Below are 72,089 nucleotides of genomic sequence, written 5' to 3' on the forward strand. Positions count from 1 at the left end.
CAGCCACAGTCCTGGTCTGAGTTTTGCAGGAATTCCCCTCACTGCTTTTCTTTGAGTTCCAGAGGGAACTCTAAAACCAAGTCATGAAAAGATACCAGTCTTGTGCTCCCTCTCAGCTGAGCCTGGTGACTAAACTGGCATCAGTCACTTTGGAGAGAGAATAAACCCATCAGTTCCTTTATTGGTGTCCTCTTTCTGAGGATTACAGCTGATGGATTGCAATGCCTACCTCTGCCATGCAGAGGATTCACACAGTGCCTCGTGCCCCAACAGAGTAGCAACACAACATGGATGCCTATCCCATGGTTTAAAAGTCCTGTGTTTTATATCAATGGCTTTTGCACATCAAACCTCAAAGAGAAAGCGCAACCTATATAAAATAAGTTTATAGTCTGAAGAAATAAGATTTGCAAGTGAAATATATTTGTTTAGAGGTGCAAAGCCTTCACCAAAAAAGTAGAGGCTTATCAGGGAACTGGAGAACTGAAGTTGGCCCTATGGAAGCAGCATTATAGAGCCATTTTCTTTTCATCTGTGATAACAAACTTCTTCAATAGCTGCATTGCTCAGAAATTAAGTGATTAACCTCCTGTGAGCAGAAGGCAAAAGTACCAACCCTATTGGCTTCAAACTCCTCATATAGATGAAATAAGGACCAAAAAGTCATGTTTAAGTATTAAAATAATTTAACTGTGCTTTCCCACAGCAACAGTTAATAGGAATAAAGGATGAAATACAAATGTAAGAGTGAAATAGGAGCTAAGAAAAACAGGAAGGAGTCTAAAATCAGGCATGGGAAAAGCCTGGCCCATACATGTGCCTACCCTCGCCCTGTGAACAGGAAAGAGCAGACCATCAAGTCCTGCAGTTTCAGCATCTGAGAACTGGGATCCTAGGCTAATGGCTGTGATTATAACATTTTGTGGGGGCTTCCAGGTCATTATGGATGCTATCAAGGTCTGTCACTGTAGGAGCCCACAATTCCCACTGAAGGCACCTCTCTGGAAGGTCACACATTATTCAATATAAGGAACAAGCCATCTCTCTCTCTTGCATACCTGCCTTATTCAGGAGGCGAGCTGGACTACGTGCAATGAGGGCTGCAAAGGGCACCAGCCCACTGGCCAAGCTCCTGGCTAAATCCTTTCCCACAGTTGCATGAAAGGGAAGTAGTTTCAGGGGAATCAGCAATGAGATTACTGGTGCAATATTCAGTAAATGTCGTCTCCAGTGCCCAGTGTGAGAGACAGATCTGCTGCCATTGACCTTAATTGTACCGATTACTATGCGGTGTGTTGAGTAAGCACTGTGTGAGTGAGCAAGTCAGAAGGCACATCCTCTGAATAAAGGCAACATTACATCAATAGATCATTATTTTAAGCTTATATTAACAACCCAAAAATGTTTGTTAGACTAGTAGAAACTGCACCACTGGAAGCTCTCTTTCGCTTCAGCTCTAATGCAAAAATTCCCTGCAGAATAATCTCACAAGCTAAAACTGCAAAATTATATATAAGCAACAATGAACAGTTAAAGTTTGCATATGCATTTTAAACTTTGTCATCCCCAGACCTTAATGAAAATGTATGCTTTTCCTGAAGTATTTTAATCCTTCACAAATTTCTGACCATGCTTAATTTCAGTCCACTAACACCTGTGCCTTTGCTGGGACTACTGTCTCTAAGAATGTTTCCTCTGCAAAGCCAAAGATTTTGCACCAGTACAAGAGCAGATGACTTTCATAACACAGTGCTGAATTAAACAGTTCTAAGTAAATTTTGCAAGAAGAAAAAGATATCACAGATTAGTATTCCCCGTTTTAATTTGTATACACAAAACTAATGAACCAACATGCTCTAAGTGGGGAGTGCCACTTTCTGTTCATTGAAAATGCAAATGGATAAGGACCTTGAAAAGTGGCACTTGCAGAGGTCACCTCACTGATCTGTTATCAAGGCTTGCATAATGAAGTGGATGACACAGCCATTAACTTGCATATGGGCTTGGATATGTCAAAGCAGACCAGCTTAATCTAAAGGTGAATTCAATAATGTTATGCTGAATTGCAGTCCAAAAGAAGCCTGCAAAAGCCTATGATTAAGGGTCAGCACATCTGGCTTCTGATTTGATGTCAGCTGCTAACCCTTCTTTGACCTCATCCCCTGCAGACTTTCTAACTGCCTATTACTAAGGATATTTTACAATGTCATCTTGCTGATTCTCACTGTGCAGTGAGAAATACCATGTAGCTTCACCTTTGTTAAGTTAATTTCCAAACCTCTTCAGTACACCTGGAAAAGTAACATTTAATTTTCTAAACCTGCAGTAAATTGTCATCTCACATTGGGAGATTGTGAATGAAAATTACAGGAAAGCTTAGTTTTCCTTTCAAAATAACCATTATGTCCATTAGCAAGTGTGATCTCTGGAAAGTGAATGCTTTGCATAACAGCACTGGTGACAAAAATTTATTCATCCTCAGTGTAGCTGTGTGAAACAAACAGCAGAAAAAATTTGCTTACACTATATAGGAAATCATTCACACCACATGAGATTTCCTACTTTACTGACTTTTATTGTTCTTCCATTTATTCATCTCCCTGTATTTGGCAGGTTAGTGTCCCACTTCTGTTGTTGATAGGCTGAGGCTTGTTTATGCTTTTGAGTAGGGCAGTCCAATTCTGCCAAAAATTAAGGACAAAGCCTGTTGAGAGGCTGCATCCTTCTGCATGAGAAAAGAAAAACCTCTCTCAACTTGGCTTTCCATTTGCATCAGAAAACAATCTGTTCATTAGAAACAGTTCATAATCTTAAATGTTTCTCTAAGCTCCATACCAACCTATTCTCACTACAAAACAAACAATAATTACAATTTACAAAAGTGAAAGGTAGGTAATTACAGTAGAACACCCAGTTATTAGACCATTTCCAAGTACACAAAAGGAAGGAAATGAATGGTTTGTGAACACCCATATGCAATAGCACATGGTTCTCAGTGAGAGTAAATGGAAAGTTTTTCAGCACAATGAATGCCCCAAGGCACCACAAGGATTTACTTCATAGTAGAAAAAAAGATACATGAATTCGATTCTTAAACATTTTGGGAACACTGATCACTTAGAAGACACTTTGCAATTATTTGCAACACTTTTTTTTTTTTTTTTGAGAAGAATGTGTTATAGGCTGACTTACAGGAAAAAAGAATCACACTGCTTCAAATAATATGCTAGCATCCATCCATATTTTTTAATCCATTTAGATTTGTAAAGCCTCAAAAAAGTAGCTATCCAATACTTGAGTTATTACAGGCATTAAGATACATAAGAGATTTCTTTTAGAATTTTCCCAGTTATCAGCATTTCTCACTTATTTTACCCTTCCCACCACATTTAGGGAAAATGAGGCTTAATTATGGAAGCAAGCAGCTGGTGTAGCTCCATAATGCATATAAATAAAACACCAAAAGACTGCAGGGCCTCCTTTTGGGGTTACTATTTTAATGAAGCAGTAGCACAGTTCTAGCTCGTTCCACCATTTCCATGGTACATATCAGCAGTAAATCTAATCGACTCCACGCTGCATCGCTGAATAAAAGAGAGAACCCACTGGGATGGAGCTGAAACCAATGTGAATTTAGAGCTATGCCATATGTAGTAGGACTGGGAGTCCTGAGCAGGGCTGGGCTCATTGCCTGCATCATGGCCTTATCAAAGTATCAAGCAAATAATGAACATAAAAAATAAAGTTCATTAACTTCATTATCAATATGATTAAACACAGCTTTCACAAATGTATCACATCTATGCCTGCAAAGCCTTGTAGTCACTTTTTCCTCTACTATGCTCAGCCAAAAAACAAACTTTCATTACCACTTAGAGTCCACCTGGTTCTCAAAACCGAGATTACAGCACCTGTGCTGCCATTCCCAAATTCAGTCCCACTTTGTTGTCATTTCTGGTAGACTGTAACCACCACACAGTCTATCTGCCTCTCATTAGCAAAGCCAACCCTGGAAATAAGCATAAGGCTTCTCACAGATTACAGTGAGATGCTGAAGATGTTTGATGGATGTCACCCTGTCACAGACTCTTGTGTCCATCTCAGCCATGCAAGCCTTTTATGATCATCAGTAACTGTGTATGCACAAAATACACATTTCCTCTGCTTCCTGAGCAGGCTTGGGTTGGCACATACAGCAGTCTCATTCTGTTTGTGTGAAAGTTTCATATTTTTCCCCATTATGAGTCCCCACAGCCCAGATTGATAGTAGACCCAGCTGTCCTTTATAATTACATTTTAATGACTTAGGATGGTTGTTTGCATTTTGGCAACTTGTTTAATAGTGATGACATTTAAATTGTCACAACTAGGCTTCAAAGTTATCAATTTATTAGATGATCAGGAAACTTCACACCTATGGTGGTGAGGTTTTTTGGCTGCAAACTCAGTAATCCATCAGCACACTGATTTATATAATGAGGGTGATTTCATAGGGATATGATTTAGTTAATTCAGCCCTGAAAGGGATTAACTTGCACGAATTAAAAAGGTTCTGTTTACTTATTTATTACTTTAGATTGACAGATAGTCTAAAAACACACATACTGTGTTTTGTCTTCTGTTGCTTTCTTCATTTCAGTATATTGACTTTTTGTGCACACATCCACTTATTTCTTCTCCTTCTGCAAATGAACCTGGGATTTGCAGATTCACATATGATTCCTTCAGAGAAACACTTCTCTGAAACACCAACAGAAGCACTGAAATACTGCATAGATTATATTCTTGGTAGATTTTTTGCTAAGTATTTTGACACCCATCCCCCAATGGTGCATCAAAACAGGTGTCCAACTTCTTATATAAATGCAGAAGTCATGAACAGCAGAAAAATTAACCCTGATTGCCTGCTCTGAATATCAGGTTCAATCATAATACTGTCAGCTGCCCTCACCAAACAGGCTGACCATGGGCTGCAGCTGCAGCACACAAGAAACCCACACTTCTGGCAGATGAGACTGAAACCAGTGGATTGATTCACAAGTCACTGGGAGGGCCAGCATGCAGGTAAAATTGCCACATGTTAATTTTTAGGAAATCAACTGAAACATGCTCATACATGTGGTTGTTGATTGATATCAACATGGATACGCCAGTCATCATCAAGGAAAGCTGCTCTGGCAGGGGCAGGAGGGGAACTACTGCTCACTGCCAAGTCCCTGATGTACAAATGCCACTGCTGACAGGCACCATGCAGATGCAAGCTCACATCTCCTGAGCTCCCACCTACCTCAGGGATTTGGCTTAGCATAGGCTCTGCCATATAATCTTTCCTCCAAGAGAGAACTGGCTGTAATATACAAATAAGAGGGGAAAAAAAATAATCTAATGAATGTACTTCTCTTTGCAGTTTTGACTGGCTTTTCCTCCTTATCAGTGGTATTACCTTCAAGCAAGCAATCATTAAGTAAACAGATCTCAAAGAAAAGTCATTTCAAGTACAGATTTCTTCCACTAAATTCCCTCGAGTGCCCACTCTGTAGACCTTGGGTACAGTCCAGCATGAATTTATCTCAAGAATAGGCCAACACTCATTAATCAAGCAAAGGCCTGGCTGAAATCCTCACAGGCAGCTGCGCAGAACGCCAAGTCACCTTGTTGTAACTGATCTAGGTACTCTGCAGTGCCAAAAGCCAGAAAGCTGCCAGAGACCATTATATTACAGATGGAAAGCCAGCAAAGAGGACAAGGAAAGTAATTAAAAAATATATTTCTCAAGCTCATTGGACACAGATCAAAATTCAAACACAGGATGAATAATCGCAATAAATGTGATAGGTAGCAGAAACATATATATTACTGAGCTGCTGAAAGAAAAAGCTGCAAATAGACTCTCACGAGTTTTTTGCAGAGGAGGAAGAGGTCCCCAGGGCAATCCCCACAGGAATTCTTTGACTCTGGGAAATGGGAGGGTTCATCTAGCTAATGGCTGAAAAACTTGCCCTTCTACCTAGAAAGCTGGAAGATTCCCAGAAACCTGAACAAGTCCTAGAAAGTTTGCATAAACACCCCTGCAGATGGCTGAGCACTATCTTTATGCCCTTGTTGGTGCTCATTCCTTGCCAGTTGAGAGCCCTTTGCCCCGACCTCTGCTTTGTTTCCAGGGGTGGCCTTTGAAGTGCGACATTCCCGCTGTGGAGATGTCCTGCTTGTGGGACAGGGCAGCCCGAGGCTGTGTTACTTGTTCCAGCTGGGAGCTGTGCTGCCTCTCAGCAGACCATGGTGTGAATTCCGCCTGCTCCAGCCCCACCCAGTCCCTGGAGACAGCCCCAGCCCGATCCCAAGCACCTAGCCCTGTGATTTTGTTTGAAAAAGATTAGAAAGCTCTATCAGCAGAGGACTGACAGGCAATCATCTTCAGCAGAGTGGAAAATAAACTAGAGTACTAAGCAACCTGTTGCAGCTGTTTACACAGTGACTGCACCACGTCAGATCATTTCTGAGCCTCAGCTGCAAGTCACAACAGGCGGTCACAGGAGGACACCACGGAACCACCTCCCGCTGCTGCCCCAGGTCTGAATGAGGCCTCCCACCTACATTTCTTGGTCCAACGAGGAGTAGTACGTCTGCCTAATCACTTCTGCCTTTCTCCTCAGGAGATTATTATGGCTACAGCAGCACTACAACAAAAACCGGGGTGAAACCTGCTGTTTGAAACCCAGCTAAAGACTGCAGCTTATTTCTTATACATACACAGCAAAAAGCATCCTCCCCAACAGGCTCACCAGTTATTTCCACCACCTGCTATGGGTAGTTTCCAGTATGTTCTAGAGGTAACTAAAAAAAAAAAAAAGCACCCTCAATTTTTGTTGAGCTTTGAAGACCACTGCTTCTGTTCCAGATCTGGATAAGACACTGTGCTCCTGAAAGCCTGCCTACTTTTCCCAGCGATACTACCTGATCAAATACAACATTTGCCAGAAAATTCTGCTTCACCAAGTTAGAGTGACATTTTTCCTGAGCTGAACCTGAGTAACACCCAGCTACAAAACATAAGTTCCAAGGTTTGTTGGCATTCAGTAGCTTTACTTAGTTGGATTATAGCTCATACGTTATTTTCTATGCTCAAAATACTACAGTGCTTCAAAAAGCCAGTTTAATGTTGACTTATTTTACTTTACTCCTTTCTACAACAGCTTTGCAATTTCTACTGAATGTTGTAAAAGCAGAACCAATAGTGAGAAAAAAATAACACTTTGACAGAGCTTACCAGCTTTGAATTGCCACTTTCAGATCCACTGCCTTGAATATTGCATTTGCCTCTTTCCTACTCTGGAGCAACCTCTGCAAAGGGGACCCAGCTCCAAGGTACCCGAGGAAGGGTCAGGAAAGGTCCAGGGGCAGCAGCTGGTTCAACTGAGAGCCCAAAGCACAGGGCAGGTTGGAGGCAAGCCTGGGAAGTCAGAATCAGGCATTGCACCAGGATGGCAGACTGAGCCATGAGCTGAGGGCCCACGGCCAGGGCAGTGCTGGGGAGGAGCTGGAGACCAACATGGCTACAGCCCCATTCAGGAAAGGACAAAAGCCCTGGGTCTGACCTTAAATAGGTCTCTGGGCCCAGAGGCAGGGGGTGTGGGTGGGGGACTCAGGTGAGGCTGGTCAGGGCAATTAAGGGCTGTCAATGCACACTGAGACATGACAGGTGCTTTCATTAGGTTTAGTTTTGTTAAATAAATTTTAATATGTTAAAGACAGCTTTAGGAAGCCCATTAAGTTAAAAATAGCAACACAGAAATCCCAAAAACCCAAACAATAATCAATGCCCATTTCAATATTATGGATATTACGAATATCATGACATACTATGCCTCCTCACTCCTTCTGGGTTCAAACTTCTGAGGGAAATAAAGCTTCCTTCTTTGTATGGAAACAAATAAAAAGACTGAATTGTGAAGAAAAATTTTAGAAGCAGTCTTCTGCTGGTATCAGCCCCTCTTCCAAATATTTCCCTACCCCTGCCTCTGCCCCTCAACCTCTCTGCAGGGGACATGTCAGGCTGGTGAGCATATATGATTGTAGGATCAAGGTTAGCATAAAAGACAAAAACATGCAGAGCCTGAATTCTACTCATATAACCAGGAGAAAATACAAAGCAAGAAAAGACTTCCAAAAAGAGGCTTAAATGTAATTTCTGGAGAAATTCCTGTACTGTCTTTGACAAATCCTTCTTTACAAGGAGTGCCAGATAAAGCCCTCCAGTATTGCCTCTGGATTAGCCCAACTTTGAGAGCTGGGAACCTGGGAGTACTACAAATCGACATTTCATCTCCCTTGGGAGGGACATTGCTTCCACTGTCCTGGCATCCTGCAGACCAATGGAGCACACCAATACATCACCAGATTACTAACACATCCTTATTATAAAGCAGTTCAAATTTCATAAAAAATTGGATCAAAACCCGTGTTTCCATAAAGGAAAACATTATGTGAATGCTTTATAGAAATGGGAAATAATCACAAAATTTTCACAGTTAGAGTATTAACAAAAATTCCCTGCCAGCAGCAGTTAAAGAATATACTTTAACTTCACAATTTTTATATACTGTGAATGATGAGATGTAAATTATGCTGCCACTGAAAAAAGAACTGTATTCAACAGAATATTTTCTGCCTATAGTATTATTATGAATAACAACTTTTCAAGTGTTGTAGTAATGATTATTTAACATTCCTGTGGTCAAGCAAAATGAAGATAAATGTTTGCATATACATTTTTTAAAATCAGTTTTAAATGACAGCAGTTAACTCTCTTGTTATTCCATAACAAATAACTTTTTACATTATAGTTTGTTTTCACCAGTGATGTCAAATTATATTCTCTTTGATTTTGATACCTTTTTTAGAAAGCCTTTCGGTTGCATAAAGGGATTGCCTGGTACCATCTTCTTGGCATAGCTGACACATTAATTTCCTTAGCACTGCCATTTGGTGTACTCCCTTCTCTTCTGGTCACATACAACAGCTCAGGCTTTTGAGCTTTTTCAAAATGCTTTGGCTTAACTGAAGTGTCTCAACGCAATTGGAAGTATCTGGATAAGCAGGAGGAGATTGGATGATCAGATACCCCTTTGGCTGTGTTACAAAACTTTTTTGATGTTGGGCTATTTCTTCCAGCCCAAATTCAGACCAGTGCACTCTTTTATTTTCTACCAGATGTTTCATCTATTCCTTCTGGCAGACTATATGAACAAATCAAGATCCTCCAGGATACATTCTGTTTTATCTCTATAAGCTGGAGAGAAAGCATCTCCATTTTTCACTCCATTTGTCCATATGGTATCATAAAGTTGCAATGCTGGTGATGATGGCAGCTGAATTGGAGAAAGTACATCGCCAGCTAAGGAGAGATTAGTACGGGTGGGCTACCAGTGTTAAATGTAAAAGCAGTGTTAATGTCAGATCAAAGACTCCCTGAATTCATACAAAACATTTGCTATCAGATCATATTTCCATCTGTATCTCTCCAAAAGTCTTGCCTCCACAGTTTCCACAGGCATTATGTTGTTTTCAGAACCAGACTGGTAGCAGAGGTACAATAAGCTGTATATACACTAACAACATGTTTAAACTGGTCCTTTAATCATCTATATTTTGTTAATTTTCTGATAGATGCATAAGATTCTGTGTATCAAATGCTGGGTTACTGCTTCTCTCTTCTTCTACTCTTTGTAAACAGTGTCATGTACTGACAGTCCAGGAAAGTCACAGCTCCTTTACCATAACTACACTCTGACATTCTTCTTACATTTACAGGCTAGTCCTAACTAGTTCCTTCAAGATTAACATAAACAGTGTTTCAAATATGCTGCTATCAGATTCCCAGCCTTAATTAAAAAAACCCCTTCAGATATGGATTTAATTTGCATCCATGCATTCATAGCAGGATGTTCCTTCCCAGTTGTTGCACGTTGAAAAGCCTTCGTATAAATCTCCGAAAAAATGAGTATTCTGAGATCTGCTCTACTGCTCCTAAAACCCGTTTAAACCTTGTGCTATTAAGCAAAGATCTCAATGTCACTTTTTCATTATGGGTCAACATATGACTAAGCTGTATGTTTACCCTGATAATAGCTGTATGATAAATATTTACATGGATTATATAGTTAGCAGTAAGGCGTAAGCAGCGCTCGCCGTATGCGTCACTCCTGTACTAAGTGTACGTGGGTTAGGAAAGTGATATTTTTGGTTTTTTCTTCTTTATTTTCTTTCCAGGTATTGAATTCTCTTTCTGATCAGGCCAGATGTAACCGGGAAACATAACCTATACTGTTAATAGTTGCTTAAATGGAAAGGGATATTGTCTTACATGAATTCTACCAATCTTTTATGTGTCAGCCCTTCAGCTCTTCTTACTCAAGGATACCTTTCATGTTGAGGAAAGCTGAGCAATAGCACACATGGGACATGTATGTCAAATTCTGAATTTTTCCACACAAAAAGAAGTAGTAGTAGTTTGTGAACAGAAGTTCTCATTTTATTCGACTTTATTGTAAGAAAAATTAATATTTAGACAAACAGGTAAAAGAAATTCATGAGGTGAACCGTGGCATGAGATTAAAGAAAGACAGCAGCAGGTGTTTCTTTTTTTCTTATAACCAGCTATTTATGTAAGTATAAAATAACCCAGAAGAGCTGGTAGGTTTTTAGCAAAATTTGTGTAGAACAAGAAAAACCCCACCAAATTTGAAGAGCTTAATGGGCATAAAATCCCCCACTTGGGTAAAAAGTACAAGAACAGTGTTTGTTTACTTTTTTTTTTTAAAATCTAGCTGCATATGTGGCCCATTAATTATAGCATCAGAACACATGATTTGTTTACTTCCCCTCTCATTGTTCCTGTGACTTCTATTATCCCTGCCGTACCAATAAGGACCTGAGAAGAGTGAATATTAATACATGATTTCTCAGGCTGATGCAGGAATAGAACTAGGTTCTTCTAGGTCCCAGAAGAGAACCACAACTGCAGGACTTGCACATCCAATAATTAGATCTGGACCTGTACCCAGGTAATAAATACTGCATCTTTAAGAATTATAGACTGGAATTATATTGCATGAAAATGGAGTATGCTATTACAGAAAATGGTGCCAACTGTAGAAAACCTTGTGTATGATAGAAAATCTATCAGTTCAGGCATTTTTAACTCCCACGTGCTGTGATTTCTATGAATTATTATGATTAGCATTAATTGAGGTAACAGATCTAAATGTGCCAAAACTAAGAAGCTTAAGATAACGTGTCTAAATGGTGGCACACACCGAGTCTGCCCTCCTCTTTTGGCTTCTGTTCAGCCTTGGAAGCGAGGACTATGCTGAAGTTGCTTGTTTTGGCAAAGCCTGCTCCTTTAACTTGATCTCCACCCTATTTCTAGGAATTCAGCCCCTTTCATGCCTGCCAGTCTGCTGAGCTGTGTGCTGTTTTTGGAAGGGCAGAATGCAATTTTCTTATAAATTCTATGACATACTTGTACAAGTTGCCAAAATGTTCTGTGAAACCTAAGTGCCACATAAATGACAGCAAAATAGGGCCTTTTACATGTAGCCTTGGCTATGGGGTTTGCATGATTCATTTCTGGTCACATATTTGCACCATCAGCTTGCCAGCATTCCTATGATAACAAATTATTTTAGGCATTTATAATTTGCTCGGTGTATTCCCTAGTGAGTATTAATAACAAAACTCACGGTCTGGGTATCTGTGTCAAATTTGGGGAACAATGCAGTGACTAGTGACAGCAGTGAGTAGTACTCTACATGAGTACTACTATAATACAGTCTTCAGCTGTGTCAGGGGAGGTTTAGGTTGGACATTAAGAGGAAATTCTTCACAGAAAGGAGGATTAGACATTGGAATGGGCTGCCCAGGAAGGTGATGTGGGTGTTTAAGGAAAGTCTGGACATAGCACTCGGTGCCATGGTCTGGCTGATGGGGTGATGTTGGGTCATAGCTGGACTCGATGATTTAAGAGGTCTTTTCCAACCTAATTGACTCTGTGATGTGTTCATCTAATTGCCTTTTTTACTTGGAAAAAAGTCCCCGAACCATTAAACTTACAGAACCAGCTACTGTTTCGCACTTGCAGTGGAACGCTTTCAAAGGGAACCTGATTACGCATTTTAATGGCGCGCAGCACCACTAACCGATATTTTTACAGGCGTTACTAGAGTAAGCGCAACTTAAACCTCCCAGCTGGGCAGTCGGGCACCTTCTGAGGGGTTTTGTTGAGAGGCACCCGCTTATCATTCGCTCCCCGGCTTTCGGCCCCGCCTGCCCGGCGGATAACAAGCGGGGACGGAGCCGGGCCCGCCCTCAGCACCCTCAGCGCGCTCCCTCGCGCACAGCGCCCCTGGCGGCCCGGCGGGGGCGGCCCCGGGTCATGTCACGTGGTGCGGCGCGAGGGCCCGGGCGCTTGCCGGCGGAGAAACGTGAGTGCGGGGCGGGGGGACGGGGGGCGCTGGAGCTGCTGCGGGCGGGAGCGGGAGCGGGGAACGGAACGGGGCGGCTCCGCGGCGCTGCCTGCCCCCCTTCCCTGCTTTCCCCTGCCTTCCCCTCCTGCCCTGCCGCTGCCTCCCGGTGCACAGCGGCTCCCTGACCGGGAGGGGCCCGGGGGCTGTGTACGGGGAGCCGCCGCCCAGCCGAGCTGGGCCTGCCCGGTACCGCCAGCCCAGCGCGGCTCGGAGGTGTCCGGGCTGGGCGTTCTCTACTCGGGGTTTTCTCCCCGACAGTTTAGTGGCGGGGGAAGTTGTAGAAGTGAAGTGAGTTTCGGGAGTCGTACAAGTACCTGATGCTTCACCCTTTCGCCGCCTTATGCGCCTTCCCCCCCATCGTTTCTGGTTCCTCCCCGCGCTGTCGCCACGCAGGAGGAAGCGGCGCCCGGAGGAGTCGGGTCGGGGAACCCGCAGAGTTCTCAGTGCCCGCACCGAGTCTGCCCCTGGTGCAGCGACACCCTCACATGTGCTGCTGCTCCTTGCTGCTTCAACAGCTTCTCTTTCTTGTTTTACTGCGTTTTCTTACAGCAATAATTTTTACATATTCTATAAGCAGTTCGTTTAAAAGAAAATAATGCCTGACCGGAGCTGCACCCCTTTCTTTGTTAAAATGGTCAAATGGTAAAAACAAACAAACAAAAAACAACAAACCTGTAAATAACTTGCAGTTATAAAAAAAAAAAAAAAGACAAACGTACTTCAGCTATATTTGATAAACTTTCTTACGCTTGTCTAACGCGGAGTTTCAGTAATTGAGGTGTTTATAAAATGTAATTAATACTTGAGCTGGTTTGATTTCCTGAAATAATACAAAGATGTTCTTCCTAGAACTGCATTTTATTAATTGAGATAGATTTAAGGTATTGGCAAGAGTACCATAGCACTAATACTAGAAAGTGTGTGTTTCTGAACTGTTTGGATATTTAACCCATATTATTTAAAATGGATTTAATTAGAAAGGAAGTTTTCTCTCCTGCCTTTCTCCTACAAGCTGCAGACAAATTTTCCCTCAAGGCAACACAAACTAAGGAATGCTAAACTTTTAAGAGCCCTTCTGCTTCACACTTCTGAAATGGAGTCAGGCAATCATTGGTGGCTTCATTTTTAATTATATTACAAAATTCTTGAGATAAAGGAGGATGCAACTCTAGTATAATTATTCAGTTTTAGGATTACACAAGTGTAACTATTGCAATCAAGTAAAACAACATATTCAACTGAAAAACCAAATCCCTGACCCTAATTAAACATCTGTGAAGTTAAAACTCTATCTATGGCCTAATCTGTATTGTTATTTTCTTAAACTATGACATCCCCTCACTTTCAGCAGTACAGTGATATAAATATTTATTGTTATTTTACTTCTCTGACTTCAGTTAGCACAGAGGTATCTTAGTGTTTTGAGGGGTAGTTACTAATTAGTGTCTGTTATGAGAGAGGCTACAAAGAAACTGAAATATCAGGAAGGAATAAAATTAGTGGTGGATTAGTCACATAATGAGTATATTTTCAATAATTTCCTGGATCACAATATAAAGAAGTTTTCAGTAATTGCTGTTCTGATTTTTCAGAAACTGAAGCAGTTTTGAAGACTTTGTTACGTCAAATAATATTTCTCATATTGCTACTACAGCATTTTGTTTTGGCCTGTTTAAAGCTTCTGTAATTTATTTTTCTTTTTGCAGCTTGGGATAGTGGTTCTGTTCAAGTTCTGGCTGCTGCACAACACCCACATTGCCTGTAATGCTCGAGGGTCAAACTGGTGTCTGAAATGCATAAAGTAATTTCCAGAATAAGTCTTCCAGTCCATGCTTTGTTGGCTCTGAGGGCAGAGCAAGTGTGCAGCTGGTTCTGGCTGTACCTGTTGGTGGAGTAGCTCCTTAGAACCAAAGGACTGCTTGGACAGTCAGAGTGACCTCTCTAGAATTAAAACTTGCAGGTTTATACCTTCCTGAGAGCTTATTCCCCAAGGAGGCTCATTGGTTCCACGTGCTGTGTCCTGGTCTGGCAGAAGGAAATGCTGCTTGCTGTGACTTCAGTGCCAGTGCAGCCAACTGAATAATTTGGAGGCTTTGAATTAGAAGTGGCTGCCATGTAGGAAATGAAGGCAGGTAGTTAAAATATGGTTATTTCAAGCACCTTTTAGAGACTGCTGGTAGTTTCAAATGATGACAGAATGCAACTAGTATTTACAATGATAAGCCTTAAAGAAGAGTCCAGTGGATGCTTCTTCTGATGTTTAGATTGGTATACTAAGGCTAATTAAATTTAAATAGGTCACTTATAAAACAAATTGATTTCTCTTTTGTGAATGAAAACTTGGATCCAAAACTGTCAAGGCTTCCAGTGCATGTTAATAATGATAATGAAACAATTTGAATAACTTTTTTTTTTTGTCTTTACTGCAGGATGGAGAGGTTGCAGCCTAAAAGTATTTTTCTTTTTAGATTAATTAGCAGTAGCCAAACTAATGAGGCAATTAAAAACCTAAATATGCTGAGTGTCTCAGATTTCATACTTAAAATGTGTGGCAGAGTATGAGATTTGACCTAGTTCCTTGGGTCCTTTCCACTGAAAGCTGTCTCATTTATTTTGGCATAAGGGGTCCAAAATCATTCTTGGCGTGTATTGTTTAACGTGCATATATTATTGTGAATAGTAACTGTCACACCCTTCAGAACACAATTTTCAGTTTTAAATGGGAGTTGTTAGCTTAAAAGCTTATTTTGTTAAGGAGTTCTTTTTAGTAGTACTTAAGAGGATTAAAGGACTATAAAAAAATTTCAATTTTCATACTGAAGCAGACATAAGAGGCAGAAGAACTTCCTTATTCTCACAGAGAACTTTGAATGAAGTTTAAAAGGTTACATAATAAAAAGACTGTTGATATTTAATTTTGTATTGTTTTCTTTCAACAAGGTAGTTATTGACTTAAATTGTTTTAAAACTTTTGTATGGAAGATATGTGACTTCTCCTACCAAATTCTGAAAAGCTGTGCCTTTTCAGCTCACCATTCAGTGTTCCTTTGTGAATGAAAGCATGTTATGCTCTTTAAAGGCACATTTGATGAATGCAGAAGTCATTCTTTATGAAGTAATTAATTTTATAATGAAGTCAGAACCTTGTCTTTGTTTTGAACTGTGTAATTGAGTGTACATTTCAAAGCTTATTGTGGCTGACAGCTTGTGGCTGACCTTCTCCTTGCATACATATTAAATATAAACAGGATGATTCATTTCGTTTCATATTTTTAGGTTGTTTTCTTGCGTTGTTTTTTTTTTTTTCTGTTATGCCTTTCCCCCACTCCCTTCCAAGTTTGAGGGCCACAGTAAAATGGGTTACAATTTGCTTTTGCTTCCTTTGTAGGACTCTTCTTTTGTCCTAAAAACTCTGTTTCTGTGTATACCTGGATAAGCCTTTGTACTCTGAGACTGTGTCTTCACAGACAAGTGGGCTTGTTGAGACTCATCTGTAGTGTGGAATGGTTTGTGCTCAGGATCTGATATTCACCCTTCATGTATTCCAAGTGTTTTTACATTGGTCTGGCTCTAATCTGGACACATAGACAGAATGCATATTTTTTTTCTGGAGTGTACTGGGTTTCACATAAACATAAATCAAAATTTCAGGGTAGTTCTGTCCATTTTGGGGGTAGCAAGGGTACAAGAAGTTTCTTTTCTGGAGTCAAATTATAGCTGTGGGAAAAGACAGCATAACATTTCATTTTAACTGGTATTTACTAAAATATTTACTTTATTACATGATTTTTCAATAATATGAAGTCATAATATTTTACGGTTGCCAAGTGAGCGAGGGGGGTTGTCACAGTAAAAATACAAGTTTAAATGTTTTACAACACTCAGTTAGTACAAAACAAACAAACAAATTCCAAGAATGCTTAGTTCAGACATTTATCTTGAGTAGGTGACAAAAATGCAGACACGTGGCAGCCTGGATGCAAGACAAATGTCCATTTCAGGTCTATTCTGGAAATTTGTACATTTTGAAGTGGGTGGCATGTTTTCAAAGAAAGAAAAAGGAAAGAGTGCTTCATTGTTTCAAGCCTCATTAGACTTTTAATAAACAGAGTAGGGGCTGAGAAGGAATGTCCCAACAGTTGAAAGCTCTATATATTTTCTGAGAGTTGCATTCCAGGAGGCTCTCAAGTAACTACTGTTTTCTTTCTTATATCTTTTTTTCCCTTACAGTCGAACACATAATGTGCCTTGGCTGACATTTTTGATTGTTCCCAGTAATGGGAATGATTTATAATAAATAACACTGCTCTAATCATGGTGTAAACCATTCCCAGTCATGTTACATGATTGTTGCATGGTTTTGTGTTGTATATGGTTCATTTCTTAGGTACATGTATGTTAAAATACAATTTAAGAGTATCAGAAGGGAGATGGAAACTTTAAAATGCAAGACTGTAGTATTTGGCAATTTGAACAATGTGGTGTGGCAAGATTTTGAGGTTTCCATATAAGTTGTGTTCAAATGACTTTTAAATTCTACAAGTTTTTATGTTGACTGTTTTGTGATAGAAGAAATGCAGCTGTGTCAGTGGTACAAGAAAAGCCAGAGGTCTGGGCAGGGGAATATGAGAATGGTTTGGGGATGTCAGTATACCTGATAGCAGAGCAAGTAGTGTGGGAAAAGATAACAACATTGATTAAACTTTTGATTAACTAAGTATTTTTTTTGTAATGTTGACTTTAGTGTCCAAGGCTGATGGTGTCAATTCTCTGCAAGGATCAATTTACACTTTAGCAGGTTGGCTCATTTGAACTTTGTGGGGGCAACAGCTGTGGCCTCTGGAGTTAAATGAGAGGATTAGAGGCTGGTTTTTGAAGGCACCAGTGTAGTTAGTTCTGGGTTCCAGAGGCCTGGTATAAAAGCCCCTTTCTGCAGCTTCCACTGAGTTCTGGACAAGGGTTAGATATTATGTAGCATCTCCAAGATAAGATCGTGGGAAAAAATGTGGTGACTTTTGTTGTAATGTAGCAAAGACATTTTACTTGTATTCTGTCTTACTACAGTTGTTTTGAGGATACAAACCCCAACCAAGTTGGTTTTTTCTTCTCTTAGATTGCTGTAATAAACATAATGTAATTTCAAGAGATATGCAGAGACTAGAATACTTAAATGTAAGAATTGGTGTTAATTAGTTACATGTGTGAATTAGCATGGAAGTATGTGCTCCTCTCACTTAAATCTAAGCAGAGGAGGTGGGCTGGCCCTCAGCTGGTCATCTCTGATGTTCAACCCTGTGCAGGTCTCACTTTTGCTGTTTCAGGATAACATCATTCAGAGGTGCTTTCCTTCTTTTCCCTGTGCTCACTTACTTTGTGTGGTGCAACCCGACCAAATTATTAATGATACTCTGAATACCTGACTAAAAGTGTTTAGTGAGGTGTTAGCAGGCACATCAGTGGTCTGTAGAAATGTGAAGCTTAATAAATCCTAACAGACATAATGTGGAAGGTTAAATTTTGCATCTTGAGTTGTCCTTAATAAAGGTGTAATTTTTTCTGCTGTCCTCTAGAAGAATTAGGTTGTTGTGTGTTTATCTAATAAAAATGTTACAGAGGAAGCATTTGATACAATGCATTGGAAAAGAATTTAAATAAAGTTAATATATTAGCAAGTTTAACTAGTTTTTATGTGGTGAAAAAGGTTAGTGGTGTGTTGAGATGAGAATTTGTGTATATCTGGGTATTTCAGGAAGTTTCATTTGAAACCTGGTGGCAAAGTTTTGAAGAGTAACTGTATGTTGGTGGTTCTACATAACTGATGTTTACATGTGGAATAGTGTGTTGTGTCTTCAGTAGTTTTGCAAAGAACTGACATCCTGGAGGTGAGGGGTGGCCATGCTATTGTTGTGCCACCTTGCAGAGTTGTCAGAACTCACAACAGGACTGGCTGAGTTGGGGTAGCCTTTGGAACCTGTTGGAAATTCTGTGTCTCTTCTGTGTTCCACAGGTGGTTCCACTCTGGAAAATCCACATCACCTTGTGCCCTGTTCTCCAGTGCAGCTTCCTCCCTCCTCTCTTAGTTTCTGTCACAGTGACTCTGTATCTGGCCAGATCTCCTACTGCTGTAGCCCTTTTTAATCCCCTGTTTTTTCTGGCATTAATAAGGAGAGATGAAAATATTGCTGTAACTCTGGAAATTTTATGTGCTGCTCTTGTATATGATTTCTTCCTACAGTTTTCTTTTCTCCATCACATACTTTTAAACTAAACTCTTTGTTGTAATCCCTAGGAAAGCAGTAACAATTTTCAAAGCTTACATTTAGGAGTACTTAGCTGTGTCTCTGTTACTTTTTGAAGCTGTAACTTTTAATTTTCATGCTTAGCTTGTTTTGAATATTTGTAAAAGCTGCAAAATGGTCATGGAAAAAATAAATATGTAGCAAAGATAGGAAGCCTGGAAACAGAGACTCTAGAGAATTTTTAACTGTTTTCCTTCCTGAAATTTTAGTAATTCTGAGTGAATCAGGACATTAATGAGAACATATCTAGAACACTCAGGTATTTTATGGTTTGATTAAAACCTGTCCTGGGATGTGAAAGTGAGGTTGCAGGCTGCTTTTTATCACAATGCTCGTCTGGATTATATGTATAAATCTCTTTATTTGTATCTCATATTTTAAAAATTCTCATTTTCCTTCTCACTTAAGTTTATCTTCTGATATAAAAAAGAGGTCTCAGCTGATTACCTTGATAAATTTGTAGTGTTTAAAAAAAAAAGTCAATGATGAGCTTGAAAACACCCCTATATGTGTATAACAAGTTATCTTTTTTCTTTCAGAATTTCCAGAACTTTTATGGGTTTGAAATTGAACAAAAGACTAGAAATCAGAATAATCTTCATATTTCCATGAATAAGAAGTAATAATGCAACGAAGGCGGGAAAGAGTCAATGCTGGACTGCTTTTGCTGCTTTATCAAATTTCTCAAGTTGGACTGCAGAACATTCCTCCTGTTACCCTTGGGGTACTTGCACTGAATGTTTTTCTCTTTCTGAATCCTGTGAGGCCACTGACTGAAGTGTGCATCAGTGTAAATGAAGCCATCTACAAAAAGAACTGGCAGCGTTTGTTGCTTTCTCCCTTCCACCATGCAGATGACTGGCATTTGTATTATAACATGATTTCCATGCTTTGGAAGGGGATAATGCTGGAAAAAAAGCTTAAGAGCGTATGGTTTGCCTACATAATTGCAGTGTTTTCAGTGCTGATTGGAGTTGTTTATGTGGTGCTGGAATTCCTGCTTGTGAAAATTCTGGATGACCCTTCCTATGAAATGAGTTGTGGTGTAGGTTTTTCAGGTAAGACACAAAGTTGGTCCAATTTGCATATATAAAATTAATTATCTATAGGTGCTATATAAAAATAATTGTTAATTGCAGAGAATGGATGGGTGTCCATTTCCCTATATGTATGATTGTCATGTTAGTAAAGCTTTCCTATTTTTTCATTTAAAGCCTGTACTCTGGGTATGAACATCATGTAATTCAGTTCCTGTTCTTGTGACCAACAGTGACTTTACCTGAGAACATGAAAACTATGTTCATCCTGGTAGAACTGTGTTTCCTGGTTAATATCACTGATTGATTGAAGTCTGAGGGTTTTCATTTTCTGATGTCAGTAATGCTCATTAGATGGCTTCTAGAAAAACCTCCCAGTTTAAAATTTGTATCTTCAATTACAAATTATTCATACCTGTCTTTGGAGAGACTCCCCTAGATTTGCTTCTGCTAGAAACATCCAAGCATCTGATTTTGGTCAACTTCCTTCCAGTAATGGTCTTGTCTTCTCCTTCAGGACATCTGGGATTAGGAGATAACTCAGTGAACTCCTTCTCCTTAAAAAAAAGGAGCAGTCAAATGGAAAAGTATCACTGTTCTTCTAGAAAAGTAGGGGTTTTCCTTGCTGTCACTGGGATCTAGCCTTGGAAGGCAAGCCCTCCTTTTTAACTTCTAAGGTGCTTCAACACCTCTGAGGGTTTCTTTGTTGTGTTCCAATGGGTACTAGTTGGAACATCCTGGTAGTTGTTCATTTGGAGCTTCAGATATTTTCTGGTCACCCACCCTTGGGTAACAAGTCATGCCCAGTTCTAATATTGGCCTCTGTGGTGGCTTTAGGGACCCTGAGCACAAATCCCTTTTCCCTGAGGGGTTTGGCTGCCTGTACCAATGTCAATGTGTCCCTGTCAAAACTTGTACTTGTTGATTTTTCAGGGTTTTTATCAGACCACTGTGAGCTTTCTCTTGAGAGGAACTTTTTTCACAAATGCTTGTAACTTCCAATAAGTTCTCTGAATTCCTTCCATTGTATCAGCTGTTGCTTGCATGATGAAACAATTGCAGTGAATTAGAAACGAATGATTATTTACTGTGTTTAAAGGTGATTTGTCTACTTTTTTTTTCAGAAACAAATGATTCTGGAGTATATGTAAGAAGACTTCCCATTAATTTAGAATTTCAGCCTACTGTTGAACTTCACACATATCTGTTTGTCTTGTTTTCAGTAATGGCTTTTCTCAACTCACAGATTATTTTTTTTTGAGTTCACTAATTTTGTCAATTATTTCAACTGGAACTCCCATTTTAAAATTTGTATTGTTTTGAATACCTGAATAGCTACAGTGAGTAGGCATATTAAAAAGCTACCTGGAATTGGCTGTTATACAAATACATCATTTTTATATCCTTTTTTTTTTTTAAGTCACTGAAAAACCAGCTTAGAACTCTTGTTCTGGCATGCAACAATATGCTTCATGGTGCTGTGGAACTGCATGGTACTTCAGGTTCCTTAGCTAAATTGCTTGCATTTCTTTATTATTTGTGCACAAGTACCTCTCTCTTCATGTGATTTCTTCTTGTTTGCAGGAGTCTTGTTTGCTTTGAAAGTTCTTAACAACCATTACAATCCAGGAAGAGTCAGCACTGTCCTTGGACTGCGGCTGTCCAGTAAATATGTTTGTTGGGTGGAGCTGGTGGCTATTCATCTAATCGCTCCAGGGTAAGTGCTTTTAATGTTTGAAAGTTAGGAGAAGAGGTTTGGGCTCTCTGAAATGTATGGTGAGGCATGAGTAGTGTTAGCTGGTATCCAGGTGGAGTGTCAGGGCTACAAAATTAAGTCTTGAGGCTGCAGTCTTCTTTTTCCTTAACACCCTCTGTTTTGAGCACATGTCAAAATAAAAAACTGAAATACTGTTCCCAGAAGGTGTTACTGAGTATTAGAGGGAAGATAACAAAAGTTGATGGACAAGGAAAAGGGATGTGTGTTTTCCACAAAGTAACCAGACTGACACACAGTAGTACCAGGGGCTTCATAAGCAAACCAGCATTCCAGTGTTTGCTTGCCATTTCCACCCTGCTCCATTCTGCCTGGTTTAGTCACTCTTCTGAGTTCTGATAAAACTATTATCTGGTATTCCACAAATTTTATGGAATGTCACTATCCTACAGTCTTGCTGATCATCTCCCTCTATTTTCCTGTGTGCTCTGATCTGCCAGTACAGTTCACCCACCCCTTCCTCTGTGAGAACAGGGCCTTTCTCTTCTTTGGCAGTTGATTTTTAGAATTCTATTTGCAAATCAGTACTCTTCCTGTATAGTATTTTATAACTGCAAATCATATTGGAGTATATATGTGAAGTACAGATACAAACCCCACAAACTGCCAAATCACAGTTTATATACAATTTCCCCCTTTTCAGAAAGATTTAAAAAAAAAAAAGTGCAGCAATACTGACACAGTCCTTGTCAGATGCTATGATATAGTAGATAGAACAATTCCTAGACCTGAAGGAGAATTTAGATCTTACTCAGGTTAAACACTGGTTTTATTGCTTTATGCCTTGCTGCCAATTGACTGAAACAAGGAAGCCCAGGATAAAAGACAAAAGACCTGCAGAGTGCTCTGTTCCAAATGCAATTTTATTTGTGAGCTGAGAGGTCACTGCATAGCGTTGCTACGAGTATAAACCCAAAGTTTTGAGTGCATTAAAAACATTCTTCTGAAAAATATAACAAAACCAGTTTTTATTTGTGATTATGTTTAATGCTACTGTTTATTTTATTATAAAAGAATAACAAAAGAACATTATGTATGAAGTCAAGCCATAAGAATATCATAGTGTCTATGGTAGAGGAAAAACATGATTTGAGAGGTTGGGTGCTACTGTTTTTCAGTTGCATTATTGCAGAAATATCTTTGGGGTAGAGAGAGCATAAAAAGTTCATAAATAAGGTCAAAAACCATTTCATAATTTTATGGAAGCTTAGCTTGCTGCCTTGTCTAAACCTCTACAGCGTCCTCTACATAGAACAATTTCACAGCACTTAAATGATAATAGAAAACAGGTAGTAATCTCCAGAAATTCATGTCCTAGAACACAACATGTTTAACTAGTAACTGCCAACTGATTTGAAATGAACCATAACTGTAGCTCTCATGGCATTGCTCTTACATGCTCAGGGCAGGTTACAGGATTTGGAGTGTCCCTTTGTAGACCAAATTGCATAATTTAGTTTTGAATAGATAAGAGGTCAGTAACTGGGGCAGAAATTCTGTCCAGTCAAAAAATCCTGCAATAAATTTGGACCTGCCCTATTGGACCGATCTGTCAGGATCACCTGAGAATCCATAACCAATGAAAGATCCTGAAGTAATATTGAGACTATTGAAAACTTTGATTTGTTTGGTAGGAGAGGATTTAGGGGTTTACTGGCATCTAATGATTTTCTTTCTCATTAATGATTTTGTTTTGGGGAAATTTTAAAATGTGTGCAGTATCCTTCTAATCTTCACCTTCCATAAAGTAAGGATATTGAGATGTAGGCTTTGCACAGCAGTCCTTGGGATTATTTGTTTGGTGGAAGAACAGACATGTGACAAGTTACTTTATGTTTCATCTCTGGACCTCTTCCAGAACTGGCCATGTGGTATCTTAAGTCCTAAGTGAATCCATATCATGTTGGTGATTTCTGGAATAGCTGATTTATAAGTGTATAATTTTTCCAAGGACAGACATCTTCCAAGTCAGACATGCATTTTTCATAAATTTGGAAAATCTGTTCCAGAAAAATCAGTTTGAAAAATTAGTTCCTTGTAGATACTTTATTTTGTTTTACCTATAAATTTTCACATCAGCATTTACATGTTACTCTTACAAAAAAATGTTGGTTACTTATGGGAGAGAACCACAGCTCTACAAAGCAGAATACAAGTTTGTTGTAAAGTAGGTGGCAAAAGAGTCCATTTAGATTTGATCTTTACCTCCCTCTAGTGACGTGCATTTCCCTCTATCCTTTTACCAGAGATGCCTGGAAGTTGTATTGTCTTGAGTGCACGTGCCATCTGTGTAACTCCTTTGGATTTCTGACCAGAATGTAAAAAGTGCAATTTTTAAGTGTATTTTTACATTAAATAGAGGTTTAACTTCTACTTCAGAAAGGCAGAAAAGCTTATATTACTTGAATTTTCAGACAACCAGTATAAATTAGTTATTTATAGTTGCACATAGTAGGAAATTTTAATGTTTAGTGTATTGGCTTCTCTAACTTCATAATAGAGGCAGAAAATTTGCAAATAGTTTTTAAACCTGGTTAAACTCAAAAGAGTTTGACTCTTAATTTGAATGCTGAAAATTGATTTATGAATTTATAGAGCACCCCATAGTCATGGCAATAATTGGAGCCAATCTCCTTGTTTACTGGAAACATATGGTTCTGTGCTGATCCCTCAAAAGATTCCAGAGCCTTTTCATTCTGTATGCAAATGGTAGCAATATTTCTAAAGAAATTGTTGGTATGTATAGAAAAGAATTGGGTTCTCAGCATTTCAATTCTCCTTTTTATTTTGAAGGCACTGTATATTCGTGCTTGCCTCAGACTAATTGTAGGATTGTATTGATAGTCCAGTGGGAAGTTCCATGTTTGTGCTTTCGCTCAGAACTGTCAATGGTTCTGGTAAGTCCTACCAGACATTTCAGTGTAAGTCTGTGGTGTTACTTTTTTTAAGCTTAAAATTAGTTTACTACTTTGGTAAGTCTTTAAATGTTTTTAGGGAAAGAGTATTCTGTTTTTTGAACAAGCAATTAAAATGTTCTCTCCAATTAGTTTCCAGCTTTTTTGGGATATTTGTTAGATACTTTTGTATATCTGTATATCCTACCCACTTTAAGGTAGTTGTGAAGAAAGAAAACTTGGCATTAAGTCCTTGCAGGCAAGTAATTTCTCTGTGCTTGGTCTCACTCAGGGACTTCCTCGGTTACAACCTACAAAAAAAAAAGTCTTCCTTTCCATTACTCACAAGATTTTCCTATTTTGTAGGACTTCGTTTGCTGGGCATCTAGCAGGGATTCTTGTTGGATTGATGTACACTAAGGGACCTCTGAAAAAGATCATGAAAGCCTGTGCAGGTATATAACTTTATTGAATTTACGAAATATGCATAAGAAACACTTTGATTTTTAAAATTCAGTAAGTTTTGCATATAGAGATTCAGGCCATTCTTGCATGTTTTTAGACAAGTAAGGATATGCTCACTGTTGAAGTGAATGCAGAAGAAAAAAATAGATCAACTTTTTTTCTTAAATATGGTTGATAAGAACCAGTAGATGTGACTTTCAGATATTTTTTATGTAGAGGAATACCTTTTACCCTTCTTTTAAAATATTTATTTAGAGCAAAATCTTTTAAATAAGATGTCAATGAAAATGTCACTTCAAGTGAAGTGTGGTGAAGCTGTAAAAATATGCCAGGACACAAAATGTTTCCTTCTTTGTCTGCTGCTGTGTCAATTCTAGTGGAAGTCTCAGCAGTTTGAAAAAGGTGGTGGGATGCTTGAGAAATTTTTACTGTAATTCTCAAGCTTTCCAACAATATTTTATTACAGCTTTTCAGATTTTAGTAATAGTTATTTTTATATCTTTAGACATCTTTAGTCTAGCAATTGTTTTAAATACAACCTTGCAAATTTTTACCTGATCATTCCCATGAATTTCAGTGTTTTAATTGGAAGTCTAAACCCTGTCACAACAGCTGTGCTGGGGTTGGTTGTCAGAATATTTGGCTTTTTATGTCTGATTACTTGATAGGTTGAGTACTTAATTCATGACTGTGCCATCAAACTGAGCATGGATACGGTGTTTGTACAGTGGGAAACTGTTTGTTCAAATGTGTGCTCCTCACAGGAGGTTTTGTCACAGGCTGGGGATACAGCCTGTCCATCAGGGATGTTCAGCAGTTTTAAGGGAAGGAGAGGAGGGTGAAGCATCAGGTTTGGAAGGGCTGTCAGGTGTCACATTAGCTAAAGGTTAACACTGTGTGCTCTTGAGGGATGGGGGAACTGCCTGGTGGCTGTTAGAACGTCCACACCAGATCAGCTGCCCAGGGAGGTTCAGCAACCTCCATCCTTGGATGCTTTCAAGACTTGCCAGGATAAAGCCCTGACAGTAACCTGGTCTGATCTCCTCCCTCACCCTGCTCTGGCTTGGAGTTGAACTGGGGACCTTCTGAGGTCCCTTCCAAACTGAATTACTCTGGGATTCTGTGGTAAAACCCATGGTATTATTAGTGAAACATGCTGTAGGGACCCTGCTGCTGTGGAGGTTGCTGTGTGGCTAAGACCTGTAGGAAGGAGTGTTACAGTACACACGTTGTTCTTTTCTCCTCTCTAGCAGAGCAGAAAGAACGCAGTATTGCTCCAGTCTTGTTTTTTTGCATTAACACATTTTGACCAATGAACACTCTCAGTGTAGATATTGTTCATCATGTGCTCTGGAGAGAACATTACAGGTTGGTTTGCATTTTTCTAGTCTACATGGATATGTTGCTTAAACATGGCACACTACTATAAAATCTGGAACAACATACAAGCTTGCAATAGTATATTCTCTCATTGATGCAAAAAAAAATCTATAGATACCCATAATTTCTTGTTTGTATCATGAAACAGACTCTGAAAGAAAGAGTATTTTAGATTTGATTTTTGTATTCTATAAAGAAAGACAGTGTGATTATTTTATTCCAACGGTACCTGCATTATTCTTTTATTTAGGTGGCATTTCTTTCTTCACTGACCCTGGCAGGCCAAGGGACTACTATTCAGGTAAGTACTCTCGTCAGCTGAACAAAAAACTTATTCCAACTTTAAAAATAATTAGAAGAGCTAGTTATATATACAAAATATTCTGCACATATGTATACTTACTAGACTTGTATTACTTCTCTGGGCATGCCTCACCTTTCCTATTTAGAGAAGTGTGTGGATGTATTTTGTACAAAAGGCTTAAGCCTCAAATTAAGGTCATGACTTCCTAAAATGCTACCTCAGGGAAATATCATCCCTTTTGCAGAAGGCATAGCAGTGGGAAAATTGTCTACTGATAGCAGCCCTTTGGACCTTGGTAAATCTGCCCTCATCTGGCAAAATTATCTATTCCATTCTAGGATGTTTTTTTCCCTTCTGACAGGAAACTTCTTCCTTCAAACACTTCTTTTAAATGTAATTTACGTGCAAGAAGCCCCCCCCTCACCAGGATAAATTTAGACTTCACAGTTTATAGATGGATAGTTGGAATACTGGCACACTTTGAGTGTAGCACATTTGATTTACTTCTCATGCAGAACATTGAGTCATTATATGTGGAGTGCACACAAATAATAGGTGGGGACCTTGTCTGTGAGGGGCGGAATTGGAGCTGGCTGTGAGAGGGGCTGTGTTGGATCCGAGCTAAGGGATGCGTGTCTTATCTCCTGCAGGGATTTATGCTCTCTCCTAGGCATCTGCTGTAAGAACAGGATAAATACATAGAGATAACTCTCTCAAATATCTGCCAGTGTGCAGTGGCTTGTGGCTTAAAGATGTTCTCAGCAGAAAGTTTTATGGGGGAATTTTGTCTTTAATAGCCCATGGTAGATTCTTCTTCCATCCATTTGTCAAAAGCTCTTTGAATAGACTTGAAGACTTTTAACACCTACAGCATCAGAGAAGAAGAATTTCACAGTTTATTTCCTGGTATAGAATCTGTCATTTTTGTTTGTTTTGAATCTGCTAACTGCTAATTTAATTTGATGCACATTAATTCTTCTCTGTGAAGGGAAACTAAACCTTCATTCTTTATGTATTTCATGTTCTTCTGCACTCACAACAGTCATCTTTTCTCTCCAGCTGGAAAAATGGAGTATATATGGTTGCTTGTAAGAAAACTACTTCATACATTTGATCATTCTTAGTATTCTCTGATGTTTGGTCATGCAGGGGTTTTTATTTTGTGTAGTCTTTTATCATTGAGATGTGGTTACTTTGAGCCAAGGTTATAGCTGCTTTTATCCTCTCTGATGGATTTTGTCTTCCATGATCTATCTCCAATTTTATTATTACATTACATAATTCCCACAGGCAGGACTCTGGGCCCTTGAATATTTTTGAAGCATCTATTTTGTAATTCCTAAACAATCTATCTTAGCCTGCTTTCCTTACCGACAGCAACAAGGATTGTTCCAACTTAGAAGTATGTTTACCCAGGATTTTCGTTATTCCAATTCTCAAGTTGAAAAACATTTGATCTAAAGGCCAGCAAAGAATAAAAGACAGTTAATACAGTGAAGTGAACTAAGATGTGAATGTACAGTGAGCATGAACTGCCTGTTTCCATGACTGGCAGTCTCAGCCCAGTTAAAGAAGTTCACCCAGCTGCAGGTGCATCCCCCACCAGGGCCTGGGTGTGCTGCTTTGCTCTGTATTCCACATCCATAGGCACTAAATCTTCCTTCAGTATCCCAGTGTAGCAGGGTGGATGGGAACACTGAAGATTTATATTGGAAAAAGTACTTTAATAGCTAATGAAGATAAGAATTTGTACTTGACATTTAAACTCCATAATCTATTACAGCCACTGTATGAACACCAGCTGCTTGGAGCTTGGGTGGGTGTAAGAGGCCACCCTTGTGGAAGAGAAGCTGATTCTGAAGAGCCCTTTATGTTTTCTTTTCCAGCTCTTCCTAAGTAGGGAAAATGTAAGAGATTTCATGTAATAAATCTACCACGATGGGGGAGTACACAGCACCTGAGGAAAAAGCTTGTGTGCTGACAACAACAAAGTCTGGGAGTTTTTTGCATGTTTTGGGCAGTCCCCAAAATAACCTTGCTGGTGCTTTGAGTTGTTGTGGACAAAAGGCAGATGGAGAGGGTTAACCTAAATTATCCTGTCTTCCAAGCTTGGCTTTAGATGTAGCTATTTGATTTTTTTTTTGTACCAAATTAATTTATCTAAAATGACTTATAACTGCAATTAAAAATACAGATATATTTGTTTTGTTCATTCCTTGTTCATATACTTTGTAATTGTCTTTCATCCTATCTACAGAAGTCTTAATGGAAGATTTAACCTTTTGCTTGGTGTATGATATATGTAATAAATTTGGCCATCTGTGAATTAAGGAAACTTGTTCTAGTGTCATAGGCTAATGATGCATATCTTGATTAATTTTTCATTTTCTGGCATTGCTGATTTATTAGGATCTGCCTTTAAATGCCCATTTAAATAGAAAAATAGATGAACAGATTTTATGAAACAGTACAAGGAAACAGCTTTAGGAGAAAAAGGGCTTTAAGTGTAATTTTAACACATTTAGTATTTAGTAGCTGAATTAGATTTTCTCTAAATGCAGTTCATGAATAAAGTATAAGGACATTTATTTTGATTAATAGGAACACCTTGAACACATCAATGTTACCAAACTGTTTCTCATTGTAAAAATAAAAGATTACAGCTTTCTGAGCACTTAAAACTTGATGACAGTGTGAAACATCAAACAGAGAAAAATTTACAGTAATAGAACAAACTTAAAATACAACATCCTTTTGCTTTCATCAGATAATTTCATGCTTTTAGTACTGGGATTTTTATAGTCTTCATGCATGCAGTTCTGAAGCCTCCAGAATATAAATTTGTAGCTGAGGAAATGTTCATTCAGATGAACATAAAGCAGAGGAGAATGAGGGGAATACATGAAGATTACATCCAAAGTGTATAGACAAGACAGCTGAATGCTGCCCTGCAGTCAGTTTTCACTGCAGGTGTAGGAAAACTCTCCCAATATCAGTTGTAATTTCCAAAAAAAAAAATATTTGGAAACGGACAGAACTGCACTTTTTCTATGTGTGTGTGTAGTGTTTATACAAATATATCTACATCTGTGTATACATACATGTGTATTACAAATATATAGGCATATTTGTGTAATACAAATATGTGTACTCCTTTATAGCATATTGTGCTGTTACTCTGTTCAATTTTTCCTGTATAGCTTTTAAGATGGGCTGTTGTTGTTTTTATTTGGTTTAAGGTTCTGGATTTTTTTTTCCTTACCACAATCATTTTAAAAAAGAAATTATTTGTTTGTCCTCACTTCATCATCTGTGCTTGTTGTTAATCACAGAGCCTTCACACATTGCACATGGAATTGATAGAACTAGTGAGAGAACACAAGACTATCATTGATGGCAATAATCTGAAGATAAAAGGAAATGGCATGCTCTGCTTGTTTCATATAAACAGATTTCCACTTTTCTAATTTTGAAGAAAATGTGTATAATTTTCCCTCAGTTGGAAGACACTGGCAACATTTCTGTACTTTAGTTCTTCAAAATCCCTTGTTCAGCTGTCCGGAAATTAAAATACCATAAAACCTTTTGTCTTTTGAAGATGCAAAAATGGAATAGAAAAATGGGACTTGTTTCCACAGTTTTTTCTCAGTTTGTTTTCTGTGCTCAGGCAAGATCAGATTGTGTTGTTAAAAGGAAGAGAGTCTAGCTCAATTCTCTAGCCAAGTAATTTTTTTTTTTCTTTTAAATCCCATGTGTTTGGGTGGATGATGGTTTGTGCTTGGCTTTGGCAGACTTTACAAATGGTCAGGACTAGCTGGTTGTCAGCCGAGCAGCATCACTCCCTGGGACATCACACGAGATCCACGGTGTGGTGGTTTGTCCAGGGCAGGTTTAACTGTGCAGTAGCACAACATGAACTGGATATAGGACTACATTTGATCTATCTTTCTGTTGTTTTTCACTCTCCTGTTACCATACTCTGGTTTTGCAAATTAGAAATTAATTCATGGCATACAAGTAATTGAATCCTAATATTTCTTTCTTTCCAAAATTAAAGTGAGAAGTGAAGATAGATAGTGTAAAGATAATATCTGATTTCAACTTGCTTACTGAGTAGCAGCAATTTATTTTCTTGATTTTTGTTTTCATTTTACAGACTATTATGGCTATTATCCAGATTATCAGTACAGAACTCCAAGGAACTACTATGATTATACTGGTGGGCTCACTGAAGAAGAACAGCTTGAAAGGGCAGTGCTAAACAGTCTTAATGAAAGAGGTAGGAATTTTATTGCATTTTATATCTTAAGTTATGATTCATATTAAGATGGGAGTCAGGAGGGAAAACAAGATGTATTCCTCATTATTTGTTTTCAGTATTTTGGACATATCTTTGGAAATAAATGAAAACTTCCTGGTGGAATTTTCAGAGAATGTAGTGTGAGAATGCAGTGTTGTTCTCTTAGTGTAATTACATTTATTGTTTGATTACCTTACTACCAATGTAGTAAAAGAAATGCGCTTCTGACAAAAAAACCCTGACTAAACTAAGCTGCTGTGCCAAAAATTCTTACAATTCTCTAAAAAGAAGTATGGAGTGGTGTAATAAAAAATTGATGTTGCCAATATATAAACTTTGTCTGTGTGTGGTTTTTTTGCTTTTTGTACAAATGTAATGGACAGGCAATGGACAGGATTTTTAACTCTTCACGCTATCCTTTTCTACCTCAAAGGAAGCTTATATTCTACATGACTGAAAAACCTGGGAAAAAATATTTAGTAATAAAAATGGTGTTTGTTTTTAACTGAAATGTGTTAGTATAAAATGTATAAAATGCATTCAGTGGGATATATTTTATCTTTTTATGATGCAAGTGTAATGAAGAGGGAAAGAATACCTTGTAGAATCTGTTGCTCAGTTTCTAAAAACTTCAAGGCTTGAGGGAAAATCTGTTTAACGTGACTGACAGCACATGATTAGAGCATCACATGTAAAATTTTTGTCATGGTTATGCAACATTTTTATGTTGAATGCTAAAGTAAAGGTCAGAAATGAATATAGTGTGTGTTGTCTGCTGTTGATATAGTTTTTCATATCGAGCATTGCTCCATCTTGAATGTGTTGTATGTCTATGGATTCTTGTAGGAAGTCAGCCACAGGCTTTAGATGCTCCTTAACTTAAGAAACCTGAAAGATTTCTTTTAAATCTGGTGAAGTTGTAACATTTAATCTTAAGAAAAATAATAATATGACTGAATATGTCATAAACATAATTTTTCTTTTTCATAATCTTGGTATTTCATCTTCCTGGGTGCAAGGAGCCATTTATTAGGAAAGAGAGACAGAGGCCTCTACTTGTACCTGCAGCCCTTCAAATGCAGAGCACCATTCATAAATCTCCACTCAGAAAATTAATTTACACCACTGTTATGGCTGTCAGAGAAATACCAGGCAAAATATGAAAACCAATGTCTTGACAAATCATCATCACTTTTACTTTCACACCTTCTGTGATCCTATTTCTTATTATGAAGAACATGTTGTGTTATCTGGAAGATGGTTTTAAAAAGTCAGCAGATGAGGCAAAATTGTAGTAGAAAAAGACTTTTTCAGTTTGACAAATTCATTAACATATTGCTTAAAGTAAATACAGCTCTTTGCTTTATTGGGTTTGTATCTATTGTGAGAGTGACTCGGGAGGAAGAAGTGTGGACTTTTAGGGAAATTAGGGAGTTTTTAAGGGATTTTTTTTCTAGTTATCTTCCTTTTTTTGTTCACCTTTGTTCTGCCTAAGTGTCCCTTAGCATTGTAAAGCTAGAAACTTAAAAAATCCCCTAACATTTTCTACAGCAAGTTTATTGCCTTAGTGTATTTGTTTTACAAATTAATGCAGTCTGAGCAGTCCCATTTCAATCAAATCTAAGACAGTGAAATCTTAGCTTTCAAATAAGTCAATGAAATAGCACTTAGTCCATCTGGTCTGTCAGCAGAAGATAGTAAATGAGTTACTCTTTGTGCTATCTTAGGAATTTTTAGAAATTAACCAAGTAATATGCTGCCCTATGTAATTTTGGAAGGGAATGGGGCTAAAATGGGCTTTATTGTAAGGGATACTGTCTATTTTACTGTCTTTTTAACACATTTTTTGTAACTTTTTTAGTGTGGAGTTTGAGAAAGAAATCCTTCAAAGCTTTTGATATGAAGCATTTTGAAATGTTACTTGCAAGAATGAGCCATGTTTGTGGTCTATTTTTAAACTATCAAGGAAACAGAAAACTAATAACTGATAAAATTATGATAATATAAATAAGTAGACACTATGCATTCTGAAGTCTTCCATGTATCAGGGTGAAACATTTGCAGCTTTCATTTGGAACCTTAATCTAAAACGCTGCAGTCAGTAAGTATAGTAAGTATATCATTGTATATTGCTTCCAATATAATTTGGTGTGATCAAATAGACAGAGATCTTGTTTTCAGTGGTTTCACAGGACTGTTTTATTTTGCACCTCTCTCTCCTATCTGCTGGAGCACTTCAGTTTGGACAAGCAAGACTTCAGAGTTGAGCTCTTTAAAATATTTCCTTAGACAAGCTGTGTAAAGGTTAAACTTGCCTATGGGCAGCTGTCTTATTGCACAAAGGAAGGAATACAGAGCGTGTCGTCGATCAGACCTGTTTTAGGGACACAAAGGATGAGATGGAATTTGCTGTGCTAATGGGAATTAGGATATTCTTCCCTGTCAGTTTGAAAAATAATTAGCTTGAATGAGCACTATCCTTTGAACGTGATACGTTTCCCCTAAAGCGTGAACATTCAGAGGTTCTTGTAATTACATGGATGATGAAACAGGTACTTAACATGACAAAAAATTACATAAAATAATTTGAAATAGAGAGCTAAATGGTTGTAAAAGCAGGTACCACAATCAATTTAGGGCTCTCTTTTCATATTCATTTTTTCCCCAACTATGACACTTAAACCATCACAGTTACTCTGTAACTTGGACAACAAAGTACTGCAGTAACTTCGATTGATTATTAATATTTTTCATGCTTAGTTGGACAAGGACATTTATTGTCTTTTAGACCACAAACTGTAGCATTATAGATTTAGAATGCTGATCCAGTGTTTATAAACTGATTTATAAACTGCTGTGATAGTATCCTGCTAAGCTAATTAGAGTCAGTGACATAATACAGTATTTCCTCCTATCAGTTGTTGTCCCCGACTAAAAACTAATTCATACTACGACATGCATTGAGTTTAAGCTCAGTAGTTACTGTTCTATAATCCTATACATGGGTTATCTAAACCCACCATAAAGATACAGCATTTCTATTTATTGTACATGCAGGCATTCCTGATTCTGAACTGCAGATCCTGAAAATTTCTGTAATAATAATAATAATAATTGTCTAATGCAAGAAGAGAAATTTAGGCTTGTTTGAGATGTATGTAGGAATCACTTTCAAGACTGTCAAACTATCATAGTGATTTAGATCCATTTGCTGAAAGGAACTTCTACTTATATTTTTTTCCATTGCCAGTTTTGGATATGTTGTTGCTTCAAACAAGTATCCATTTACACAACAATAATTGTTTTTCTCTCCAGAGTTTGTTGTTTGGGCTTGTTGGGTTTTTTTGAAATTTTTATTCTTATTCCCATAAGTCTGTGTTTGTTTCAAATTGCAATAATTCTTCCTTTACTTAAGAAAATAATTTTGGCTTTAGAAAATCATGTCCTTTGATATTTAAACTCCTTTAACTAGGAAGTTCAAATACATTATTGCCATTTTAGTTTAATACTGCTATTAGCAGCCACCATTAATGTAACCCCAGTATAACTATATCTCTGATCTATTGTTTGTTTGCTGTTCTGCTCACAAGAAATATCTTGATTAGTGTGGGATGTGGATTTGGATTTTTGTTGTGGTGGGTGTTTGGGATTTTTTGTGAGCTGAACTTCTAAGTGTCTGACTTTCAATCTCAATAATGTTAAGAATCCCTTGCAAGCTTGTGTTTCTCCACAAAGGAATTTCCCTCTTTTTCGTAAGACTGTTTTTTTTTTTTAAACATGTAGGTGATTATAGTTTGTAATTAAAGAGAAAGTATCAGATATAGATATTCCTCTTATATTTTATAATGAAACAATCTCTATAAGCATTTCTTTAGTTTTAATTTAAAACTGAACAAAAAAACCCCATCCACTTGAAAGTTTTTAGGTGACCAAGTATGGGCTAGTTATAGGTATGTTTGGTGCAGTTAGGAAATATCTTGGCATCTGGCTTTACCTGCTCTGAGTTTGAAAGGGTTCCTATTTCTGTTTGCTTCTACTGAGACAGGCCTTTTCATTGGTATTCTGTGAAATTTGCCAAATCCGTGGATTATGCAGCAAGAATAAAATTTATGTGATTAGACTAGAGAAATAGTGAATAATCTTTTTTTTTTTCTGCAGTCAGTGTTATCTTTCCCTTCTGCAAATGTAGAAGTGCCAGTCTTTGCGTTTGATTATGCTGTTTTTCTGTAGAAATACCTTAAAATAGTTAATAAACTCAAATGTGCAGTGTGTGATATCAGATTAAAATACATTTCATAAGGCCATATGCTAGGACTTGGACTTCAAGAATCAGATACAACTTCTGTGTTGAGTTTTGCTTTTTGGTTTTTTTTTGTTTCATTTTGGGAGGTTTTTGTGTGTGTGGTTTTTTGTTGTTGTTGTTGGTTTTGTTTGTTTGGGTTTTGTGGGGTTTTTTTGTTTGTTTGTTTGTTGGTGGGTTTTGTTGTTTTTCTTTTTTTTAATTCAGGTTATGTATGGTCTCAGATATCCAACACACTTCTTGGAAAAAACTTTCCTCTTTAAGTAGAGCTCGTGTTCTAAATATCTTTTTAAAACTGCAACTGTACTCTGTGATCCTGATCACCAGCACTTCCTTAAGGCAAATTTCCAGGAAAATAAATCAGCACATCTTTATCATTTCCATACAAAGCTTTGGGAACGGTGTAAGTAGCAAACAGCTTGCAACAAGAAGCGTGGCTAGAAATCTCTTACAAATATTTAATGAATGTTCTTTCATCTGTGTCCTCATAAATACAGTGGTTGATGTAGGATAAACCAGGTTTGCTGAAAATTGGAACCAGAAACCACCTGATTCTCTTGATAGTGGTGCTAAAACTTCACCAGATAGGTAAGATGTACCACTAAGGCTTTCACCATGGGCACATCTTTTTAAACCAGAGCATGAGCGCCTGTGAAATACTCTGGGATTGAGAACAGTTCTGTAAGGTGGGTACTTTTGGAAATGCTGCCCAAAGGGTTTAACTTCCTTTGATCTTCAGGCAACAAGCTGACAGTGACATAGTTGGTGATATAGGTTCTGATTATTGCTACAAAAGATCTTGAGATGAGAATTTATTCAAATTTTCATGCTAAAATGTATAAACAGGGCTGAGTATTTTTTCCTGTGACTTCCTGAATATGCAAATACATCTCAGGCCCTGCCAATGCAGTTTTCTTTTGGATGGTTTCCTTCTTGCAAACGTTTCAACTGCTGAAGACAATTAAAATAGGAGGAAAACAATAGGAATAGTTAAATCTTTGTATCTAGAGATGTTTTGCTTACATTCACACTACATCTGTTATAAAGGTTTGCATATGGAGATAGAGGCCTCTTGGTGTTATGATCCAAGACTCAGTGATATAAATGAGAGTCTTCTCTCTGACTTCAGTGGTCTCTGGAAACATTATTTGCTTCAGTAACTTGAACTTTGTCTTAAAGGAACTTTGTCTTCAAAGTTGCTCCTTTCACAGAGGGTTTGGCAGGGTCACCTTGCTGGGGAACAGGCAGATCTGCTCAGCAGCTGTGGCATAATCAGAAGAAGCTGCGTGTGGGCTCCATCAAAGCACTTCCTTACCCTTTGGAGAAAGTGGTAGTTGCTGTGGAGTGGCTCCAGCCTGCACTGGTGTCTCCATCCATCCATCTGGGTTTTTCTTAGTCTTGGCATTGGGAAATGGCTATTGTTCAGAGTCTTTGTTGTTGTGGGTCTTTGTTAGGCAAGCAGAAATGCAGCAAAGGGAAAACAAAGTGTTTTTTTATAAATTAAGATTCTTGCAACTGTTAACAAACTTAGTCTGGGAATGTTTTTACTGGTAAACTAAGGTCAGTGAATACTCCTAATTTTAGATTTATCCATGATTTACTATTTTAACTGTGGTTTGTCACTGAATTAATTCTATAGACTATGTATAGTTTACATTTTGTTCATTGGGACCATCTTAAAAATGATGTCCTGAGGTCTTTTTCTTTTGTCTGACTGAATAAATTAGTCATTTACTAATGAAAAGGATACCTTGCTATGTGCAGCTGAACAAAATAATTCTACTATGTTATGGTAAATATACAGCCAACCTGAAATTCTTCTTTTAACTGAAGTTATTCATGGCTTCCTTACTACTCTGAAGAGGAATAGATGTCTGTCTTAGCCTAGAGATTGGTTAAGTGGCATGTTTATATGGAGGTTTTTCGAGTTGGTTAGTAAATCCCTTTCAGTCCTTGAAATGAAAGATATATTTGGGTTTGTGTATCAGCCATTTAATAATGAGTTTAGCCTTGGCTAGGTTAGTTAACATCAGAAGATTATTAGGTGGTTAGAAAATGCAGTGAGATTATTTTATGCCATCTCTCCTGTGGTATTTTCAGTATCCAGCTAAAGAGGACTAGCTGGAAGGTAGCTGTAAAACTAATCCCCTTAATTCTTTACTGAAGGGCATCCAGTCCAGCAAGGTCCATATCCTCCTGCTTCTACTTTGTAGCATTGATTATTTGTAGCAAATGGGTGATCTGAGGGTGCAGTAAGCTTTTGACTTATGCTGAGGTGGTGACTGAAGGTCTCTAAAAATGTTACAAATGTGCTTTTAACAATTTACATAACTTTAACAAGAGTTTGTTATTTTGGTGATGCAGATACAGCAAAGATGAGACTTGGAGGCGTCATTAAAGTAAATATAAAAATCCTCAATTATGAAGGGATTAAAGATGAAGTCTTAGCCATGTCTTCTAATCAAAACAAGTTATCAGACATTTGGGAGGGAGTGGTTTTTGTGTTTCTCAGTTCTATCATCTCTTTTAAAAACAAGAGAGACGGAGCCTGTTCGAGATTGTTCTCTCTTGCTCCTCTAACACTCCAGTTGTATCTGGATTCATTCATTTTATGTTTCTTTCCTCAGAAATTCCTTACCCTCAACTAATTTCCTGCTTATTTGATTTTTCATTTGTCAATTGTTCCACAGCACAGAAACAGGAGTTACTTCCATTTCTCTTCTTCACCAGTTTATGTTCAAGTCTGTAGATGAGGCACACTGGCACCAGCACCAGGAAGAATAGTTTGCTTCATAGCATGACAGAATTCTTTAATACATTGACAGAAACTCAAAGGGCAGTGTTGGAAACAATAGTGCAGGCTAATAAATGCGGTCTGTTTGGAGCTGAGGAGGAAAAAATTGGACAGTGATAAGTGCTAAAAGCCAAATCTCTGAGACTGTATAGCATGTCTGTGTTTTGCAGAGGGAAGGACATGAAAGAAAAAAAACAGTTTTGCCATTTTATATTTTTTATTCAGTTGTAGTTCCTGTCTGGCTTCTAGTGCAACACAAAACAGTGAAAAGGCTGCTGTGTTTTGTTTGTCTCAACTCTTTTTGGAAGCTCCTGGTCTTTCTGAAGCAGGAGAGGAGAAAAAATACATGCATCACCTTTCCCTAATATTCCCTGTACAATTCAGTAAATCAGAAGGTGGTTGTTAAACTGACCTAAAGACTTGACTACTAATTGGCTGGAAGATGTGAAAGAACTAGAGCAAGACGGGGCTTTTGACTCAAGCTTCTCCCTGTCCTCCAGTTTGCTGCTTCCAGTTCCAAATGCATCCAAAATATCTGGTTGATTATGCATTAAAATTATATGTTTGGATGTTTATAAACTGAGAGAACTCCCATTTTCTCAAATAGAACACTTTAAATATTGGTATTTTTGCATAAAAAAGCAAGGTAAATCAGGCATATACCACAGGTATGACAATGTAGCATGCTGGATGTGATCTGTAACATGGCCAAGAGCAGTTTGTGAACTTCAATTTTATACAGTTGTTATACCATACTTAGCAGGGCTATGCAATTTGTGGAAGAAATACTTTATATAAAACTGGTATAAATGAAAGCCAAGCAAGTGTTCAAAGTTATGATGTTTGACCAAATATTTTCAAACCACTACTGCTTAGTAGTATCAATAAATAAACTGTAGATCTTTCACATGTGTTTTAACAATCTTGATCTCTTTCTTGAAGGATGTCATTCTGGGCCCCCCAAAGGACATCAACAACTCTTTTTTTTTCTTGAGGAAAGTTCCACATGTGGTCATTTTCCCGTACATTTTTTCGTATTTCCATTCTCCGTTTCAGGAGGAAAATCGACCTTCTTTTTGTGAGCCATGGGAGGGTTACCTGAGGGTAGAGAAACAGGTGCTCTGCAGTGTCTGTATTTCCTGGAAGAAAGGTTTGAAGGGGCTAAACAAATATCCTAGTTTTGGTGACTGTGTAAGCTGTCTTTAAACTCAAAACAGTTCCTAGAAAAATTATTGAAAGAACTTGCCAGGTCTGTGAGCTCTTTGGCCACTGAATTATTGTTCTTATTCTTTGACAGCAGCACAGGTGCCGGGCTGGAGGTGTGATCTGTCATGGAATGACACTGTAATAGGGAAGATGCAGTGAAGCAATGACACTGTTTAAAATGGTGATGTCTACATGAGATAATCCTGATGGACCTGCATTTGGGAGGACCCAGGATAGTGGTCTTTGAGAGAGCAATTTGTTGGCTGCAGGAAACATTGTTTCAAGAAAAAGGGGAAATCCCACAATGAGTTTGCAATGAACCAAAGCAATACCTGAACCTTGGCTCTGCTAAGGGCAGATTCTTATTTCACACCTTTCAAAGGCTGGGAAAATCAAAGCCAGGATTATCTTTGTGTACACTTGGGCATGAAATGGTTATTTATGAGGCACCTGTCAGGACTCTCCTCTTGGCACAGACCTGTCTTTTCATTCAGATGAGAGCTCTCTTGGTTTGCCGTGTGGTACTTGCTGTGTTCAAAAGAGATTATTGTTTGTCTGTGATTACCTTCTGTAGCAAAGCTTTTACAAAAGTAAGAGCTTTTGGAAATGAGCAATGTCTGTTTTCTGTAGGGGTTTGTGAGTGTTTGTATAGTTTGGGTTTTGTATGGGTACCACGTTCACTAGATCCAGGGCAAATAGTGATGCCGAAAATTGCAAGCTATTCAACTGAAATATTCTAGATTCTTCTTTAACACAGCTAAAGCAAGCATGAGAAAGAAATGCAGACATGCTGCATTGTCGTAACACTGCTACTGGTTTGCTACACTCACCTTCTTTTATCCAGCAGCATCAGTATTTATCAAAGACCTAATTGCATATTTCTGCTAGTCAGTGTTTCATGGTTTGGTAGCTTGATAAATTGTTCCTAAATCTTAAAGAAACTCTCTTGCAAATCCTATTATCTAACGTAAAACTAAGGCCATAACTTCAGAGAAGAGGAAAAATCAAGTGAGCAGTTTTGATGTAACACTTCTGTGGCTTGAACTACAAGCAGAACTGAAACCTCATGTGGAGATTTTGTCTGTTTGCCTCACCCTGTAAGATGACCAGACAATTTATCTTCCTTATGTTGAATTTCCTACAGTGGAGTAAAAAATGCACACTTCACACACATTCTACAGGTATTGCTATCACACTGCCAGGATGGCACATTTGGAGTTGTCCTTGTGTCTGATCTCGATGATTTGGGGGCACTGTATAGGTGACAACTAAATGACTGGCTCATTTGCAGTGCCAGCTGGCTGCAGCACTTCTGCTGTGCTGTGCCACAGCCAGATCCATGGCTCTGGTGTTCCTATGAAATCTGTGCTGCTTTGTGCACTGCTCTGCTGGCCTGTGCAGTGAGGCTGGGTGGAGGTCACATGTCTTATTCAGCAGAGCAGGTCTGAATTGTCTGTTACCAATGTAGTAGAACTACTAATTCCAGTGATGTTGGGTATGTCCTTTGCCCTCTATGCTTTCTTTGGGAAAAAGGAGTTGTTTGGGTTTGGTTTTTTTCTTTTTTTTTTTTCCCTAGTATTGACTGCTACTAGAAAAGCTGATGTTTTCCATCACATTTGGAGCTATTTCTGAGATACTCTAAGTGATGAATTGTTGTCACTAACAGTGTTAGTGCTTTTTCACCTCTTGCTGCCTACTCTCCCAAATCATGCATCTGGGGACTGTATTTTAGTGCTTGAAGTGCTGAGAATATGTGAAAAATATCTGAGGAAGGGGACACTGAGCTGATCACTTTTATAATGAAAAGGCTTGGAGTGTATTGTGCATGTTAAAGTGGGACAGTGTTGTATTGCAGATGCTTAAAATAAGAAAAACAATAGACAAATCTTACCTGGTAACAAGATATGCAGAATGTAGAGGGTTCTTTTACAGAAGACAGCTCTGTTTGCTCTTTAGCTTCAGGGGTATGGTGTTGGTTCTGCACTTGGTCTGGTCACAACAGCAAGTTAAGTTCTGAGTTTAGGACTGGTTTTAGCACAGAACAAAGTGTATATGTATTCCAGTGGCTTTCACTTTGCCTTCCCTTTGATGAAACCCGTTGTGACAGAAAGTGCTAGATGCTGGCAAACAATCCTGGGGTTTCAAAGCAGCCAGACAATAAACAGCTCTGTAATATTCAATGCAGCAGCTTCTCTAGAGCCCATCTGTTTGAAAATAACCCCAGTTCTGCTTACAAGGCAGAGTACTTTGCTGGCTGATGTTTGTCCCCATTTCCACGTGGCCGGGGTGGTTCTGGTGCCATCTCTTGGGAGTGTCCTGGATGGTAGGAGCCCAAACCAGTGCACCTTATGGTGTAAGGGTCTGTCTAACATCTCATTATTTAATCATCTTCTTGTATGTTAATAGAGTCATCTGTCCATGGTTACAAGTGCGAGCTTAATATTGCAAGCTAAGAGGTGCCCTCTCTCCTTCTGTTTAATTTCCTGAGCGAGGAGAGAAGCAGAGACCCACTTGGAATTGTCATCCTGGGCATCCTTTACGGAAACCAGTCCCTCTGCATGGGCTGGACTTGCATTGTTTGATGAAGAAATTGCTCCTCAAGCACCTCCCTCTGAATTGCTTAAAGGAGTTGGGTGTGTAAGTGTGTCTGGCTTCCTTGCTTTTCACAAGATGATGATCAGATCTTTCCGAATGAAAAAGACATGGCTTAAACCTAGATAGAATCAGCTCTTCCCTCTTTGCTGACATCTCTTTCTGACAGTCACACTGGTTGTGTGACTGGAGTTGGTTCTGGTGGGCAGGGCACTTCTGGGCTGGCCCATGCTGGTGGTTCAGTGTAATGTGAGCTCTGAACGTCCACAGCAGAAACTTCTGCTGTTTGTACAGCAGCGAGAGGTGCCTGTGTGGCAACATCCATGGCACATGGAATAAAACTAATAAAACAAGTATTATATTTTGTGTTGTGACTATGCCTTATATTTTCCAAATACATCATGCAGTGGGTATAGTAACAGAAGCCAAAGTTTTTTAATATTCATGTTTTCCTCAATTTTACCTTTTTTCAAAACAAGTGTGGTTTAATTGAACAGTGGTCAAGAATACTAATCTACTGCCAACCTGATGGTCCTGTAAGAGTACTCAGTGTAGTAGTACTTAATTAGAAATAATCTTTTACTTGCAAATGAGTTGATACAAGTAAGTGCTATTCAGCATCAGTTCAGTGATGAAATGAAAGTTCAGGGTTTACTTCATAAATGTCTCAAATACAAATCCAGAAGACACATTGAAATATTTATTAAATTCCCTTCTGTTATCATAAAGTCTGTAAGGAAGTTTTGGGCATTATCAGTTGTTGTAAGTTAGTAGTACTTAGAATTGCATGAGAACAGAAGAGAAATATATTTGTACTGCAGAGTTAAGTCTTTGATTTGCAAGACTTGGATCCAGTAAGACAGTCTTAATTTCTTGCATTTATTGTTGGTTGAGTTTCTTATGTGCTGTCTCTGTTTATGTAGAATTTAGAATGTATTTTATTGTCCTAAATCAGAAATACTATTCAATGAGGTCTTTACAGATTATGTGTATCTGCTGTATCAGAATTTCAGGAATTTCAGAATTGAGATGGTTGTGTGCAATATGTTAATTACAAAAATTAAAGCAGGTAACAGAATTAAAGAAATAAGCCAAAGTTTTTCTTAAGAACCAGGAGAACTGGGTGCAGAATTTTCGGTGCAAAGTCTCCAATATTTAACAAGGTATGGGTAATAGTCTCATATAAAGGGATAGAGTGACAGGATGGAGCATCTCAGTGTTCTGTATTGACAGAATGCAGTTCTAGTTCACAATAGAATTAATTTTAAAATATGCTATGTAAGGGTTAATGTTTTGTTCTAACTTTGTTGTGCTATATCCTTTGGTTTTGTCTGTCATCTGGTGTTTTTGCAGTTTTCCAAATACTTTAAATACAGTCTTAAAATCCATTAGTCTTGACATTTTTTTGCTGATGTGCTGAAAAGCCTGTGTTTGATTCTTGCTCAGACATCAGGTGGTGTCTCAGTAGTAGCAGTGGCCTAATTACCATTTCTGAACACTGTAGCTTATAAATATTTTGGTAAGAAAAGGTGTTATTTCATTAATATTTCTGCTGTAATTAAAAAAAAAAAGGTGTCAGGGAACTATTTTAGGTAACATGATAATTTAAATATATACATACAGATGCAAATACATGTATTTGAACCTTCACATCCAGACAACTTCACTCCTCACCGTATTTTTTGATATAAAATGAGATCTTTTCTTGAATATAGAGCTTTTCAAAATGTATTGTCAGTCTTTTATTTTTCAGTCAACATATAAAAGAGCATTTTGCATCTTTTTTTATAGCACCTAATTCTGTTCCTAGTGGTAATTAAAGCACATGTATATTTGAAAGGTTGAGCATATTTTATGGGGACTCTGCAAGTATACACTGTATAAGTTGTATCTGTTTTCTTACATAACAATTAACCAAGGATGTAAAAGAAATGTTTTCATAAGAAACCTCATATTTAATTGAAAATTTCACTACTGAAAAGAATTTTTTAAAACTGCAAATGTTTTCATAATTATGATGATTTAAAAAAAAGTTTATCCAACTTTAGCATTACAAGGGAGTTTTGACCCTGTGTGGTGCAGGTGCAAGTTTAAGAAATACTTAATGTTACAAAGGCTGGTTTATTATCTTTAAAGCTAATTTGCTTGTCCTTAACACTGTAATTATGCTCAGGAGGCAGACTTTGATTTTTGTTTCCCAGAGCTCCTCAGCTGAGCTGGTGTGTGTAACCACAACCTTGGAATAGTTTCTTTGCTCGGTGACTTTGTGTGAGTTCTGGAGAGCTGCTGGAATAGCCTGTTCTTGCCTCCTTTTGGGGTGCCAGGGCAGAGAACTGTCAGTGCTGGTGTGCTCTTGCTGCTCAGATTATTTTGCTTACAGTTCTGTCTGAATGAGCTGCCACGTGTCCTTTACTTCTGAAACTGCTGCCAGCTGAGGATGGGAGCTGTACGTGCATCTGGTGTGGGTCTGCACATGATGGACTCGATGCTAAAAGCAAAAACAAAAGCTTATTTTGCCAGAAGTAACTGCTGAGGACATTTAAGTAGTTTAACAATCTGGAGTTCACTGTGTAAAGCAGGGATCATAAAAATGTGAATACTTGTTAATACTTGTTAGATGTTCCTTTTGGTTTGGTTTTTTGGTTTGTGTTTTTTGATTGGTTTGGGGTTTTTTTAGGGGGTAGTGGTGGTAGTTTTATTGTTTGTTTTTTCGTTTTTTGCTTTTTATTTGACTTTAAGAGCCGTTGCTGGAAGTTGTAATTGCCCTGAAACCATCAGAATTGAAAACATTCGACTCCCCGTTTCCTTTGTGTTGTGGTGCTTTTGGCTTACAGGATATATGTGCATTTTTCTCGTATTACATAACCAAATAACAGTTGTTTTTCGCTGTGTCTTGTAGATTTTGGTGGAGCAACATCTAACAACGAGCGGCGGCCGTACGGGTTTTGGTTCCCACCTGAGCGCTCCGAGGAGGAAATCAGAAGGCAAAGGCTCCGTAGGTTTGAGAGACGATGAAATGGCCACGTGTCCGTGGGAATTGTGAAGTGCTCTGCAGAGTTACCAAAATACTTGCAGATTCATTTGTAAGCTGCAGTTTACAGATTAATTTATGATCTTTCTTCCACTGTTTTTACTGCTGCTCACAAAGCTGCAGAGGGTCTTGTGAGTTCAGGCTCAGAACTGGAACTTGAACAAAAAGTGTGAGGTGGGAATCAGAATGTGATCTTTGGCTGTCTCCATCTTAATGCACCTTAATTATGGAACGAGACTGATGGTTTTGCCAAACTGTCTTTTTATTCCTTAAGTTATTTTGTGTAGCTCTAAGAATTCCTTGGCTTTTTGACTGCTGTTGTTCTCAGACAACAAGTTTTCTTCATCCGTCACAGCTGAAACATTGAATTTTCTATGTAACTTTAAAACTATGCAATTTTTCATTACAAGCCTTTCTCCATTAGCCATGATGACCAACTTTTTGGGGGTTGGCATGTGAAATGGCACTTGAAAAGATCACTTTGATGACAATGGCTAGATCATTTGAGTCCAGGCTTAAGCTTTTGAGCAGTCTTCCAAACTGTGTGAAAAATAGCTGCAGCTATCCCTACCCTGTGGAATTATTTCATAACAACCTTTAGTGTTGCAGTCTTCCTCAAAACACACCATTTTACCTTGAGCTTATATGTGATAAAACTGAGTTGTAACTACTTATGATTTCCTAAAGCCTTTCTTAATCTTTAAATATTAAATATTCTTAATATGCTTTAAATCAAAAAGTGCTGCCCTTTACAGAACTGAAATAATTTGTTAGGAGTTTTATGGAAAGGGAGGTGGATATGCCATACAAAGAATATATTTATGTAGTAACATACTTTTCTAAAGCATCTGTTTCTCTAAGAAGGCTTGGAAATTGTATTGTGTATGTGCTGTTCATCCAGCTTTGGAAATTCCACTATTTATTTATCTTGTTTGAAGACCAGTAGCAGAGGTGAGAGTTTGCAGGCTTGTGGAGACCATGCCTAAATATAAGCTACCTTGAATTCCTCATTTTCTAGGAAGAAATTCCCTACCTAGCTAGAGGAGTTGATCGGAGAGCTGAGAGTTCTGTTGTCCCCTTGGGCAGACCCTCCACCCAGCAGCTGTCCTGCCTGTTCAGCAGTGTTAACTAACAAACCTGCAGGGCTTTGCTTCCAGGCATTTTATCTTCACAATGGAAGAATTTCTTCCTGTTTGCAGTCCTGGAGAAGTGTGATTGCCCAAGAATAACTTGGTTATTGGTACAGACCTATTGGAATCTCTTCATCAGCACTGGTGTAGTAGAGCATTAGGATGAGCAATTTAAGGATTTCACCAACCTGTGCTTTATGAAGTCTAATTTTCTACAGGATTGATCACTTGAATGTATAAAACAGTGCTGTATTTTTGATACAGTAAAATAACCTGAAAATAAATTTTTTTACTGTGTTCTTTACATAAATAATACAACTTCAGTTTGTAGCTGATGTATGTAGGGAAAGCTTTCGTTTGCTGAGGAATGCACAAGCTGTTCAGTTCTGGGATGCAGACTTTGGCCATGACTGCAATGTGAGTTTGGGTGTCTTGTTCAGTAGTGTAAGAACACTGTTAATATTCTGCAAAGGGCTTTCTGGCAGATTCTAAGGCACTTAGTACGTATGGAATGTTAATTTTTGGTGCTTTTGGGCTTGGTTGTTTTTGTATATATGCAATAGCCATAGAATAAAACAGCACATACTTTTATGGAAGGCCAACTTTTCTGTGCTCACCAAAAATAAGTATCAAAAACCTACATATTTTTCTCAGCAGGTGGATAGAAATGAGAAGGAAGTAGCATTGGTTCCTCAGACAAATCTTTTAATGCTCTGGTCAAAAGTTTCAGTGTGACTCACTGTGTCTGTTAAGTTCTGATATTTAACTTATTTAAAACCACTGGATTAGCCACTTGTCAGTTGAAAAATACTTAGAGAAAATCAAAAATCTGATTACAATGGTATAAGCACTTGTTTTTGTGAAGTACAAAAATTTTCAGTACTAATAATTGTTCATTGTTCTGACCTTTTTGTATGTAAAATTGAAATAAATATTTTTTTAATATTTAAAGCTGTTTGGTTTTAATTGTAGTAATTAATAAGGTGTATATTTTAAATTACAGAGCTGCTGCCATGTTGTTAGAAATTGTGATACCAAGGGGGCAGATGGATTGTGTTGGGACTAATTTTGTTTCTTTTTTATTTAGTGACAGTTTGGGAGTTAGATTATTGAAAAGTTCCAGTACTTACAGTATTTTGGAAAGTTTATTAAACAGCATGATTCTTGCTCATTGCAGGGGGTTGAACCACATGGCCTTGAAAGGTCCCTTCTAACTCAGACTATTCTGTGATTCCTTAGTAGGATTTTTACCATGAAAGCTCCCACAAGTTTAGGTTTTGGAGCACCAGTGAGGGGAGATGTAGCAGATGAATCCCTGCCATATGCTCTGCTGCACTTCATCTCTTCGGGGACAAAAATTAAGGGCAATCTCCACAGATGGGTGTTCCATGTTGCATGTTCTCTGGCACTATTTAGTGCCTGATTAAGCCTCAAGTAAGGACTTTTTAAGAAAATGTAGCTTTGTATAAAATATTTTAGCGTCTGCAGTCTGATTCCTTTGTTGCAGGAGCTGTGATTTCTTGCGAGATTTTGTATTTCCTCTGAACTCTGTGATCAGGTACCATGTAAGAAATTCCACCCCCTAATTAATCCTAATCAGCAGACTTGTTAACAGGCACATTCTTGAAATTTAATGGTTGAACGACCTAACATATTATTGTTAATAAATAGAGGTTTCTTGCTGTCCAGAATTAAGATGTGATGAAAGAACTGTGTTTAACTTTAAAATTCTTTTTCCTCTTCCACCTTGTCTTTAAGCACAGGCAAATTGTAAAAAGTGAAAGGGAGACTTTAACTCTTATCGCTGATAAAATTTGTTCATAGCACAGATAGGCAAATAAGGAAAAAAGAACCTAAATACTGATTCATTAAATTAGTGATGGAATGATGATGTGTCTGGGTAGAGAAAAAAATTCTTTATTAAAGCAGACCTTACTAGGTTTTATGCTAAAAGAAAAGAGGGAAGAGAGCATACCTGAGAGAGGTAAAGCCTTTGTTTTTTAACTATATATTAAGAAGCTTAAATTGCCAGTGATTGATGAAGCAGCTGTGAGCATTGTCAGCCCAAGGCTGGACCACCGAGGGAAGAACAACTTGCCTCTTCTGTGATGACAACATGAATGGGAATGCCTGCAGGACAAAACTAACTTTCTTTGGTCATCCTTTGCTCTCTTTAATTATGAACCTCATATGTGACAAGTGTATACACTGTTAATATAAAAATGAAGAACTGTTGAACCTTTGAATCTGCTGCTTGTGCCTGGACCTGGCACTCAATAGGTGAGAGTGTCTGAAGATCACACAGCAAGTCGGAGTGAAACAGTGAATGAGTGACTTGGGAAGCAGTTTGGGTACAGCTGCCTTTGCTGTTGTTGTGAGGTGATGGGAAGGGGTGTTGCAGTTCATTTTCACTTCTGGTTCTGGGGCTGGTGAATTGTAACCAGTTTTGTTTAGCACTGAATGACTAAGTGTGAATCACGCTTCCGCACAACAGCTGGCGAACAGATCCTCATGTTTATGTGCTGTGGCTTCTTGAGTGTGCAGACATGAAGGATAGAATCATCTTATGGTTTTATTACAAGCTTCTCATTGTTTCCTACATATGAAAAAAAAAAACCAGTTATTTCTTATTTGTTACCAGATTTCAGAGGGCAAGAAAATATTAACACTGCTGAGCTTTCAGTTGTAGGAGCTGTTTCTAAAGGAGTATCAAGCTTTCTAAAGGGTCTTACAGTGAATACTGATATCCATTTACTTTTTCAGGAGCTGTGAAAACTGGAGACAGTTTTCCATACAAATCTAATGTGGTTTGGGTATTTTTGTTTATATGATGTGCTGAGATTGGTAAAGCAGCTGGGTTAGTAAAAGAGAAGATCAAAGATACATACGACAGCAGTCTTCTGCTGCACGAGAACAGTGGTAAACTTATCTCTCTTGTCCATTTACAAGCAGCAATTGGCCTCATTTGCTGCAAAATGTGTGTAAATGAAGGTTTTCTAAACATGCAGATAGTGAACTTTCCTAATAGGCTGGGGATATTCCAGAATTTCCTTCTTCTCTCTTTTTGGAGCCTGTTAAACAAAAGTATCTCCTCATGGCTGTTGGGTAGGTCAATAGTAAGTGTTCTTTTCCCTAGTGGAGAATGTTGGATTAGGTTAGATCCTTCACCAAAACATTCCTTACAGGGACCATTTAAGAGCTGTTGGTGGGTGGCCACTTCTGTGAATTCCTATTTTCCTTATCCACCTAACAAGGAAAGGAGCAGCACCCAAATCTGTACAATATTAATGAATATGGAATGACCTGTTTGCTGACTTTTAAAAATTTTATCTTAAAGGAAGTATTTATGTATGCAGTTCTGCAGCTGAGAAGACTGTTGTTCCATCATTTATGCAGAGATATAACCTGTCTGTGGCCAAAAGTTCTATAACATTTGGTACCACTTATTGCATCTATTTCACTTTTTACATGCATCTTAAGTGTTCAAGCACAATAAAATTAAAACATTCTGAAATACTAACTTGCTTTGTAGTTTTCAAAATGCAAAATGCAGAGTCTAACAGATTACAGCTGCAACTGCCTCAGAGTAGCCATTTTTAATTTCTTCAATTCCCATCAGAATTTAATTGATTTCTGCCTCTGAGAAAGTTTAATCTCCACTTTAATGAAAATACCTCTGTCTTCATCATGCTGAACTGTGTAAGAAGGAACATGTGTCTGCAATAGGAGCGGTATTTGTCATCAGTGCGTGGAAGACTAAATTCTGGAAAAGATCTTGTTTTTCTGTGTACTGAAACTTTGTTTTGCCAAGCTGAACATGATGTCAGTTTGAGTGCTTCATTCCAAATCTTTCTATAAACTGGGAGTAACACACAGGGATTTATCTCTGTTGGGCAGCTCACCCTGCACATGAAGTTCATCAGGGTGGTTCCTTACTGTGTCCCTTCCTTTAGGACTTGGTTGTTATTATTTTGTGTCACATTTTCTGCGTTTCTGCTCCCCTGGATCTGTGGAAAACATTAAAATATGTGGAATTTCAAATCCCATGAAACTCAAGCCTGTCTCCTTTTGTGAAGCACAAGGTGAGCTTTGCTGTGAGGTGCTGTGAGCTGCTGAAGGCTGGCTGTGTCATACTGAGGAACTATGTTTGTTTAATGCAGTCTCACTGGAATGATAAATATGGAGTTGTTTTTACTTTACACTTATAAAATATCACCTCTAATTGAACTTCCAGTACCTTCTGGAACATCTGGATGAAGTGGCTAGGAAAGGGGAAAGCTGTTAAGTATGAATATGGAGCAGCATCTGTTGGAGTGCTGATGGTGATTTTTTTTCTCCACCTGGCTAATTTTCCAGCTGGTTCGGGTGGGCAGAATTTCAATGCCTGGTTTTGTTGTTTGGTCAGTTTAAAATGCTGATTTCTGAAATCAGATCCAGTCATGAAACAGATCCCCAGTTTGATGAAGCAATTGCCTCACCTGCTGGAAAGATCTTACCAGAGTTGTCAGAATATTCTTATTGTTTTGGAGTGAAGGCTGGTGGGCTCTGTCCTTGCCTGACTGCTGCTCTTCACAGCTGGCTTTGGAAAGATCCTTTTTCTTGCAGATAACTGTTCCCCATTACAGATCCTCCCCACGGTCTTGAATGTTTTTTTTCTTTCTTGCCCAGTTCTAATGTAGGTCAAGCCTTAGAACAGGAGTCCTCATCTGCACAGCATTTTTCTGTGTATGGCCCACTGAATTTCTGTGTATGGCCCCACTGGATCTTTATCAAACAAGTGAGCAGCTTGGGGTAATGGATAAAAGCTTTGCTTTATTTGTGTTAAATACATGCTAAAAATGTATGGACTGTATGCATTCATGTTTTGACTGCATTGATACTTTTGTTTTTCTTTGGTGCTTATGAACTAGCCAAAGTAGGAGAGAGTTTTTTGGTTAAGGGTTTTACCCTGGAAGAATTCCTGATAAAATCAGTGGTGTCTGATGTCAGTTCTGCTTTTGTCTCTCTCTCCCTTTTGACACACTTTGTATACACCAAAAGATGACATTCAAGTGACATTTTCAGTATTAAGTTTGTGTATCTCCTTCCTTGTCTTATGAAAAACACCAAATGAAGCAAAAATGGCTGTATTTCTTAAGAGCAGAACAGGGTTCAGGGTATTCAGTGTTTTAACTCCACCAGTTATGGTCTAGAAATCCTGGTGTGAGGGAGAAAAAGCTGCCACCTGCCCCGAGGATTTACCAGGAGGCAGAGCCAGGCACTTTCCCTGCTCCCTGGCCACACAGAGGCCATGGTTTGCCAGGGTGGGAAAGTCTCCTCATTGCAAATTACTGGTTCTAAATTGAGTTCCAGGGCAGTTCACCCCAAATGGCTCTAATTCCAATGACCTCCCAGTGTAGCCAGCATAATTTTCTGTGTTGCTGTTAATATCCTGCCTGCTGTTTAGGGTAAAATTCACTTCTTCACTGGGCCTACACAAGATCCAAAGCTCTGGGATGCAATAGGAAGGGTAAATTGGACTTTAAGGATTAGCACAAGGCTTTTTGGAGTTTTTACTGTTTTTTCTCATAAATAGTTTCAGCTCTGCCTTTTCACACTTAATTTCATAATTAGGTTCCCTATGAATAATTTACCACATATTTTTCTGCTTATAGTCACTGGACAAATGATGGCAAAGTTAAAGCATCTGCTGCTTTATACTTTGGTCTGTCTTACTTGCTGTGGAATACTAAGCCATTTATCTGCAATTTCATTTTGAATTAGTACAATATTTTTGACAAATGCTTTATGGAGTCAGCTGAGCATGAAACAGGGATTTGCACACCTATGAAATATTTGATACATCAGTGGTAGCTTAAAAATACATCTCTTATATTAGCACCATGCTCTAACTAACTGAGCTTATAGACCCTAAAAATGTAACTGGCAGAGGTGCAAAAACTCTGCATCAAAATAATATAGAAATATGACTGTTTAGAGTGATTTATTTTTTTTTAAACAAAAGAGCAAGATGGTAAAATACTGTGAAATGGCTTAGTTAAATTATTGTTGGTCTTTTTGTTGATTCTTTCAGATGTTTTTAAGATTTTTCTATATATTTGTTCAAGTTAGATGAACACAGATCCAATTACAAAGTCCCATATTCCCTCTTGTCTTCAACTTGTCTCAATGACAAAGTTTGCAATAACATAATGTATAAGGTTTTATTTATTGTTTACCTCAGTGCAGTTTGTACCAAAAGCCTCACTTTGCATTCCAGCAAAGCCACAACCCTCCTCCAGAGAGTTTCTCCCCTGAAAGGAAGCTGCAAATGAGTGATGGAGGAGCTGGTGAGTACTGCCAGGTAAAGCTCGTTCATGAGATCCTAACATGGAATTACCTAAATCCACCAAGGGAAGGGAGACATTACCTGAGGAAGTTGGGTGTCTGTGACTGTTCACATAAGCTGAAGCCCCTTGTGACTTCAGCTGTGGCCTTTTTGGAAATACAGTTTGTACACCTTGAAGAACAGGTGACTGCAGCCCAGTCTCCTCTCCACATGCTGCTTTCTTCCCACAGGAAGCTCCTGAGCTACTCAGCACCTTGAAGAGTTGAGACACTGGATTTTATGTCTAACAGGAGTGCTGCTCTCCCCTGGGTGTGGGGTGCTGTCTGAAGCCAGGAGGGGAGTGAATTCCTTCATACAGTTCAACAGCAGGGATTGGTCCCTCCCCAGGAGACTGTGTGGGGTGTCACCTGTGGGGTGTCCAGCCAGAATCACCAAGGAGTGAACCGAGGTGTCCCCTGTCCCAGCAGGCACTGGGACCAAGATGGAAATGTTCCCTGGGACAGGTGGGGATGGGACATGCCCCAAGAGGACTCCTGACCCTTGCCCAGGTGACAGAGCAGGGGAGTCAGTGGGCCCAAGTAAGCCTGGCCGATTAGAGAGGTTTGGCTGGTTTGTCAGGAGGAAGTTGCACAGTCAGGTGTATTTACACTTGAATGGACTTACCCTCTGACTGTTTTATTTTCCTCTGGCTGAGACTGGAATGTCTGTCTTTCCTGCTCTTTGAGTTTGTGTATCCAGCTTTTAAATTGGCTGATCAGCCTGTTGTACTCGTGATGGCTTCAGAGGGAGTTTGCTTTGAATTAGGACTCTTGGACGAGGATCGGGGTTTCCTTGAAAATCCTTTTGCTGGGGGCACCTCAGTGAACACAAATTGAAATAAATAGAGCTGGGAAAAGCATTTGATTCCATTCTAGTAAAATGTAGCTTATTTAAGTGGTAAAAGGAGCATTTGTGGTCCTTCTGCACATGATGGATTCTCCAATTGCAGTCTGTGTTTTCAGATGTTTCCCATGATTCAAATATGCATTGAATAGTTCTGGTTTTATACCTGAATGAAGGAGGTATAAATGTGTTTTAACTTTTTCAAAAGGTGATTAGTGCTTTGGCTTACAAATGTTTTAACAACCAGTGCTTTGAAAAATAAAGAGCACCTCTAGTGCTCTTTCCATAAGGATCTCAAAGGTGATGATGCTTGTTTTGGTGGTGTATTTACAAACAAAGAAGCAAAAAATGAACAAAATTTATTTTCCTAACACTTCTTATATTCATCACTCATATAAGTTCACCCATTTTATCAACATCCCACTGTTTCTTTTCAATTAATGCTGAAGAAACAAAGCAGTTTCTAGTTACTTGGATTGGAGCTTAATCATTTAATGTAACTGCTCTTAGAAATTAATTGTAAATATAGATATAGCTTTTTAAGGATTTGTTATCTCAACTAATTTCATTTTCTTACATAATCTACTATTAAATGGATTTGCAACTTTTTTGTTGCTTATGAAAGCCCAATTAACAGTTCTTTCACAGTTTGGTCAGTACAGCAATGGTAAAGGCTTTCATCTTCATTGTTTTTATTATGAGATTTTTTTAACAACTCCATTTCCCCCCTTCCCTCAGAAACAGCATGTGCAGTGTTTCTTTTGCTTGGGAAATTCAGCTACAGGGCTTTGACATTTGTATATTTGCACATTTCTATAGATATGGATAAATATTTGTAATATACCATATAAATGCACATACTCTTCCTGCTGTAAATGCCACTTCTAACAAGAAATCCACTGTCTTGCACAACAGGTATGGTGTCCTTGGTATTCCCAACTTGACTCAACCCTCCAACCTCGCCCTGTTCCCTGTACTTTATGGCAGTGGACTCCAATGTTGACAAAGTTTAATTTTTTAAAATTAATTAATTTATACTAGATTTTTCTACCTGTAGATGTGTGTAGATGGGTGGCTCAACAGATCTTTCAGTCTTACACATCCATTCCAACAAAGAGAAGAGTTCTGCACATTTTCAAACACATTCAAATATGAAATGCTGTTTAAACCTTTATCGTGTTGTTTATCCTTATGCAAGTCTGGCTGTCCACTTCTGGTTTGCTTGTTAGCCATGCTTCAGGCATACCTGGCATCTACTGATTTTTTTCCTCTGCTCTTGTCCTTCTTTAAGAGTTCCTGACAGAGGGGCTGATGCAAACTGCAGTTCAGGCATCACAGTTGTCAGCCAGAAACTGTATTCATTAGCAAAAAATTGACATGTCCCCCGCTGGCCCTGGCATTCAATGAATGGTGCTGATCTGAAGTCTTCTAGGCAACTTCCAGGTGACATAAGGGACTGTCCACCACCCTGATCACCAGATCCAGTGTGCTGGAAAGAACAATGAGAGAACTTGACAACTGTGCTTGAAAAATAGGTAAATTGTGTTAATCTGTCTTTTTTCTTACTTTATTTGCTTTTAATTGTACGGGTTTGGTAATCTTAAATTAGAGTAAGCTTTTTTTGCTGGAGAAAATCTTAATTTGCTCTGTAATGAGTTAATTTCAAAAGTGTAGAGCCAGCTCACTTATTTTTCAGGTATTTATCAAACTGAAGAAAGAAGTAGTCTGGGTTGATTCTGAACAATTCTGTTATCCAAACTGCTGCAAATGTAACTTGAGGATGGCATTAAACAGACCTGGAGCTCTAGTTCTGAAAACTGTGTCTTTGTACCTGAAAATCCCATTGTTTATTCCAGACAAGCAGGCAAAGCCTTTGTGATTTTAAGAAATGTGTGTTTTAAGGCTGTGAGTACAGAAATGCAGCTACAGCCAGGTTCTGCAATTTGGAACTAACCCTCATCTTGTTTCTTGTTGTGAATTTTCCTTTTTAATGTCCAGTAGGCATCAGATAATTTACTTTTCAGACCTAAAAATCTCTGAACGTTCAGAACACAAAAGCCGCGCGACAGAAACTTTTCCATACGATCGCGTGCCCAGAGTCTCACCATCAAAAAGGAATATCCTATCCAGAGGCTCCTCCAGTTCACTGGGCAGGGAGGGATTGACTCATCTTGGCTGTGAACTGCCACTGCCTGGGCTGGGGCCTCACACACAGCACATCTGCTGATGTATGGCTGGATTTCCTCTTCGGAGAGCGGCGCCATCGGCAGAGGAGCAGCGCTGGATAACCAGTAGGACTTGTCGTTCCGGCTGGCATAGTAACACACCTGGTTGATGTTACAGTAAGCAAAGGGCATGGTACTAAACACAGGGAGACAAGATCCTGCCAGACCTGAAAATAATAACAAATGATGCAAATTACTCCACTTCTAGGTAAGTTGAAATCCTGGCCAATGTTGCTGCAAAACTGTATATCTTAACAGCAGGTAATTCACAGATCTTAAACCTCCCAGACCTTTACCAAAACAGCTGGTTATATGGAAAACAGAGACTTTTTTACCAATAAGTGTCTTCCTTTGACCAATAATATTTAACTGTGTCACAATCCAGTATTTTAAATGTAGTTTGTCACCATGGGAAACAGTTATGATAACAAATTCTTAGCTGTGCCAACGCTGAAAAATAAATTAAGCAAGAGGTGGTGGCTGGTTTAAAAGGAGATTAGCTATTTACAAACTCATTAGGAGCAGTGAGAAACCAAATGCCAATGCTGATAAATAGAAAATTTTTGTAAAGTATGACAAGCCGTTGCTACCAGTGCATTAAGCTGAAATTTCAGCAGCTGTTCTATTGCCTTCCAGAAAGGTTTCACCGAATCTCAAAGCGAAATAAAAGCATTGAGGGATTTTGCAGAGCCAATCCTGCAAAATTCTCATCAGGCAGACATCAGTGGGAACTAAGAAGTGACTAGTGCATACTTCAGCATATTTCAGAGGTGAAGTTCTTCCAGAACTGAATTTAGAACAGTTTCATGATGACCTATTTAGTTAACACTAATGACTGCACAAAGTTCTGCCTTGAATTTTGTGTGTGAAGTGTTATTTCTGTAATGCCCCCAAACCCAAACACCTTCATTAAAGACATGTGACATTTCTGTACAGAAGCCAGTTTTGTTTATCACTGATAATTTTCCATTCCAGTACTAATAAAGGATCTGGAGCAGCCTGAGGAGGGAAAATGCCTGCAAAATCACAGGAGATGGGGACTCTGTTCTCTTTGAATTTTATTTTCACTGCTATTAGGAGACATTCTGTTAGCAACTGGCTCTCCTGGGGAATGCCAAACACACAATGAAAACATTTTAAAACATCACTGCTATTCTAAAAATATCTCTTTTTATTGCTCTTTTAAACACTTCTGTTTTGTTCAGCTTATTAGGTCCTTGATCTTTTCTCCTCTGAGACTTCTCTGACTTGTATAACAAGTCAACAAGAATTTAGGCAACTTTTTCTGTGCAAACTGCCACCAATCAGTTTCTCAGACTGCAAATCAGGCAGCTTATTTAGACAGCTGATTTTAGTCAGAACTGTAGAGGATGTAGAAGAAATGACCCAGGACACCAAGAGGAGCTGTCTCTGGGAGAAATTTCACTTTGGCTTTTCCAGAAAATATTAGCTTCTGACTCTTAAAAGCACAGAATTCTGCTGTACACATGACACATAATCTACTTGTAAAGCTTACTTACAGGGTCCAACTGTAACTACCCAACTTAACCAGCTCTTTTGCCCAAGCTGTCTCTACTGTAAAAAAGGCAGCTATTTGAGCGTGGCCAAATGAGATTTCTGACCTAGGAAAATCTCTCCAGACACTTCAAAGACAGCACAGAATTACTCCCTGGGATAAGTGAAATAAACCACTCATCTCTCCAACTTCTAGTCAAAACTACTTAGAGATAGAAATAGTTTTTCATTCAATTGCGTTTCAGCAGAAAGCCATTTTTAGTGGGTCACATAATAGGGCAGCATAACCAAGTTCATTATCATCAGTGTAAATTAGTTTTGAGACTGTAGTAAATAAGATTCTTGTCTTGTCTTATCATTCATTGTATAGATCACACCATATTAGACCTTAGCTGGAGAGCAATTATCACTACAATACATACCAAGATCTTGATTATGGGCTTTCTCTTGTCCTTCCAGGTACAGCAAACTATAGCCAGTCCACAATTTTGGCATCCCCTGTGGGCAGAGGGGTTCTCTGTCTGACTGACTGTGAAGGACGAGCAAGAATCCACTTTCAGATCTCGTGTGGGGGCCTGGTGGTCCTGGGATACCAGTCTGGCCAGGTGGACCTTATCCACAGAAGAAAGGTAAAAGAAATTTACTTGTATAAAATATAGCAAAAGTTCACACTAGCTATATGTTAAGTGTTCAGTAAGGAGTTCCTGACTCAATATAATACAACTCCACGGGCTGCCATGGGCAATAAAGACACCAGTGGACTTATGTTATCCTTTTTATGGGAGAGAAATGAACTGCATTGCCACCGAATGCTTGGTAGTTGGCTTTTCTATTGTGCCTCTGTCTTGTGCTGTATGGATTAAGAAATGAATGGAGGTGGGCAATGATTTCCCAGACTTACTCAGTGGGATGACTTTTCTGGACTGAATTTGAATCTTTGCGGTAACAGTCGATGCCCCTTCCTCACATATGTATTAAACCCTTCATTTATTCAGGAGCAGTCACAGTTAAAATACAATTTTAATTACTCCCAGACAGTTGCCCCATTAGCCCTGACTCAGAGATGCATGCCTATTGATATGTGCTGTGTGAGCCTCTGTGGTTAATTGCCTTTCTGCTTAATAATGGATGCTGAGATAAATTTTCTCCCAACAAGTCTTGTTATGAAATCATTCACAAATGTCTCTATATCAGTGTTTGAACTGAGAGGGGGGGGGAAAATATCATGGAATCTCAGGCTAGAGGTGGATGCATCCATGTGTGAACTGGGGGAGTAGGTCTATCCATCATCTCACACATCTCTCCCCCAGAGTCATGTTCCATTCTTACCTTGTGGCCCAGCATATCCTTGCTCTCCTCTGCTCCCTTGGTCACCTGGTGGTCCAGGTGCCCCTGGTAAGCCATCCTGACCTGGCAGGCCATATGACCCTTCTTCACCTTTTCCTCCTAGATAAATACAAAGGATGTGTTTTTCCTTCATATGGCTGCATTTAAGGTTATACATTGTCCAAACACAAAGGGCCAGTCACAGAACAGACACCAGGCCAGGGAGGTGCAGAACCCCTTTCTGCTGGGAATTCTCTTCACAACTTACCCACTCTGTGACCACAGTTGTAGCTCAGAGGCATGATTTTAGTAACAGCAGCTCCTGATAAGGTTTTACATCCTCTCTCCAGAAGCTTTGTGATTTACAGTTGATATTAAAGCACTCCCTACCAAACATTATCAGGCAAGCCTCTTGTGGAATTGCCATCAGGATCTGTACTGTGTCATGAGCTATAACTCATCCCTTAGGACCCAATTCAGCAAAGTCTTAGAACACACAGTGAACTCTCCTTGAAGTAAGGGATGCATTGGAGTACTTACAGAACAGGGAGGGACTGCAGAACTGGACTATATCCAGGGCAGAAGGGTAAAGACATTTTCAGGCTCCTGCTGTCCTCACCTTTCTGTATTTCTTATGTGTCCATACATTTTTACACATTAGCAGATGAGGTGTGGCCATGACAGTAAAAGCTGTGTCTCATTTGCAGGGCACAGATAGTGATGGGCCTGTTCACTGGCTACTTAAAACATAATCTGAATTCAATATTTACACTTGTCAGGTATTATTGCACTTAGCAGTGGTTTTCCTCTTTTGATAAAAACCAGTTTTCAGATGAGGGTTTATCTCCAGCACCCACCACAGTTGTTTCTCAGTAATGGTGTTTCACTCCTTGCAGATTTTGCTATTTAACCTGTAGACTGAGTAATTCAAGGTTCTCACAACATTCAAAATTTCCCCATGTTATTTTTTACTAGATTCATTAAGAAAACCTAAACCAGTCAAAACAATTATTAGCATTTCTATGTTGATTGCACAGTTATTCTGCCAAAGCTTAAGCACACTGAAGTTCTAGTAAAGCACATTGCTTTTGCAAATAAGACTTCCAGTTTGCCTTCCAAGACAGAAGAAAATTGGACTTCTCCTATCTTAATGAAAGGAGAAGGATTACTAAGTATTTCTTTATTTCTTTCATAAAACCAGTACAAATATGTGTCATTATATCACCTGGTTTTACAGAAACTCTTGCATGGAATCTCCTGGGAGAATATAATGGATTTTCCCGCTGGAGATACTGGATGTCCAGAGCAGCCACTACAACAAACTTCAGTTTCCCAAGTAGGGAATACCTAAAACCACACGAGGGATTCCACTATCTAAACTGAAGACACTATGCAGACAGGCTGTGCTTTATTTCCATGAAGATGTCTATCTATTGGAATCGTCAGTACCAGCATCACCCTTGTTTTCTTTTTATCTGTCAGAAGAATGTTTCAGTTTTTCATAATTTCTTTTTAAGATCTCTTTGGTCAGTTTTCTTTTCTGGTAACTTTTTCATGTCCTAACAGATAAAGAGCTCTATTGTAGCTGCCTCTTTGACTTCAGTGTCTTTTTAGGACTTTGGTTAGCAGAGCTTTGGGGTTCATTACTGCTAAATTTTAAAGCATGTATACTTTTAACATCCTTCAAATATGTCTAAACCATGGAAGTGGTTTGAGACATTGCTTTATCATTTGTTGGGAAAAAGGAAAAATACCATTTGAAGAACTCTTTTCTCAACAGTGCCTCATGCTTTTGCCCTCCCTGGCCTAGGAAAAGGGAATGTAGTGCAGGCAGTTTCAAAACATGAGCTTACCATGGGGTCCAGGGTGGCCTATTGGCCCTGGTAATCCTGCAGAGCCATCCTCTCCTCTTTGCCCTGCTTCCCCAGGAGGGCCTGGGATTTTAGGGCATGAATCATCTACTTTTCCTGGTTCACCAGGGTCACCTGGAATGTGTAACAGGAAAGTGAATTGGAAGACTGGTTAATGGCTCCCATGCGAAAAGTCAACATAAACGTGAGCTGACTTTGGTGTGGTCCTTTAGGGATGTTGTTTAGTGCTGGACTTGGCAGTGCTGGGTTAATGGTTGGATTTGATGACCTTGAAGGCCTTTTCCAAGCTAAACAATTCTATGTTTCAAATATTTGGTGTACAGTTCTGGTCGTAATATGCCCCAAACTAATTTGACTTACAGCCTAAATTCTACCCAGCTTTGGTGGAAGCACCTTAGCACAGGTAACATTTTATAGTATTTTGCCTATTTTGTTGCTGCAGGACCATCAACAATCAGGCCAAAAAAGCTAGCCTATAATAGAGATTTAAAATAATTATAATATAAAAAAATAAAGGATAGCCACATTTTATATAGTGAAAGTTACTGGGAGCTATTGCCTGTTTGCATTTTGGGACATAATTTAGTCAGAAGAAGAGTTTAGTGTCTGTAGTAATCCAGTGTTAGGATTCAAACTTTTACTAAGCCTTTGGTTAGAAAAGTATCTTGAGTGAAAACCAAAAAACCGATTCTAACTAGAAACAAGAGATTTCACAATTCTAATTGACATTATAGCATGGGACTTCTCAACAGCACTATCATGATATTGGTGCTAGAGCTATTTGTGAAACAGGTATTAGAACTATGTCCTTGTAGCAGTATCTACTATTCCTGGCAGCTACACCAAGAATGCCTTCTAATAAGAGTTGAATGTATCTGTACATAAGGGAGGTCCCACAAAAAGAACAATAATCAATAGTCGTGAACTTACCAATGAAACCTGAAGGATTTGAAAAATGGAAAGCAGATTGTGGCCATTGTGGTGCAGGTGGAAGCAAGTTTCAGGCATGTAAATTAGAGTAAAGAATGGAATGAGAAGTGAAATCACTTACATGAGGTGACATTAGAAACAAATACTTAGTTCAGAAATTTTTACGCTACTCAAATGAGAAATCAAGTTGGCAGTTGTGGGGTTTTTTTCTGAGCTTGTTTAAATTGTCTGTATGCAGGTAAACATTAGTATGATTATATGTGAATAGAAGGATCACAGTTACAGTTGAGTGACAGTGAGTGACAGGTTCATAACTACCTGTGGGACCTCTGGGACCAGGTCTTCCTTGAAAACCTTGGTCTCCTGGTTGTCCTGTAGCACCAGGTGGACCCTGTGGGCCAGGGATCCCCATAGGACCTGGAAATAAAACCAAACATAAATAAAATGAAGTCTGGCTGCTTAGGATACTTCAGCTCTGTAGTGTCCGAGAAAGAAAGAAATGCTCGCTTCCTCTTCTCTTCCCTGGTCCTGAGCTGAATTAAAACGTATGACTTTTCTGTTTGTGGAGATTGGAAGTGATTGGTGTAGATGGGATTTCTCTACAGTGTGTGGAAGAAACCGAATATCTAAATTCCTGTTTTCAAACTAAAGGATCTGTTGGAAGTCCAAAGCTGTTAATATGGGGCAGATGTGTTAATTCAAACACATCTGCATTTTCCATAGTTTCTCAAGACCCCTAAAGAGGCATCAAGGTTTGCCTATTTGGCAAACTCAAACATTTTACTGCCTTATCCTCAGATTGATAGGGGAGTCTTCCAACAAGCTGTTGGAAGCAGTGCATGTGAATCTGTCTCTACTCTCACCTTCTACCCCAACCCAATCTTATCTGTAGGTAACCAGGCAGAGCTAGGAAATGTCCAACCTCTGCCCCTCCTGCCTGGCCCAGTCTCCAATGGCAATCCCCTGGGCACAAGGCTCAGTTGCTTGGGGCTGGGCATAAGTGCATACTGTATTTAAAAACATCTCAGATCATACCCTTTGGGCCTTCTCTTCCTTGGTTCCCTGGAAGACCTCTGGCTCCTTGCTGTCCTCGCTGCCCAGGATTACCTGGTGCCCCTCGAACGCCGATATTGCCTGGATCTCCTCGCACAAAGATGGTCTCTCCAGGAGGACCAGGATTCCCAGGATGACCTGTGGTAATGGAACTTTATCCTTAATGTATGCACAAAGTTTAAACATCTAAAAATAGCATTGTTCCACTGGTTTTTGTTTTGTTTTTTCCCCTAAGATGTAGGACAGCCCTTGCATGTTTTTGGCAACACTAATGTTAGCCTTTATAAGGAAGAAAATAATAGGAATATTTCCCAAAGCTGTTTAGATTCTGTGCAAGCAAAAGGCAGCAAGTTAGTGGTACATGCATTGAAACACTGTTTCTCTATATTTATATTTCATATTATAGATTTATTACCATATTGCTTAGTCTGGAGATCTGTGTTTTGTCCTTGCTTTGGTGATCTATCCAGTGTTCCTCCTCTGTGCATGCACTGAGGTATTGACGGGTTTCTTTGTTCCCTATGCACTTTTATACATTGTTCCACAGACAGTAACCCTGTAATTCCTAGTAGCCTCAGGGGTTTTTTACATGATAAAAAGTGGTATTTTTAGTTTTAATACCTCTGATGCCATCTAAGCCAGGTGGTCCTTGATCACCTGGAGGACCAGGAGAAGCACTATCAGGAGATCTTCCCATAGGTCCAGTGGGTCCAACAGGTCCTCTTCTACCTAAAGGATCATGGGGTTTTTTTGAAAAGAAAGTAATTATCTGAGTTTTTTAGATCACAGACAGAAGTTGCTAAGTAAAAGAATGCTGACATGTGAAGTCATGGAGGTGATGTATGCTCCCACTTGTATATCAAACATACCAGTGATCAGGCTAATGAAGCCATCTTGTCAAAGTGAAAATATCTATCTTTTGAAATTTTTAATTCTTCCCATAAAATCTATGTAACCTTAGGAATGCATCCTTGCTCTTTAGCATGTTGCCACAAATAAACATGTTCTATTGAGTTCCAGCAGTGGGAGAAATGGCAACAATATAAGGTGAGTGGGGACTGTGAAGTCATTCTGCTTGGAACAGGATAAGCATTCACAGATTGTTCTCAGCATAAGGGAGTTCAGCTGATTCCTAAAAACCTCAGAACAAAATGAATTTACTAGCCTTAAATGCATTTTTTTCCTAATTTGTGATCTGGACTTCTGGAAAATAAGACATTAATGCCCTTATATGTTACAGGCAGAAAGAGTTACAGGTTACTATCCTCTGCATAACACTTTTGAACAGTCACAGCCTGTTAACATGCATGTTACATTCTGTTGCCTTCTATTTTCTACAAAAAAAACAAATCTAGTTTCTTAGGTCTTGCTTTTCACCCCACCCTTTCATTTACTCTCTAGTTAGTACTCCCTAATTTGCCAAAGCTGATCACAGTACACCATGGGATGCCTTGCCTATCCTATGTCAAGCAGCGTTAATACATCTCAGAATTAAACTTTCTCTTTTTTCCTCAAAAACACCATTCTGTAGACTCCTCCAGATCACAAATTAGTAACCAAACTGAGAAAAATTGTGTCTTCATCTTAGAATAATTCACCTCACCAGAATTCTCCTCCTGCTATTTTTCCTCTGTGTGTTATGTGACACTGTGGCAAGGTTTGGCAGCATAAAGCTAATGTCACTTCTAATCACAGAATTGCTGAGGCTTGAGTCTAACCCTCTCCTCAAAGCAGGATCAGCTAGAGCAGGTTGCCTCAGACTCTGTCCAGTTGGGGTTTGAGTATGTCCAATGACAGACACTTTGGTAATTTCTCCAAGCAAGCTGTTCCCATATTTAATTACCTTCATAGGAAAATTAAACTCTTCCTTATATTTAAGTAGAATCTCCTGTATGTCAGTTTGTGCCCATTACCTCTTGTCCAGTCATTGGACACCACTATGAAGAAACTGTCTCTGTGTCCTTCCCATCAGGTCCTGACACACGTGGATAAATTCCCCCGAGCCTTCTCTTCTGCAGGCTGAGCAATTCCCCCTCCCTCAGCCTCTCCTCATAGGACAGATGCTCAAACCTCTTAACTTTCTCAGTGGCCCTTGCTCTTTCCTATTTCTATGTAATTCTTATATCACCAGTCTCTTTAAATAATCATTGCAGTTCCATCTTGCATTTACATCATAATAGCTGACAGATTTCCTGTAGTTCTGTGACTACCAAGTCTTCTGCATTCTTTTTCTTCAGGAATTTTTTCCCAAGAGGCAACCCTACCTAGCAGTTCCCTGAGTCTGTCCAAGCCCATCATTTTCTATTCTTTTCTCTCCTGTAACATAACAAACAAGAAATCCCAGGGTCTCTGTATCTCTACTCAGGAAACATCAGCGTGTTATTACAACAGCAATGTTTTTAGGGAAGGAATATTCTGGGTGTGTATAATGTTCATCTTAGGCAGGGTAAGAACCTGCATGAGCTTAATTTCAATTCTGCAAAGCAGCACTAAGGAGAAAACCCTTTCTTACCTGGGAATCCTGGGAATCCCCTTTCTCCAGGGGGGCCTGGAATAGAAATACCAGGCCATCCAGGTTCACCTCTGTCTCCTTTTGGTCCAATTTCTCCTGAGTATCCTGGAGGCCCTGTTTCACTTTGACCTTTATAAGAAAACAATTATGTACATAAAGCTTACAGTGAGTACAAATACAGATGTGCAGAATAGAAATACCAGCTGCAGATGTTCCTCCTTGCAAGGGTTGCCTAGTGCTGTTTTTCTGGTTCTCTCTTGGAAGCTGGATAGAGTTTTGTTGAATCTGGCCCTAATTCATCTCTTTCAAAGAAAGCAATCTCTTTGCTTTAATGCTCTTCTTCAGGGGTTATTTTATATTGTGTCAGTTGTCTGTAACTTGAAATGTAAACTGCTTACATGGTTCTAAATTTAATTACCTATCAGCATATATTTGTAAACTGTAGATAGATGGTAAGCATTGGTTTTTGAAATGATGCTTCAAAAGCACATTTTGAAAGTTGCAAATACATCAGTGTGAGTGAAATCCAGGTTCTTCTTAAGTTTGTGGCACAACTCCCATTAAAGAATGGGGCTGGGATTTCACAAGTCTCCTTTTAATTTGTTAGTTTCATCTTTTACATATTAAAAAAAGGAGACTTGGCTCTCCTTTGAATCATCTGCACTGAACATCTTAATTTTTTAAACAGCCTTGAACCATTCCAACAAAACTATGTGAGTAAGGGAAGTTTGAAAGTTTTCCCCACAAATAACTGCAGGTGTGTCATTAGGCATATTCTAGATTCTGTTTGAAAGTTTAGTCTGAGCTTTAATGATATTTTCTGGGCGAGGCAAACATCAAAATAACATGCCCCTCTCCTTGCACCTTCAGTCATTTAAGAGAAGATTTTCTGTTGCACATAGCTATTTCCTTTCTTTACCTGGAGCTCCTGCAGAACCTTTTTGACCTTTTAGTCCATCCAAGCCATCCAGTCCGGGAAGTCCAGGAAGACCTGAAAGGTATTACAGGCATGACTGGGTGCCACAATAATCCTTTAAAATCACAATTAAAAGCTATACCTTTTTTTTTTTTTTTATCTGACAACACATTCTGGATCAAGATGGGGTATTTGCTGAATTTGATTCTTATTGACAACTGAAGAAGAGATCACACTGCACCTGAGTGCAGCCTTTTTGGAAAGGAAAATGTGATCAAATTGAAAAAAGCAATGAGAACACAGTTTTACTTCAAAGCAGAAAACATACCTTTCAATCCTATAGGTATTTCCATAGTGCAGTCAGCAGTAGGAAGCTTGGTATGGGCTAATTTATAGTGAACTTGTGTCTGTGTTTAGGCTGCTAGTGCTACATGTGGTTAACCTGTCCAAAGTTAGTTGCGTTGTCCCTTCATGACCTCATGACTGGGTTGCAGACACCACCTTAAGTACCTTAAAAATGTAAGTGCAATTTAATCTATCTACACTAAAAAGAGGCTAAATTTTCATCTGGTTTCTTTTCTCTGGTCCTGCAGCTTTCACACAGAAAACTCTGCTTTTTTGCACCACACTATTACAAAATTTTTCCCTGTCTAGCTCCTTCCTGGCACAGAAGATATGTAAGTTCTGTGTCTTGGTTCCTGTGCTCGATCCCAGCATGTCCTGTAGCACAACAATCTGCCATTTATCCAGAGAATGAATCTTATTGCTCTACTTAAGCACATATGAATGGACATATTTTTTTAAGTTTATGAACTGGTCAAATCTGGCAGAGACAAATTGCTGTAGGAACAGCAACACAAATGCCCTTCATCAACTACTTCATCTGCCAGATTTAAAGGTCCCTAGTTCACAGATGGGTCATATGAGAAAGGAAAAATAAAAAGGCACTAGAGTTCTCTAACAGGCACACCAAAAATTATAATCATATAGCTCTGCCCTCAGGAACTGTTGAATTATTTTAGTTAAAATTTAACAATGGATGAATTGAAAAGGAAAAAAATTCCAGCCTGTAGCAAACACCAGACTGGAAAATATTTAAATCCAGAAGATTGTTTGAAAACCTGAAAGACATTTATAATATACTCTCTGTGTAATCCACTTTATAATGGGGGGTACTAGTAATCCAACCTGTAATATCTTCTTGCCCTTAATTAACTGTTCTTTACCTTTTCATGACATTCTAAGTTTAAATCCTGCTTTCTGTAGCCTCCTTGTACTTTGGACATGTTCCCATTTTCAAATTTATGTAAGAGTTGCATTTGGGGAATTTAACAGTGGTATTTTAAAATTATTACCAACTCCTAACTAATTTTGGTCCCCAGGTCACCATTTCAAACTTTTTTGATCTTCGACTCATTCAGGCAAGATTGATGGCTTGGTTTACTTGCTTTCCAGGGAATTTCTGACACATTTGCCAACAATCCATTATAATATCAGCACTTGTAATTCTAGATTTTTGGATTGCTATAGTCCCATATTTCTAGGTACAGCTGAATTGGCTGACCTGTGCATGAACTACTGTTTCTGTATTGTACAGCCCAATTCAGCTTCTACTTCTACAAGTCATTCTGCTGATGTTCTTAATATTACTTTCTTTATCAAAGATTACTCACACAAGTAAGGCTTGCCAGACTAAGCCCTTAACTAGTAAAACTACTGTAATAAAGAAAATGGGATTATGCTTTGGTAGATGCTGTTTAACTGATTTTTTAAAAATCCTCAAGTTCTTTAGGCACAAGGCCTTTCATGTAAATGAGAACCAGTGGGACGGACAAGGCTCTGTACTTAGCTATGCACAGCCAATTTCATTTTTAATGCTGGCAACAACACTTGTTGAAAACAGCTCTAAGATCTATATTCTCCAATTGAATTAGAATACAAATACCATTCTGTTTTCATTACTGGGTATATTTTCAAAGTTGTTAGCCTTCTCAACTATGCTGGCAATGTATAGAATCCTCAGGCTTAGCAGGCAACTCGGTGTCTAATGAAGCACTATTTGGAACTGAACTTTTCCCTCTGCAGTACGTGTGTTAATTTGTTATGTTCCTGTGCAGGACTTGGAATAACTTCTGCACAATATAGAGAAGAAGTGTCTTATCACTTATGACAGGAAGTAAAGAGTCCATCTGCTGTGAAGAAGTTTTCAGCAGAAGAATGTTTTGCGGTATTTTTGACCCTTCTTGATTCAGATATCCCTGCCACTGCAGATCTTTGCCTTTGTTACAGCAAATATTGTTTGCAGCACTGAAATGTTCTCTTGCACATTATGCACCAGCAGGGAATCTGTCATGACAGTTTAAATCAGCACCACTTATTTACTGCAGACAATCATAAATGGTTTCCATTTTTCATTTACATTTTCAGTAGTTTATAAGAAACCTTCTTGATTTTTCCTTAGGCTGAATTTAAAAAAGTGGATCTGTTGTTCTCTCTAACCATTTATCACAGCTCCAAGTGTTACTTTACTGTGGTTTCTGTATATGGATCACTAACATTTTTCCTGTTCAGGAATTGGTTATGAAGCACAGTATAACAGAGAGAGGATACAGAGTTGATAACTTTATTCATGAACTATTACTGTAACTTAAAATTTCAATTCTGAGCATAGAAAAAGTTAATCATGTTCTCCAACAAAAACAACCATATAAATGAACTACTGTTCAATCTAAACACAATAATCACTGTGAGAAGTGTGAATTAGGATTTGGAGGAAACACTTCTACATTAAATCCCTCAAAATTTTTGGGGGAGAAAACAATGCAACAAGAAAACCACCAACAAAAACCAACTTAAGTTATCATAATTTCTTAAAACAAGTTTGTAAGACAAATCTGTCCATAGCAGTCTGCTGGGTTTGTAGAGTAACAGTGGCACTCCATGGTGAAAATGTAGAACACAGCATAACTTAAGTGAAACAACTGAATTACTGCAAACTCCTTTTTCTTGAGTTCTGCTATTAGTTACCTCAGCTGAGCCAGACTGTTTCTACCTTTCTCCTTTTAAATTGTATCCCAGTTTTCTGAGGTAGCATTTATGTTACTTTTCAAAGGTGATGGGAACTGGCTTAATTCTTCTGGTACTTTAAGAGATCACAGAGTCCAAATCATGGTCACAGTTAGGCCTTTTCCATTTTCCCTCCTAAAAGGGTATTTATGTTTGATCCTGTTACATTACCACTAGAATGGCACTGTATACTGTTTACCTTTTCTGCCTTGGGATCCAGGTAACCCTTGCAATCCTGGAGGCCCCAAAATTCCATGTTTCCCTCTTTCTCCAGGTTCGCCTGGTAATCCCTGAGGACCTGTAGCTCCTGAGAGCAGAAAAAAAATAATCTGTGATTATGCAAATCTATTAAATTGTTGATTTTTTCCCCCCATGCTATGCAACACACTGTGTTAATCAGTGGTACCTTAAAGTGTTTGGGGATGAATGAAGAAATGATGGATCTTGTTCTCTGAGACTGAGCAGACAATTTCTGCTGTCTATAGGCACAGGAATAGCTTTCAATACATCCCTTCACATCTCTGATTTCTAGAGACTCCTTCACAGAGGGGCCTCCTCAACAGTGCTATCACACTACTTTTTAAATTTTGGTGTTACCTGGTAGTCCAGGTATTCCTGGATATCCGGGGTCACCCTTGGATCCTGGCCCTCCAGGTTGTCCTTGGATTCCTGGTGAACCCTTCTCCCCTGGGAATCCACAGAGTCCTTAAAAAAAAAAAAAAAGAGTAATCTAGCATTTATTTGTTAAAAGTTGCCCATTTTTTGTCTCATGATAAGTTAAAAAATATAAAATTCAGTAAAGGGTTTCTTGGCTAGAAAGAGAATCTTGTTCAAATATTTCAGATCTTTACATCTGCCTATTAGCAGTGAGTGGTACAGACCTCACTGGTGATACCTGACAGGGCAGAAATGGCCAGCAGCAGAGAGCCAGGCCAGGTTTGATTCCAGCAGGTGTTGCTGTGTCCATCAGTGCTGTACTGGACTGCAGCAGGCTCCACCTCCTATGCTCATGCCACGCTTGTTGCACACTGGGATGTCTCTTTAGTCCCCGTGGTTCACTACAGAACCACTCAGTATGCACAGGAAGCAGAGCTCCCTCTCTGCTAACAAAACTGAGAGAAAACAAGCTCTTAAATCCAATTCTTTTGTCAGTCAGACACAGGTACCTGGTAATCCTGGATCTCCGGGAGCCCCTTTCCGACCACGCGCACCAAGCAGAGGAGTTGGGTCACCTCTCTCACCTGTGGAGGTACAATGACTTCCATTTTATACAAATATCCTTTTCATCCACAAAAGCAAAGCTGGACAATTTTGTAAGATCAGAAAATTTACTAATAGATATTAACAGCTACAAAAGGGACCGAGAGAACACAGAATGAAAACTGCTTTGGCACAGTTCACCTTGATTGCATTTTCTCTTATGGGTACTGACTAATTTTCCATATCCATAAGAATGGATTTGTACATGGGTTTTTTTATGGAATTTTTAAACTCTGTGAAATTGGACATGAATTTATCTTCTAAATTAGTAAGATCATCTTTTAAAGGAAAAAACTGTCACAGGGTGTACTGAAATGCAGTTTTTGCTTTCAGGTAAGTCAGACTTGTTTCTAATTACACTCATGTTTTAAGGGAAAACAGGACAGAAGTGAAATTATATTTTCTACTGAGTCCTTGCCATCTATTGCACACACATCATAACAATACTGCTCTTTTCAAAGCCTATCTGTATAAACTCATTACCTTTGCATCCTTTTGGGCCAGTCAGTCCTGGATTTCCAGGGATTCCTGGTAAGCCAACATCACCCTGATTTTTTTTTAAAAAACAAAATAAAAATGTTTGACATATGGTATGTGTAGCAGGAATAATCTATAAGAGCATTTGGTGCTCTTAGAAAAACTGTATCTTAAGATCAACAGAAAAGCATGTTGTCTTTGTTACATGTCTAACACTGACCACTAACACTTCCAAGAAACTGTAGATTAGACTTGCTAATAGTTTTGAATTTGTGCTTTTATACTTTATTCTAACTCTTGGCTCAAACAGCTTAAATTCCTCACAGATGGCCTGAGTAATTTGATTTAAAAGGTACCATAAAAATATACCAAATATTGTTGTATGTTACCCAAAATTTACTATAAACATTAATCAGCAATATGCTGTATTGTAACAATAAAAATGTAAAGATTTCCCTATTTTTCCTTTTGAATAATGACCTATAATCAGCAAATCACACCTTATCTCTTCAAAGAAATTTCATACGATACAAATCAAGCAAAAATATGTCCCTTTTACCAAAAAAACATGTGCTTTCTGCTTCATGTAATCTCACTGTCTGTCTACCTAGCACACAAGAAGTGAAGAATTGTACCTTATATCCCTATGTATATGTATATGTGAGTTTGTATATTTGTTCCTGAGCAGTGCTGCTTGCCTGGGATCTGCCTGGGGCAAACTGGCACTACAGCCAGAGGTGACTTGGTTTGCTGTGTCTCTTGGCTTGGCCACAGTGAGATATGAAGGAGCAGCTACACATTAATCTCCTAATTGTGTTGCTACTGTGTTATGATCTCTATGGTAAGTGATCTGTCAATCTGTTCATAGGAATAATGGTAAAAACTTGATGGTGCATCTGTTTTTTTTCCCCCTAATTAGTGTAGTGTAGCCTGGACTTCCACCAAGTGGCAAGAGAACAAACTCAGAACATGCAGCTGGGAGAGGCCCTTTGCTGACTCCAACTACAGTTCCTGCTAAAAGGTAATGAAAGCATTTAGGTATTAGGCAATTTACATTTCCTACTACACTGACAGTCTCTTCTGAGGGGGAAGATCTAATGGGTGAGTACAATACCTGTACCCTTCATCCTATTTCTTAGAGGCAGGAGATAACTGCAAAGTCCAGGACATTTCACTACCACTCTGTTTACCTGGTCACCTGGTTCTCCTTGAAAACCTGCAATTCCTTTAAAGCCTTTTGGTCCTGGGAAACCCAATGATCCTGGAAACCCCATCACTCCTTGGTCACCTTGGTCACCTGGCAGTCCTGGAACACCATTCTTCCCTGGAAATCCTCGGGTGCCTCTGAAACCAGTATTGCCTTTTTCACCTGAAGTTAATTGCAGATCAAGATAATGACCAATAAAGTCAAGCCATTATTTGACACTTATTTTGATTATGGCAACGCTTTCACACTGTGTATTGCCACACTCTGTGTATTGTGTAATTGTCCAAAGAAACTATCCTGCTACTTTAAGAATCCATAAACATGATAAGGTTGCTGGGTGTTTCTGCAGCCATGAGTCCCTACCTGTGAAAACCAGTGATTTATAGCAGATGAATGTGTGTCCAGGCTTTATTTCATGAATCCAGGGCTTTATTTTATGAACTTACCTCTTTCACCTCTAAATCCATTCTCACCAGGAAACCCTGGGTCTC

At 38.7% G+C, this 72,089-nt stretch overlaps 2 protein-coding genes across 2 annotated transcripts in view; one reads left to right on the forward strand and one right to left on the reverse strand.

Annotated features, from left to right (window-relative positions):
• Positions 1-19,368: 19,368 nt before the first annotated feature.
• RHBDD1 (rhomboid domain containing 1) lies at positions 19,369-46,937 on the forward strand. The gene is made up of 6 exons (XM_018075072.1): positions 19,369-19,881; positions 21,445-21,577; positions 24,895-24,983; positions 26,624-26,674; positions 30,834-30,956; positions 44,769-46,937. Exons 1-6 carry the CDS (start codon positions 19,449-19,451, stop codon positions 44,882-44,884), a joined length of 945 nt encoding a protein of 314 aa, XP_017930561.1. The 5' UTR covers positions 19,369-19,448; the 3' UTR covers positions 44,885-46,937.
• A 6,868-nt stretch (positions 46,938-53,805) lies between these two features.
• Positions 53,806-72,089, reverse strand: part of COL4A4 (collagen type IV alpha 4 chain) — a gene marked incomplete at its 5' end in the record, with an annotated part of 59,661 nt that continues 41,377 nt past the window's right edge. The window contains 17 exons of the mRNA XM_029958029.1: positions 53,806-54,729; positions 55,346-55,632; positions 57,403-57,591; positions 58,310-58,426; positions 60,160-60,291; positions 61,108-61,116; positions 61,426-61,524; positions 62,143-62,298; positions 62,782-62,889; positions 64,673-64,801; positions 65,592-65,663; positions 68,854-68,961; positions 69,252-69,359; positions 69,821-69,895; positions 70,398-70,461; positions 71,582-71,760; positions 72,045-72,089. The exon at positions 72,045-72,089 is cut by the window's right edge and continues 63 nt beyond it. Of these exons, the coding sequence (XP_029813889.1) occupies positions 54,466-54,729; positions 55,346-55,632; positions 57,403-57,591; positions 58,310-58,426; positions 60,160-60,291; positions 61,108-61,116; positions 61,426-61,524; positions 62,143-62,298; positions 62,782-62,889; positions 64,673-64,801; positions 65,592-65,663; positions 68,854-68,961; positions 69,252-69,359; positions 69,821-69,895; positions 70,398-70,461; positions 71,582-71,760; positions 72,045-72,089 (2,141 nt within the window). The remainder of the gene's footprint in view (positions 54,730-55,345; positions 55,633-57,402; positions 57,592-58,309; positions 58,427-60,159; positions 60,292-61,107; positions 61,117-61,425; positions 61,525-62,142; positions 62,299-62,781; positions 62,890-64,672; positions 64,802-65,591; positions 65,664-68,853; positions 68,962-69,251; positions 69,360-69,820; positions 69,896-70,397; positions 70,462-71,581; positions 71,761-72,044) is intronic.

Source organism: Manacus vitellinus, unplaced genomic scaffold, assembly GCF_001715985.3.
Source record: "Manacus vitellinus isolate BGI_N305 unplaced genomic scaffold, ASM171598v3 scaffold_137_pilon, whole genome shotgun sequence".
Taxonomy (NCBI): Eukaryota; Metazoa; Chordata; class Aves; order Passeriformes; family Pipridae; genus Manacus; species Manacus vitellinus.

Excerpts from the sequence above, each read along its gene's own strand:
- RHBDD1 (XM_018075072.1), top strand. The coding sequence starts at position 19,449 with ATGCAACGAAGGCGGGAAAGAGTCAATGCTGGACTGCTTTTGCTGCTT. Across the intron at positions 21,578-24,894 it reads ATTCATCTAATCGCTCCAGG|GACTTCGTTTGCTGGGCATC; the intron begins GTAAGTGCTTTT and ends CCTATTTTGTAG. Across the intron at positions 26,675-30,833 it reads GCCAAGGGACTACTATTCAG|ACTATTATGGCTATTATCCA; the intron begins GTAAGTACTCTC and ends TTCATTTTACAG.